The 69,535-nt window shown below is 33.4% G+C and overlaps 11 protein-coding genes and 1 non-coding gene across 18 annotated transcripts in view; 6 read left to right on the forward strand and 6 right to left on the reverse strand.

Moving 5' to 3' along the window:
* LOC107023323 (golgin candidate 5) overlaps nt 1–8,470 on the reverse strand; it is a 16,482-nt gene extending 8,012 nt beyond the window's left edge. The window contains exons 1-6 of one of the 5 annotated variants that reach the window (XM_015223981.2): nt 8,311–8,470; nt 7,939–8,134; nt 5,015–6,108; nt 4,040–4,111; nt 2,913–2,987; nt 335–449 (exon numbers count right to left, since the gene is read on the reverse strand). In XM_015223981.2, the coding sequence (XP_015079467.1) occupies nt 335–449; nt 2,913–2,987; nt 4,040–4,111; nt 5,015–6,108; nt 7,939–8,086 (1,504 nt within the window). In that variant the 5' untranslated portion in view covers nt 8,087–8,134; nt 8,311–8,470. Of the gene's footprint in view, nt 1–334; nt 450–2,912; nt 2,988–4,039; nt 4,112–5,014; nt 6,109–7,938 lie in introns of all 5 variants that reach the window. The other 4 variants (XM_015223979.2, XM_027917693.1, XM_027917692.1 and 1 more) reach the window with 4 other exon arrangements.
* A 2,184-nt stretch (nt 8,471–10,654) lies between these two features.
* LOC107023590 (protein CURVATURE THYLAKOID 1C, chloroplastic) lies at nt 10,655–13,475 on the reverse strand. Its single transcript, XM_015224327.2, has 6 exons — nt 13,218–13,475; nt 12,406–12,500; nt 11,958–12,044; nt 11,529–11,591; nt 11,323–11,360; nt 10,655–11,016 (listed from the first exon to the last, which is right to left on the reverse strand). The coding sequence occupies exons 1-6, from the start codon at nt 13,321–13,323 to the stop codon at nt 10,962–10,964; spliced, it is 444 nt and encodes a 147-aa protein (XP_015079813.1). The 5' UTR covers nt 13,324–13,475; the 3' UTR covers nt 10,655–10,961.
* Nucleotides 13,476–16,831: 3,356 nt separating this feature from the next.
* LOC107022659 (long-chain-alcohol O-fatty-acyltransferase-like) lies at nt 16,832–19,263 on the forward strand. Its single transcript, XM_015223255.2, has 2 exons — nt 16,832–17,848; nt 19,180–19,263. The coding sequence occupies exons 1-2, from the start codon at nt 16,832–16,834 to the stop codon at nt 19,261–19,263; spliced, it is 1,101 nt and encodes a 366-aa protein (XP_015078741.2).
* A 1,692-nt stretch (nt 19,264–20,955) lies between these two features.
* On the forward strand, nt 20,956–22,262 carry LOC107023091 (photosystem I reaction center subunit VI-1, chloroplastic). Its single transcript, XM_015223642.2, has 3 exons — nt 20,956–21,158; nt 21,592–21,718; nt 21,898–22,262. The coding sequence occupies exons 1-3, from the start codon at nt 21,028–21,030 to the stop codon at nt 22,075–22,077; spliced, it is 438 nt and encodes a 145-aa protein (XP_015079128.1). The 5' UTR covers nt 20,956–21,027; the 3' UTR covers nt 22,078–22,262.
* Nucleotides 22,263–22,402: 140 nt separating this feature from the next.
* Nucleotides 22,403–25,721, reverse strand: LOC107023090 (rop guanine nucleotide exchange factor 12-like). Of its 2 annotated transcripts, none has more exons than XM_015223639.2 (7): nt 25,324–25,721; nt 24,430–24,546; nt 24,190–24,344; nt 24,011–24,085; nt 23,652–23,921; nt 23,250–23,570; nt 22,403–23,065 (listed from the first exon to the last, which is right to left on the reverse strand). In XM_015223639.2, exons 1-7 carry the CDS (start codon nt 25,406–25,408, stop codon nt 22,679–22,681), a joined length of 1,410 nt encoding a protein of 469 aa, XP_015079125.1. In that variant the 5' UTR covers nt 25,409–25,721; the 3' UTR covers nt 22,403–22,678. The 2 variants fall into 2 exon arrangements, with proteins under 2 accessions (XP_015079125.1, XP_015079126.1); XM_015223640.2 differs by having other exon boundaries at nt 24,430–24,600; nt 25,324–25,718.
* A 1,555-nt stretch (nt 25,722–27,276) lies between these two features.
* Nucleotides 27,277–29,465, reverse strand: LOC107023092 (60S ribosomal protein L37-2). The gene is made up of 4 exons (XM_015223643.2): nt 29,313–29,465; nt 28,930–29,065; nt 28,714–28,815; nt 27,277–27,573 (listed from the first exon to the last, which is right to left on the reverse strand). The coding sequence occupies exons 1-4, from the start codon at nt 29,313–29,315 to the stop codon at nt 27,530–27,532; spliced, it is 285 nt and encodes a 94-aa protein (XP_015079129.1). The 5' UTR covers nt 29,316–29,465; the 3' UTR covers nt 27,277–27,529.
* A 988-nt stretch (nt 29,466–30,453) lies between these two features.
* On the forward strand, nt 30,454–35,380 carry LOC107023093 (ATP-dependent DNA helicase DDX11). The gene is made up of 9 exons (XM_015223644.2): nt 30,454–30,725; nt 30,987–31,622; nt 31,747–31,844; nt 32,398–32,751; nt 32,901–33,194; nt 33,283–33,528; nt 33,620–33,841; nt 34,072–34,642; nt 34,929–35,380. The coding sequence occupies exons 1-9, from the start codon at nt 30,602–30,604 to the stop codon at nt 35,144–35,146; spliced, it is 2,763 nt and encodes a 920-aa protein (XP_015079130.1). The 5' UTR covers nt 30,454–30,601; the 3' UTR covers nt 35,147–35,380.
* Nucleotides 35,381–36,451: 1,071 nt separating this feature from the next.
* LOC107023095 lies at nt 36,452–37,286 on the forward strand. The gene has a single exon (XM_015223646.2). The coding sequence runs from the start codon at nt 36,493–36,495 to the stop codon at nt 37,039–37,041; it is 549 nt and encodes a 182-aa protein (XP_015079132.1). The 5' UTR covers nt 36,452–36,492; the 3' UTR covers nt 37,042–37,286.
* A 376-nt stretch (nt 37,287–37,662) lies between these two features.
* LOC107023094 (mitochondrial arginine transporter BAC2-like) lies at nt 37,663–41,237 on the reverse strand. The gene is made up of 2 exons (XM_015223645.2): nt 40,735–41,237; nt 37,663–38,558 (listed from the first exon to the last, which is right to left on the reverse strand). The coding sequence occupies exons 1-2, from the start codon at nt 40,966–40,968 to the stop codon at nt 37,845–37,847; spliced, it is 948 nt and encodes a 315-aa protein (XP_015079131.1). The 5' UTR covers nt 40,969–41,237; the 3' UTR covers nt 37,663–37,844.
* Nucleotides 41,238–54,449: 13,212 nt separating this feature from the next.
* On the forward strand, nt 54,450–57,418 carry LOC107022434 (IST1-like protein). Its single transcript, XM_027917524.1, has 5 exons — nt 54,450–54,646; nt 54,729–54,861; nt 55,844–55,947; nt 56,442–56,586; nt 56,684–57,418. The coding sequence occupies exons 1-5, from the start codon at nt 54,606–54,608 to the stop codon at nt 57,188–57,190; spliced, it is 930 nt and encodes a 309-aa protein (XP_027773325.1). The 5' UTR covers nt 54,450–54,605; the 3' UTR covers nt 57,191–57,418.
* A 5,520-nt stretch (nt 57,419–62,938) lies between these two features.
* On the reverse strand, nt 62,939–63,012 carry TRNAR-UCG. The gene has a single exon. It is a non-coding gene; the product is annotated as a tRNA-Arg (tRNA).
* Nucleotides 63,013–65,916: 2,904 nt separating this feature from the next.
* Nucleotides 65,917–69,535, forward strand: part of LOC107023332 (coatomer subunit beta'-2-like) — a 12,747-nt gene continuing 9,128 nt past the window's right edge. For both annotated transcript variants that reach the window (XR_001457205.2, XM_015223993.2), the window contains exons 1-8: nt 65,917–66,219; nt 66,447–66,467; nt 66,563–66,624; nt 66,882–66,936; nt 67,842–67,878; nt 67,991–68,316; nt 68,431–68,562; nt 68,644–68,792. Coding sequence is in view for 1 of the 2 variants with exons in the window: in XM_015223993.2 (XP_015079479.1) it covers nt 66,217–66,219; nt 66,447–66,467; nt 66,563–66,624; nt 66,882–66,936; nt 67,842–67,878; nt 67,991–68,316; nt 68,431–68,562; nt 68,644–68,792 (785 nt within the window). In the remaining variant the exon portion in view is untranslated. The remainder of the gene's footprint in view (nt 66,220–66,446; nt 66,468–66,562; nt 66,625–66,881; nt 66,937–67,841; nt 67,879–67,990; nt 68,317–68,430; nt 68,563–68,643; nt 68,793–69,535) is intronic.

Consider the following 69,535-nt stretch of genomic DNA (forward strand, 5'->3'; position numbering starts at 1 on the left):
GCTATTTATTAACTCAGCCTATTTTGACGAGCCCAAATTCAGCCCAACCCGCCCATTTGCCACCTATACATACATAATTGCCGCAGGTATGACCTGCCCCTTTTTTGGTTGATCAGCAAGTATGACCGACGCTCTAGCACAAGTATGATATCTAAGTTTTCGTCTAGTTAGAAACAAAGATACCACCTAAGATTAATGAAAATGTACCTTGTCCATAACTGTATAATTATCTTATATGTCACATACAGTACGAAAGCTTCACATGAAACAAAGGCATAATGACAGTGTAATGTATTAAAATCACATTTAGAGCCAGAGTTTGAGTTTGTCGTACCTTCAGCCATTACTTGAGTAATTATCTCATCCTTCTCTTTGAGAAGAGCTGCAGCATCACTCTTCTTATTATGTTCCCTGCGAAGTGTATCCCTTTCTTTGGTGAGAGCATAAACCTGAAAAGAATGAGTATTAAAAAATATTATTCACAACACATTTACTAGAATGTTAAGACACATTTCATTTTCCCCTTTTAATACGACAACAACAAACCCAGTGAGAGTAATCCACCAGTGGAGGTGGGATCTAGGGAGGGGTGTACGTGGGGTGTATGCAAACCTTGCCCCTACCTCGTGGAGATAAGATAATTTTTTTCTAATTGAACTCGGCTCAAGTAAAGCATTTCAAAGTTGTTTGAAAAAGGACACAAGGAAATGGAGAACATAACAACTAATTAGAGAAGAATGCTGTGCAACTCTATTTCCAAATTTGGTTATGCTAAGCTAGCAGAACAAGGACACAATTTCTCAGATGTGGAGCCCTCAGGGATGGAATTTCTTGTTTAGAAGAGCCCTCAAAGGGCTCGAGATAGAGAGAACCACTGTCTGTTTCAATCCTAAATACCTTCCCAGGCACCTCCAATGAGCCTGACACGCCTATATGAAAATTACAGAAAAGAGTGTTCACGGTGAAGTCTTGCTACTGGAGTAGCAATGTTGGTCAAAGAAGAAATAGAATCTGGCCTTGGAAACTCATTTGGAAGATAAAAATACCTCTAAAGGAATCATGTTTTTCTTGGTTGGTGTGTAGAAGGGCAAGTCTAACACATGAAGTGCTTCAGAAAAAAGGAAGACAGAATTGTTCAAGATGCTTTCTGTGTGATCAAGATGCTGAAGTCAATGGACATTTGTTCCTCCACTGCAAGGTAGCTACCAACCTATGGAACATGTTTTTCTGCATCCTTGGTGTATGCTGGGTAACTCCACCGACCACTAAGGGTATGCTAGACAGCTGGAAGGAGATAGGAAGAAGACATTCTACTGAAGACTAATGAGACTTAATACCAGCTTGCATTTGGTGGACTTCATGGAAAGAAAGGAATGCTAGATGTTTTGAGGACAAGTGTAACAACATAGAGAGAAGATAAGGATGAATAGCCTAAAGTGTCGTTTAGTAGAGAGTATAAGAATAATGTTAAATAGGGTGAATTAGCAATGCTTGCATTAGCAATGCATGTATTAGTTATACTTGCATTGATTATACATAGATTACTTTTATGCATCGCTTGGTTTTTGATGCATAAAAAAAAAGTATGCATTGCACAAAAAATTTAATCTACAAAGATACGCTTCATTATTATGGTAGAAAAAATGTAAAAAAGATTTTGAGGGGCGATTGGGTCTTTCATCATGCTAATGCATGGCATTATAATCATTGCCCTGCTAATACCTAGAAATCCATGGTATTAGTAATACACAGTACTACACACATTAATACACTATAGAGTGTATAACTAATGCATAGGATGGAAAAGAGTACCAAACAAGGTACTAGTAATACACAAGACTAATGCATGCATTATTTTTTCTAATACACACTACCAAACGACCCCTTAGTCTTTTATACTTATGGTGTAAACAGGATATGAGAGGGGTTATAGAACTTTTTGTTGATTTCATAGGCAATTTGTAATCTCCCTAGGGGTAGGTTTTGTTATGCTCTGATGAGATAGTAAGTGACCTATGCTCATCATTATTTGATGATGAGACTTTTGTGAACACACACTTACCCTTATCTCAAAAATAAAATAAGGAAAACAATGCATAGCATTCAAAAAAAGAACTATCTAATAGCAAACAGAAATGCATCAGTCCTCGAATTATATTAAAAGAACAACTAACAATGATGCCATCAAGCTTGCCATGGACAGAGATTAAACTTGATAGTACAGGAGGATTTTCTTTAAAAAAACAAACTGGGGAACTGCAATTTTAGAAAGTAGTAGACATGAGGTTTCAGCAGTAAATAGAGATGCGGCAAGGATGGTGCAATTTCTTCAAAATTTTTAATGAACTCGGAAAAAATGGAATATTACCAGCCAACACAGAATGTTTCTCTTCTTCTTTCAATATCATGTATGTGCAGCATATAAAAGGTGCTTCTACTTTTTTTTACAAGAGCAAGACAAAAGAAGGGTATGGAGTTTCTCCAAAGAATGATCTCCTGTGGAAGTATACGGATTTTCAAGGGTCAAGCTCCCCGTCCCAATTCATATATGTAGTTAATAAGGTCTTATTGACACTAAAGGGGTTCGACACATTACAGATCAGCAAGATAATCCTGCATCCTTAGAGTCTATTAGAACCATTGAAAAACTAAAAGTGTAAGAGACCATCAAGCGTTATACAGAACCAGCAAGCATAAAATACGAAGTTATACACATAAAAGCTGAAGCTGAACATTGTAGTGATGCCTAAATGAAGTAGAAAAACTATGCAACAATGTGAAAGCTCAAATAAACTGTCTTTCAAGAATTCATGCTACTGTTATGATGTGAAAAGGCTGATGATCAAGCCATAAAGCAAGCACTTAGCACTGGAAGTTTAAGCCGAAACATTCATGTGAAAACACATTCATACCTTCCTCTCAAGAGCAGAAACTTTTTGATGGTACTCTTCTCGCAGAGATTCAATTGCTGCATCACTGGACTTCCTCTGTAAAAATTAGTGTGTAAGCAAGAGATATAATATTGGTGGAGTTCCACTTAGAAGGGAATTATGAGGGATGAAAGATGAACCTAACATACACATAAGAGGAACGCTGTGGGGATGGGGAATTAGAAAAAAGTTTTAAAAAGTGCATTGGAACTCACCAGTTTAAATAAAATTAACAAAAGAGTTAAACTAAAGTTTCGATCCATTATCCATTACAAAACACACATCCATTGGCACGTGCTATGCTGATCCCACCCAGCAGCAATAAAGACCCAATTACACATATGATATTAATACTAAAGGAAGATAAAATGAACAACAGAATAATTGCTCACAAACAACATAGGAGAGGTAACCCGCACTAGGCAAGCCCGGTGCGACGAGCTCAACCCTGAAGGCAAACCCCTTGCTTTCGCTGGCAAGAGGTTTCGCACTTGAGACCTCCAACATAAAAATTCCAAGCCCAAACCACTGGGCCACCCCGAAACATTCTGTACTTAAATTGATACAGGAAACTAGCAGTTCTGAGAGAATAGAAGAGCATACGAAGCACAAGTCATCTAATAAACAGGACAGAAGCTAGAATTTGTCTAAGAGAAAATGCAACGTGTATTGATGTGAAAGCAGTTCAATCAAAATCATCAATGATGAGAGTCATATGAAATTATGCAACAGAAGCAATTCTTCCTATTCTACACGCATCTAGTCAAGAGAAGTCTGATTATTGATGATGTTCATTAAAAAGTGCTTAACAAATTAGGTGGTAGTTAAGATGACTCAATCAGTCAGCACAGAAGCTTACACAATATCTGGCTCACATGCAAGATTAACTTATCTAGAAGAAAATCGCAAGCAAGGGCAGAAGAGAAAGAAATATTATCCAATTACAAGCAGAAAAACAACACTAGAAATCAAATTTATGAGATGGTAAATTCATCCTGAAACAATGGGAACTATAGTATGTCTTTGACTCATGCCATTTCAAAAACTAGCGGACAGCAACAAATTGAATTAACAGCCTCGAAAGGAACTTCAAAATGATGAGAACTTACTCTCAGATCCTCAGTAACAGCCTTCAATTGCTCGTTCTCATTCATCAACTTTGCAATTTCATCAGCTTTAGCCTGAGGAAAAACAATGACATGTCATCTTGTTGAGTGTATCATTTTATAAACAAGAACTGAAAATAAGGGGTCTAACACACCAACTGAATTTTTTTTCAAGTTTGTGGCATGACAGGAAGATATTGAGAAGTTCATATATAATGGGAGAAATTAGTTCCAATCACCCAAAATCCTTAAATATATTTATTGTCTTTGGAATAATCTTGCTGCATAATAATAAAGGGATAATTGCAATTAAACGTATGAAGCTGCTCCACGGTCCAAGCTTCCCTCTAAGTTTGAGGCATAACAGGAAGATATTGCGAAGTTCATACATGATGGGAGAATTAGTTCCAATCACCCAAAATCCTTAAATATATTTATTGGCTTTGGAATAATCTTGCTGCATAATAATAAAGGGATAATTGCAATTAAACGTATGAAGCTGCTACACGGTCCAATCATCTTTAGGCATATACCAACATCCTTGCCAATGGATTCCACAACTTCAGAAAGGATCCACGGACTACGGAAAAGATATCCATGTGTTCAGACATTTGAGACCTCAAGATGGTAAACTATGTCATTTGAGAAGTACAAGACAATATCAATGGGATGTGTCAATGACACACACACACTTCAAATCAGAACTTCTTTAATTGAAGCTACTTTTAGTCAAAATCAACTCATTGAAGCAACTTTTATCCATGACCACACAAGTTGGGAGAAATTATTGAGGATGAGTGGGATTCAGATTTCAGCTAATCTTAGGTAATACAACGTGAATTATTGGACTCGCCTACTATAGGTGCATACAACAAAAGATTCACATTCTCAAGTAACTTCAGTAGATTCAGTAATGTTCCCCTGATGCTGAGGAGCACAAGGTGCATAAATTTCCATTAAAGTAGCATATGGACATACCTGAGCTTGTCTAGCAGCTCCTTGTAATGCAGTTTCCATCATTTTCATTTCCTTTTTCAGCTTCTCCACTTCAACCACTGAATTGGTAACATCTGAAGAGTTGCTTCCGGAGCTCAACCGTTCTTTTACACCAGTCTCCTGATCATTTCCTCGCTGGGTAGCCTCCACAGGTCTACTAACCAACTCATTTTCAGGCATAACTGTATCAGATAGCTTCTTCAGACCTTCATCGGTGTGCTGGTCACCAAGAAAGCTCCTGTTAGAATGCTCTTCAAGACTTTCACCTTCGCTGGCAGTTACAGAATCTGAAACAGAAGGTCTTCCACTATCTGCTTGGTCACTTGATGCATCCCGTGATTCAGCTGAAGGAGATTCCACGGTGACTTCTTTCTTCTGTTCCCTGTCTGTAGGGTAATTTGATGCATCCTCTAATTGAACAGGAGGAGATTCCTCAGTGACTTCTTTCTTCTGTTCCCCGTCATTACCGGTATTTTCCTGTGAATCAACAAGCAGCGGGATACCAACTTCAGTTTGAGATAAAGCATTTGATGATTGGGAAGCAACCAACTCGAGGTTTTCAGATGATTCTCGCTCTGGAATATTCTTTTGGAGGATTCCTGGAGATGTTTCCTGATCAAGCTCAATGACCTTCGATGCTTCTGCCAGTGAATTAATTTCAGCTTTTCTTTCATCTGGCCCAGTAACACTTCTTTGTTCCTCCTGATCAAAACTTGGTTCCGCAGAAGAATTCAGTTTGACATCAACAGCTCTTGCCGCCTCAGTTTCTTCTTCAGCAGATATCATTTGATTTGATTTTGCATCAACATCCTTTGCTTCTTCAATAGGTTCTTGAACCGATTTAGTTTCTTCAATAATGTCCGTTGTTTCTTCTTTTGGTTCTTTAGGAACCACACCACGTCGAGTTGTAGTCTCAGCTGAATCTTCAACTACTTCCCCTGTGGGCAAGGTGGGCTTTGACGACTCAGCTTTCTCTACAGATTCTTCAGCAGTCTCCTCACTTTTTTGCCCCATAAAAGACATGACAGGATCAAATAAGGCCCTCCTATCCGTAGTTGAAGGCCATAACCCTGAAGCTGGCGTGCAATCGAAGCATTGCCCACAAGAAAATAGGGAAGCATTGAAATGAATCAGTCAGCTCTAAAATTTGACTTTCCTAAGAAATGCATCAATCTAATATACTTAAGAAGGCTTAAATGAATGCATGGAATGTGGTGAGACAAGCAGCAAAGAAATTCAACATTCGGTTAACATCTTTGGAGGACATTCAAATCAGTTTATGAAGGTGTTGGAACACACACAAATATACATGAAACATATTTGTGTGTGTACATGTGCAAGTGTCTGTGTAAGTAACTAACAGATGCCATCAGTTTATGTCATACATATACTTGGAAGCTTCTAAGACCAAAGTTAGAAAGTGTCACTCCATTCCCAAGCTATTGCACTCTCCGCCAGGCAAGAGATTGTCTATCACTCTATAGGGTCGTTCTTAAGGTGCATTAGAAAAATAATGCATGCAATTAGCTTAATGTATTATTAATACCTTATTTGGTACACTTTTTCAACTTATGTATAACTAATGCATTAATTATACACTCTATTAGGCATTATGCTATGGCCTATGCATAACTAATACATAAGAAACCATTGTATTAGCAATGCAAGGGATTCTAATGTATGCATTAGGATGGGTAAAGACATAATTGCCCCTCCAAACCTTTTCAACATCCTTCCCATTGTGTTTGTGCATGATATTTTTGTAAGCAAATAATTTATTTTAGAAATATGCAATGCATGTTATTTTCTTAACACCAAATCAAACACTGCATACAAAATAATCTCAACATTACTAATGGCAGCATTACTAATACACCCTATTCAGTTGTTAATACAGTACTGAGATTTCACATCACCACTTTATTATTGAGATCACCCCAGACAACTAATGGCTTGATACTTCCATATTATCCCCATGTATAATCTCATTCGCTCATCTCTGAATTTCCTGTTTTTGGAACTCCGAGAGGCCAGTAATTACCTCTTTATCTTAGTCTTGCAATCCCAGATCTATATGTTGGCACCCAATCCTACTCTGACATGACGTTGTTACTCTCACATCAGAGCTTACTCCTAACTAGTGTTGGCAAAATGAACCCATTTGTCATCAACCAGTCCTTATTTGAACAGGTTGGGTGAGTGATACTCAAAATGGGTGAAATATGGGTTCAACCTATTTTTAAACAGTATAAAAATGAGTCAGTTATGGTTAATTAGCGGGTCAAATATGGGTTGAAAGCATTTACACTGAACCATTCACATATTCGGATATTGCAAGACTTGAACTGTGTAATCCCACCATCATTTATTAATCAGTGTTTCTAGCGACACGAAATCTGTTAGGAGTTAAAGACTACTGATTCCCAAACATGCAGGCAATAAGAAGTTCAAACATACTAAAATATGCATTTCATTCTTGGCCTTACCAGATTCAACTTTCACAAGGGCAATAACCAAATACTAAGGGCAGTATTAGAGAAGTCATAATACATTTGAGAGATGTTAGGCAGCTTCTAAAGCATGAAGCACGCCATTGTACACAGATACAAGAATGCTATAGAGGCAATAAAGTACTATGCAATTCTTTCCAGGATCTATGATCTGCTTGAGGTTACACTTACATTAGTGTTCGCCAAGTAAATTTAAACAAACTCTAGTTAGAATCCTAATTTTCATAAATAGAGTGGAATAAATATGCATCTGTATCCAGTGGGAGGTGGCACGTATCTAGCGGAATTAGGCGAGCAGCCAACGCTGGTCCGGACATGCTGAATCCAACTAATATTGAGGATTAACATTAACGTATGAGATAAAATTCTGAGAAAGTATAACGATCTAATAGATACCTTCATTGCTACTAGACTCAGATTTCTCCTCGAGACCAAGTGCAGTGTCGAAATTCTTTTCAATGTTTTTGACACTCTCACTGAGCTTATTCACGGCACCGGCAAGATCCAAGTTCGCCAAATCAAGTTTCCCACCAAACCACGCCATCTTTTTGACTCGATCCAAAGCTCAAATTACATGGAAAGCTCCTTCATCCTATCAAATGAATCATACATTGTCAAAATCCTAAGAATTCCAATTTCAATAAACAACATCCATATAACAGCAAAATTGTTTTTGTGTTCAATCAGATCCCATCATTCAATAATTTCGATTCAGAAAGTTACCAAAAAAAAATATTGAAGATTGGATTGATTGAAGTTTTTTAATACCACACTTGGAACTTGGAAGCGGAGCAATAAAAATGAAAAGATTTTGGGAAGGGCGAAAAAGAAATCGATCTGCAGGAACGGTGAACTTCAGCGTCCACCGTCACCGTCTTTCTTCTTTCCTTTTTTCCGTTTTTTCGTAAACGTTAACGGCGTATAAATGGGAACTCTTGACTTGTGATATCTTCACCGTTAAATGATGTGCGAAACTTTTTGTATTCGTACATGGTTAATTTTTTGTGATGATTAATCAACTATTATTACTAGACTATACCATAAAAATAGTTTCTTTTTTTAATAAAAATTAAATATATATTGAATTGATTATCATCTTTGTTAGGGTGTTCGTGGTTCGATTTTAAATTGGTTATTGAATAAAATCAAAATCAAATTAATATGGTAGGTTTTTTAAATTTCTAAAATCAAATTAAACCAAATGAAAAAAATAACCATCTGTTTGTTATTGACGGTTTGGTTCAGTTTTTCTGATTTTTCCCGTTTGAAAGTGATATAACTTTTTGAGGACATACATATCTTGATTAAAAAAAAAAACATCTAATACATGAAAAATTCATATAAAGCTATTATTGGTTCAATTAATCAATTAAATAATATAAGAGTTATCATTACACGAATAAAGTTATTAAATTAAGAGAAAGTGTGTGAGTATCTTATGAACGGTTAGTAGGTAATAAGTTTGATGGAATTGGACTTAGGATTGTAATTGGGCTAAAATTTAAGTGTTAGGCTTGAGAAAATTGTAAAGTTAACGACTTAAATTACTTAAAATTTAACAAAAAATCTTTATATTTATTGATAAATAATATATAAATAATTATAAAATTTATATATCTAATTTATCGGTTCAGTTTGATTTTTTTTAGTAAAACCAAAATCAAATCAAATAGTGTCAGTTTTCAAAATTTAAAAACAAGACCTAACCAAATCAAACCAAATATCAATTTTTTTTTAATCGATTTGATTTGGATTATTGTTCGATTTGATTTTTTAACCATAGCCATGAACAACCCTAATTCTTCTTTATGATTGATATAAATTCATCACGTGCAGAAAAAGAAAATGTTAGTGAAAAAACTTACAAGATAATAAAATTGCAAAATTACAATTGAAAATAAAATGAAGAAAGTAATTTCTTCAGGCTGAGGCGCGGATATCTCGCTCTCTTTAAGGAGATTCAAGCCCACTGCAGCAAATGTTTTCACCGGTCCAGCAGTAGTCCTCTTTGACTTGTCCCCTCCAGGATACAACAGCCTTCACAAAGTATAACTCAACAACTCTGGACAAGAGTTGAGTCCAAAGCTCCACAAAAAAGAACACCTCCCTTCAACTAATAAGAACTCTCTTTTAGACTAACTCTTTCACTCTTTGTTTTCTCTTATGAATTGTGTGTATCTAAAACCAAATGAAGACTACCACTATTTATACTACAAGAAGTCTTCCTAGCAATGGATAGGAAGATAATGGAGGTAGTAAATAGTGAAGATAATGGCCTTAGGAGTTTCATAGGTTACAATGGGAGTTACATAGGTTACATAAATTACAATGGGAGTTACATAGGTTACGTAGGTTACAACGGGAGTTACATAGGTTACATAGAGTAATGGAGGAATTAAGAATGAAATACATTGATGGATAACCAATGCTAATGGATGATGTAGAAGTCATCCATTCCAATGTTCATTCTTATAACTCCAAAATAAAGCAATTTAATATGTTAAAAATTAACATTAAAATGCTAATAACCTAACAGAAAATACTACAAACTGCATGTGAAAATACATGAGTCCTAAAATACAGAATATCCAATACCTAAATGTAATTTTGAATTCATATTTTTAATTACTACTTTTTGCAACTTGTCTTGAAGGTATCAATAATTCAATATCACTGTACGAAAATATGATGCGCTCACTTTATTCATGTTAATTAAGAATGAAAAATACATTGTCGTATACAATTTTTATTACTTAAAATAATACTTGATTAAGAGCTTAAGACGTTTTGTGTTGCGTTATAAGTATTAACCCGGAAAAGAAAATATTGCAAGTTGCATGTGAAAATAAACACATCCTAAAATATAGGATATCCAACACCTAAATGTAATTTTGAAGCACTTTCGATTTTTAACCACTATTTTTTGCAACTTGTCTCGAGTGTACCCAATAACTCAACGTCACTAGCGAAAATATGTAACACCAATACCTATATTTACGTAATATTAAAAAATCAAATTAAACTAGAACTGAGAAAACATATTTCAATATGGACTAGGATAAACAAAATCTAACTAGACAGAAATTTTAAATAAATACTAAATATCAAATCATAAACAAATTAGGATTCCCACTTTTGGTTTATATACGTGAACTCAAACTTGCTAAAGAGTTTTTGTTGGATCAGTCTGACTAGTAGAAAACCATAGGAAATTGAGAGAGGGATGGTGAAAGCACTCTACTTCCAGTTGGCAAAAGGCATATTATATTAACAAATTATAGATGTAAGAAGTAGTATATGAGGAAAAAAAATGTTGCTCATTTCTGAAGATATCATTTCATCTGTAAAATGATTCAGCATTTTGGTGATGCTTGGATACAGAAGTACAACATGAACTGTATCATCCTAATATTTTCAGATCACTGCCCCAAGATATCTGATATTGATTTATTGATCCCTTGAAACAATTCTTGCCTGTTATTGGAAAAATAAAAGAACACGTCAGGTGGAGCGCAGTGATATGAAGTTATCAACTATGACTGAAGTGAAGCAGACAATTCAAAGTGTATGGTTGGACCAACAATACAAACATTTGCATGAAGGATTTGTATAAGCTTGAGAAACAAAATGTGGGCATATGAATAACGCAAGTTAGTGGTACTTTTCACTTTATTATATGTGCAAAACAGATATAACAGTTTAAGACATGAAGCAGAGGACGGGAGGGGGTAAGATTGGAGACACTAGATAAGAGAAGGCAACTTTTGACAGAGTTTTTACCTGTTGGGCTTGAATAAGAGGTATCTGTATACGAACCACTACAAAAGAGAAAGAACAGGAAATGCATTAAATCAATGATTGCCGAGGAAATCAGAATAACAACATATTAAACTCACTATTTGACACCTGAAACAATAAAGGAGACAGAAATCTTTCTATTGTTCCTCAATAAATACAGGAGGAAATAAGTGTGCTTCAATACTTACAGTAGAAAACAATATCCCGATGAATTCAAACACACCTGGAATGAGAGGCAGGCTGTCGATTGCCTATTCAAAACTTAAAGAACATCAGTACATTCACAATTCTTAAAAACAAAAAAATCTTTGAATCTCTCAACAGTATAATTTAAAGCAACACTGCATCCTTGTCGCTAATACACTGGAAAAAATAACGATCATTATGGGCCAAAAAATGATGTAAGACTGCTAGTATGAGGTCATATGTTGCACTAGTCATGTTTCCAGCAGGGGTTATTGGAGCTCAATATGTTCTTGGATAGGTAGGTATTGTCAACTGATATGGTCAAAAAGATATTGTCAACCACCAAAGAGGCGATATTGTAGACTTCTCAATGTGGTATGGACATATAATAACTCCAGCATCTATATATATAATAAAGCAACAAAGTTTACCGCGACAAAATTCGAAGAAGCCCAGAAACCAACAATAGCAGCAATTCCCAACCCAATTACAGCAATCCGGTCTTCAGGGTTGTCCCACTGTTTCGACAATCAAACAAGATGCAATTCAACCAATCTAATCATAAAAAGTCAGGTCAGACGATCTATGTTGCTTTACAGTGTCAATTTCCAGACTTTTTTCTTTTTTTTGTCTGGGGGGTGAAGGCCAAAGGGGAGTGTAGCATGGAATATTTGCCCTTGCACAATCAACAGAAAATGCAACTACGCAAAAGTGCAAACAATGAATGAAACAGACTGAAGATTAATCGACAACTCCACGTTGTGTCTTTTGCCAAGAGAAATGAGCAGTGGGTTAATTCTGTTTCTCGTACAAGTGTCACTAAAATGAACTCTTGGAATCAAGATATGAGTGCCGAAAAGGGAAAGAAGGGGCACTCACAATATTCTTTACTGATTTAACAACACTTGGGGAGGATAAGAATTCAGAACTTTCACTGGTAGCCTTTGCTGTGATGGCCAGGTGACCTTGTCTTGCTACAGAAACAGTAACAATTAGAAGGAATCTGTAAAATATCAGTACCCCTTATTATATATAAAAGCATGAAAACAAACCAAGGAGGAGACGAGACATAAATTGAGCAGCAGAAATTTCATAACTGTCAAGGTGATTTATCAGAATCCAGAATCTGAATATGACTTGTCATCTTCAACAAGCTTTCAAAGTCAATTTTACCTGGTTTAGCAGTATTAATTGTTCTGTAACCGCATTTCATGAATGTTCTATTTACAGGTTCATCCACCTCCATTCCATAGTAGCCAAAAGTCAATAACAAATTCAGGATAGCCTCGCTCACAGGCTCATTTACTTCTATCTATAGTAACAAATACGGAACAGAAACATTTCTTTTGCTAGTAAATGATGTATGTTCATTGAGTATCTCCAACTCTTCTTGTTAAGTCCTCTCTATGGACTAAACACACTACATAACGAGAAACATCCATACTAGTCTTTAAACTATCTAGTGAAATGTAGCAAAAACAACAGGTGATTTAGATTTAATCGAGGCCCAGACACTACAGTTATTTAAAAAAAAACTAGTGAAAAGTAGCATCATCGATGTTACAAGCCCGGTATTACTACTGATCGGATTTTCACCTATGAAATTGCAACACAATACCTCAAAATTATACTTCAATAAGACTAATTGCAGACTGAAACTGTTATTGTGAATGTTGAAGAAGAAAACTTACTGGTTGGGACGAAAAGAGTAGAAGTGTGAACAGTTCCGAAAAGGGTTTGTCTAGCAGTGATGGCGGGCGGAGGAGGATGCAGCTTAGCTACTACGATTGAAGCCATCTGAGAATTTGAACTTTGTATTTTGTCAAATGGAAACAACAATTAAGCAGTGATGGAGAATATAGAAAGTTGAAGCTATTGGAAGCAGATTGGGCAGTGAAGAACACGCAGCCACATACGCCACAACAATAATAAGAGCAAAAGCCGAATGTGGGAACCCAAAAATTAACCCGTCGTTTAGTTATACATAATTTAATTATTTATCTAGTACTAGTTATTTTAGCATTTAGCATTTATAAATTCGTGGATAAAGTAAAATATATATAAATTAATTATAATTAAGTGAAATAAATTGTAAATTTAAACACATATTATTCGTATATTGACTTGGCAGAATAAATTAAGGTTTTTAACAATAAATTCACTCAATTATATTAACTATTAAAAAAATTTGTTTTTAGCAGAATAAATTATTTTATATTTCATGTAAATATGAACCCACAACTACACATAATTTAAATTTTTCATTATAATTCTTCTTTCTTCTTAATTACCATTAAAAAATTTTGACATGATGAATAAATTATTTTATATGTTTATATAAATTTGACACTACATTTACAATTTTTTTGTATGTTAAACATTAGTGCTTCATATTGGTTTACATTTTCATAAGTCACTAATGTCTATTCTTTCATCAATATATATCTGAATTTTAAATATTATCTATTCCTCAACCAGTTATATATAACATAATTTTATATTCTAAAATAAAAAACAACAAAAATTTGGCATCATTATATCGATGTTTAATGTAATGTATACTTACTGGATTAGAATATTTCACATTAACAAAGATAACCCACAAAATTTACTTTGTGGTGATCCTTTTGCTCATCAAATTAAGAAGGAAATGAAGGCAATGATTAAAATATTAAAAAAATTACAAATTATAAAAATATATAGATGTTTGAAGCGAGTTACTATATATGGGATATAAAATAATTTGTTTATTACGTCAAAAATTTATTGAATATTAAATTAAGAAAGAAAAAGAATTACTGTATTTTTTAATTATTTTTATTTGTGGCTTCATATTTAAATGAGATATAAAATAATTTATTATGTCACGTCAATTTGTTTTAATAATAAATATAGTTGAGTAACTTTATTGATAAAAATAAAATTTAATAACTTTAATAGATAATTACCATAATCTACTTTTAAGTTATTCATGTATTAAATATTGTAAAAATAATTTTATGTTTGATAAAATTATAATTTTGTTATGCATAAAATACAACATGGTATTTAGTTCATAATTTAATAATAAACATATACCAATATATAAGTGCCAGTATGCATATACCATCGGTTGTGTGCTTATTTTCAAAATAGAGTTATCTTGGGATTAGTTATGTTGGGATAAATTATATTGAGATAAGATATACTGAGATTAATTATGCTAGAAGTAGTTTTTATGGCTTGTTTGGTTCGTCATATTCAAATTTATATCAATTGGATAATCTTTAACAATAAATTGTTTGTTTATAAAAATACCCTCCACTTTATTTAATTAGTTTTTTTTTTACATTATTTTGACAAACTTTAGTATTCATTCTCAAAAATCAAACTTTAATATTATTTAGCTTAAATATTTTTGGGCAAAGGACAAAATCACATACTTTTAAGGTAGAATTAACATTTATTCCTTATAAGTTTATACTAAAGAACTCTCAAACTGATACAATAATATAAGTGTTGATACGTTAATCTGATGTGCGAGACACATTAATCGTTAAGTAAGATGAATTACATTTTATACATGATATACTAATTTGATATACATTTTATATATGATACACTAATCTGATAAGCGGGATACATTAATCTGATGCGCGAAAATGAAGAATTTTGGGGATTGTAAAACTAATAGGGGATAAAGGTAATAAGAGAACTTAAATGTGAGATTTTTGTCATTTCTTCAATATCTTTATATGGATTTTCAATGATTGTGCCGTGTGTTTTTAAAATTAAACTTTTATCTTATTTAACTTAAAAATAAAACTTTCATATTTAACTTAAAAATAAATTTTTTTATCTTATTAGCTTGAGAATAAAACTTTCGTCTTATTTAGCTTAAAAATTAAACTTTAATTTTATTTAATTTAAAATTTAAACTTTCGATCTAATATAAAACTTTCGTTTTAAATTTATCAAAGTAAAAGAAATTTTATGATTAAAGTTATCTACATTTAAATGGATACATAAAATATAATTTTTAGGTGAGTAATAAACTATGTAATCTAGTAGTGGAGTGAATATTTTACGAGAAATTAAAATATGAATAAATATAAAATTAGGTAAAAAAGTCGAATTATAATATATTTATAAATAAAAATTATATTTATAAAATGTAATTTTTTAAATAGAAAACATATTATAATAAAAACAACGAGCAAATAAGATTGTGAATGTTATTATAGTTGTTTAAAATTATATTAATATACATGAATGTATAAGTAGTGTATAAAAGAGAGTTTAAAGGGGAATTTTGTTAATTTACATACTTTATTTTAGCATAAATTATCTTGAAATTATCATTCCACCTTCAAAGAGGGATAACTTTCCCAATATTAATTGTTAATCTTAGGGAAAATGCATAAGTACCGCCCAAATCTATGTTCGAAATCTCAGTAACATACTTATATTATACTAAGGTCCTATTACCTCTGAACTTATTTTATAAATAATTTTCTACCTCTTTTGGCCTACGTGTCTCTAGTTTTAAAAAATGTCAACACACGCTGGGCCCACAAGATTGTGCCACGTAGGCCGAGAAGGGATAGAAAATTATTTATAAAATAAGTTAGGGGATAATAGGACCTTAGTATAGTATAAGTGTGTCTCTGAAATTTCGGACATAGGTTAAAGGGGTACTCGTACATTTTTCCTAAATCTTAGGATAAGTTATCACATCCTGATTAACCAATCAATGGATTGAGAGACGCTAAAAAAAATTTCAGGATAACTTTCTCTTATCCACCACATCAAACGACCCCTTAAAGTACAAGGTTTGGGGTACTCATTTAAGACTTTTGACAGTTCAATTACGTAGATATATTTCATATTTATATTTTACTTATTTCACCTTCTATATAACATAAAAAACAATTAATTATTAAATTATAATAAAAATTAAGTAACTCTTAAAATATCATACATGTCACATTTACGATTTAAGAAATATTATAAAAATATTTAATAACAAAATTATAAAATTAAAATAATTCTATCGAGTCCCGATTGTATCTAGTGTATAGTTAATGCACATAAATAGATACTCCAGTATTCACATGGGCATGATTATATTTTATTTTTCACATGTGAATATACTGCTATAGGCTTTATATTTATTTTTAAATTAAAAAATATTTTTATTTTCTTTTTGCATTTTTACTCCTATTAACCTAAAATACCAAAGATTAGTCCGTCTTTGAGCATCCACTGTAGCTGCTAAAACTAAGGGAGAGAAAGTCGATCAAAAACAGAGTAGCTATCGGCCGCCATGGATGTAAATGTCGAGCTCCAAAATTTCATCCGAGTATGGTTTGCAGCTATTGGAGCTTTATGCTATTGCTACTACTGCGTAACCCGCATTCCTAGCGGCGTCCTAAGGCTTCTCTTTGTTTTTCCCATTGTCTATTTCTTTCTCATTCTCCCTCTCGATCTATCTTCCTTCCATCTTGGTGCCCCCACAATTTTCTACCTCGTCTGGCTCGCTAATTTCAAGCTCCTTCTCTTTTGTTTCGATCGAGGGCCTTTATCCTCTTACTCTTCTTTACCTCTTCTTCATTTCCTCTCTATCGCCCTTCTCCCGGTTAAACCAACCTACATTATCAGAGACGGATTCAAAATTTCATCAACTCAGTCGGTGCAGGGTACCGAAAGAGTACCCGGTTTGTTTTGGGGGAAAATAATCCTGTTGGCAGCTATTATTAGAGTATACAATTACAGAGAACTTTTACATTCAAATGTAATTTTAGTTCTCTACTGCTTACATATTTATCTAGCAGTGGAGTTTATCCTTGCAATCACAGTTATCCCAGTACGAGCTCTTCTAGGGCTAGAAATTGAGCCTCAATTCAACGACCCATACCTCGCCACCTCACTTCAAGACTTTTGGGGCCGTAGATGGAACTTAATGGTGCCGGGGATTTTACGTCCGGCGGTGTATTTCCCTGTCAGGGGTATTTTAACCTCTTCTTTAGGGAAGGAATTAGCCAGTTTACCAGCAATTTTTGCTACATTTTTAGTTTCTGGGTTAATGCATGAATTGATCTACTATTACCTCTCCCGCGTGAGACCCACATGGGAAGTGACTTGGTTCTTCGTCTTCCATGGAATTTGTGTGTGCATTGAGGTTACCGTGAAGAATTTTCTTCATGGCGGCTGGCAGATGAATAGGGTGGTTTCCGGTGTACTCACATTGGCGTTTGTGGCTTGGACCGGTGATTGGCTATTTTTCCCACAGATTATTAGGAATGGGTTAGACCAGAAAGCCATTAACGAGTACTACGTTATGGTAGATTTGGTCAAAGATAGGCTGCTGCCATTTTTGGGAATTTAGATGTTGTTGTTTATTGCAAGTTATTATTATAAGTACCCGTATTGGGATGGAGTTAGATCCGCACTGTTGTAGAGTAATTCTTTATATTCAGCATTGACAGCTGTATGATATCATAATATGGAATTATAAAATGAAATTGAAGTTTTGTTTGGACATATACGAAAGTTGTAAGATTATTGAAATGATTCCAATTGTTTATTATTTTTATCAAATAAATAAAAATTTATAAAATCACATAATAAGTTATTTTAAAGTTATTTCTTCTCCTCTTAAGTAATTGTTTATCTTACTTTAATTATCAAACTTTAATTTGATAAAAAAATATTGAACATAAATTATAGTGTACCAGCCTCTAATATAATCCTCCCATATAGTACGGACAAAATCCTCACGTTGAACTTGTATTTCTTGATCAAGAGACGGAAGAGATGAACCAACATTGTTACGTTGATTATATTAAATACAAAACGACAGAAGTAATAAATTAAGTGTTGGAGTAAATGAAGAGAACAAATTTATTACTGTGAGTTAAAAAGACAATATGTTGATGTGAGTTAAAAAGACTATATGTTGGTGAGAATAATAAAATTTATGTCGGTAAGAATAATGAATTTTTAAAAAGTAATCTGTGATTTTAAATTTTATTTACATATGAAATAAATTGTTAGTAGATATAAATGTGGGGTTATTTTAACAAAATATAAACGCATGGATCGATCTTTGTATTAAAAATATATCAAATCATTATATGAAATTTTCACATCATGTTTTTTCGAGAATATGAAATCAGCGTCAAATTGCATGTACAAACGCTGATTCCATCTCATAATTCCATATCGTGATATGGTATCGCATGACCAAAAACCTACTTAGTTTGGTGATTCAGCAAATTTTAATTACGTGATTGGTGTTTTTGAGGTCATGTGAATCAGATCGTGAGTTGCACATGTGTAGGGGTGGGCATAAACACCGAAAAATCGAAAAATCGAACCGAACCGAATTTTTTCAGTATTTTGGTTTTCGATTCGGTATTCAGTTTACTTTTTTATATTTTTTGATATTTCGATTCGGTTTTCAGTACGTATTATTTTGATTTTCGGTATTTCGGTTTAAACCGAAATATTATATTATAATTTATATTATATTTATATTATATTAGTTAATAATTATTAATGTTAAATAATCTTTTTAAAAAAGAAAAAAGAATCTGAAACCCTATGTCCCTATTCCTAATTCAATATTCATCTTGCAGCTCTTCCTCTTGCAGCTCTTCCTCTTCCTTTCAGGCAGCAGCAGCCGCCAGCGACTTCAAGTCTTCAACCGGCCAGCAACTTCAACCGGCGACTGGCGTCCGGCGGCCAGCCCACTAAGCAGGCCCATTAAAAAATCAAATTAAAAAGATTGAATCGAATTAATAAAAATCGAACCCAAACAACAAAAATCGAATCGAACTGAAATATTTCGATTCGGTATTCGGTACATATTTTACAAGAATCAAAAATCAAAAAAACCAAAAAAAAATCGAAATCGAACCGAAATATCAAATGCCCACCCCTACACATGTGCTAAAAGGAGTTAAGTTTGACAAAAAAAAAAAAAGATTGAAAACACTGTTAAATTGGTGTGAATTATTATTTTTTAGTTTCATTTTAAACTATTGACATACTTTAAAATACTCATGTACTTGACTAACTAAACTTGAATATACTCTGGTTTTTTCACATGGGTGAAATATATTTCTAGGGATCGTTTGGTGTGATAGATAAATAAATAATCTCGGAATAAGCTTTTAGTACTCCTCAATTCTTTGTCTAGTTATAAAGTGTGGGATAACTTATCCCAAAATTAATAATTATGACTCAGAGAAATTATCTTGAGATAAAATGTTAAATAACAAAAGTATCCTCTTTTATAAACATAACAATTTATTTTTTTTTCGTAAACAAACAACTTATTCTTAGAAATTGTGTAATACATATTTGACAAACCAAACAACCAATGAAAAATAATCTCAACACAACTTATTCAATCATAATTAGTCTCATTAACTTGTCTTCAAACCAAATGACTTCTAAATTCTCATTAAGTTTAGTAGTGTTTTCAACTCTTCTCTTGAATTTTTATTAAGAATTACATACTCCTACAAGAGTATAAAACCACTTTTTATGTCATGTGACCGATTACATAAGTATTTAAGTTAAGTCAGTCAAGTAAATGATATTTTTAAAACTGTCAATAGTTCGAGATAAAACTAATAATTTATGTCAAATTTAAAAACGCTTTTAATACTTCTCTCTTAATAAAAACAATTTACTCTTACCTATCATTTTTAAATCTTAGGACCAAAACAATACACTTCTGATATATATCAGAGATTATTTTTAATCTAAGGAGTAAATATCTTTAAGACCAAAATAATTCATCCTTCGTACATTAAGGAGTAAGGACTATTTTCACTATGTTCTTATTTATATGGGCAATGTACATATGATGGAGAAAGACAAAAACATGATGAAAGTTCTAGTCGTAATCTTTTACAAACTTGTTATTTAGTTTAATGTTAGTATTTTATAATTGATTTTCATTTTTACATAAAAGATCATCATTTTTATACCTACAAAATCTGAAAAAGATAAAAATAAATAAAAAAATGCCCATAAAGATTGAAGGCTTTTTTGAGAAATAAGCATGAACAATTATTAGAACAAGTTGATTTTCAGATTAAATTTAGATAATGTTTTTTCCTTTTTATAGAAATAAGCAATGAACAATTGTTAGAATAAGATAATATTCAGATTAAATTTTAGAATTTCAAGGGACTAAAAGCAAAAGACAGCTAAAATTAACTGATACCAATTCAACAGATAAAACATTCAGAGTTGAATTATAAAGAGTCACGGTTTACTCTGTCCCTTAACGATGTGGGAATTGGACAATTAAAAGGGATAGGATAATGATAAATCCATGTGTCACCACTCAAATGGGACTCCAAATCTCTAGAAAATACATCCAGTTTCCAACGTGTCATGTTCAAATCCATGCGAAAAAAAGATTCAAACAAAACTATAACATATTCACAATCACATCATTTTCTGAGCCACAGGTAATTTCCTAGTCCGAAACAGAGCTCAATAATGGCGTCTATGGCAACTCTTACTGCAGTAAAGCCCACCAGTAGTGTCAAGGGCCTAGCTGGAAGCTCCATTGCTGGAACTAAGCTGAACGTTAAATCATCTCGCCTCAATTTGAAGCAATCTAAATCCAGGTAAGGTACTAGATGGACGATGTCTCGGATTTTAGTAGCCTGTTTGATCAAGCTTTCAGTATCTGCTTATTTCAATTTTATAAAGTCTTATTGTTTTAGCAAATTTGTGTTTGACGAATCAACTTGCAAAGCAATTTGTCAATATTAGAAAAAACAGTTGTGTTTGACTGATTAAGGCTCCAAAACTTCAATTTCTGAAAAACAACTTCTATTACTGCTCACAACTACTTATTTATTCCTAAAATGTTTAGCCAAGCAACTTGGACTTTAGTTTGGTTAGTGGTGAAGTTAAAGATTGAATTAGTTTTTTTCTTAATAACCATGGCGTGTGTTCGAATACCTGTTACCTCCCACCAATATCGGTTTATCTGAGGATGTTAAGAAATGTTATTATATACATTTTGCTTCGACTGATTATGATAGTTTTGTGTAGGGCTGGTGCTGTGGTTGCAAAATATGGTGACAAGAGTGTATACTTTGACTTGGAGGATTTGGGCAACACAACTGGTCAGTGGGACTTGTATGGATCAGATGCACCTTCACCTTACAACTCCCTTCAGGTATGATTTGTCTTTCTCCCCTTAGAGAAAAGAAAATTTCACATTCTTTATCTCAAAATGTTTCATTAGTTGTTTTGTGCATGTTAGCTCATAGTTGACTAGCTAGTTGCAGCATCGATTATTCGCCAGAACATTACTGAGTTATAACTGTCTTTCTCCTATTATTTTGTATTTGGTAGAGCAAGTTCTTTGAGACATTTGCTGCTCCTTTCACAAAGAGAGGTCTGTTGCTCAAGTTCTTGATATTGGGAGGTGGCTCTACTCTTGCTTACTTCAGTTCAACTACATCAGGAGATATCCTACCAATCAAGAAGGGCCCCCAACTTCCACCAAAGCTCGGTCCACGTGGCAAGATCTAATTGCTTCCCAATCCAAAATTTCTTTACCTTCATTTTGTTATTGATGTATCATCTATATAACAGCTTGTAAGTGTACATTAAAGCTTACCTCAGACCTCTGTTACAACAAGATAAATCTTCTGGAAAGTTCAAAGCATTGCTTTCGAAGTTTGTAGCTTATGATATTTTTATCATCTTCGCTCGGATGTATTCTTGTTGGTTCATCATGCCTTTGTGATATTGTAAACAATACTCTGGAAAAGAACATGAAAGAAAAGGTAGACTGATAAGGACACCAAATCTCTCTTACATACTTCCTTTCCAATAAAATCTAAAGACCAAACGCCATACAAAATAACATAGTACTATTTGCAAAAAATCAAAAATTCACTTTGTTTTTTCAACAAGGTGACATCTTGTACACAGTAAATCACTTCAAAAGAAGTGCCACAGACTCGATAGGTCTACTAAATTTTCCCTACTTACAAAAGGAATGGCTTAGTTGAATCCTATATGGGTGAGATCCATCTGAATATGTACATTTGAGGACGAGCTTCCAGAATTCCGTGAATTCTGATGGCAGTCCTCGTGAGGTAAACTAAAATGCTGCAGTGCCAATCAATTAGTGACGTGCAGTTGGACTTCTGCACATACCTAAGTTCTCTAAGTAAGAAAACCTCTTGTTGGTGACTATGCTAGGAGGGCTGCATTTAATCTTCGCGTTAATATCTTTATAAGTTGGGTCCTCCTTCAAATCTTTCTTTGGGTTGTTGTCTTCTTGATCAGGTGTCCAACCGATGAAATCCAAAAGTGTCATTGAAGCTCCATTCTCTGCAGAGTTAAGCTTCCCTTCTTCTTCTTTATCTGATAATGGTCTCTTTACTTCTCCATTGGAAGGATTTTGCGCCATAGCATCTGCTTGGAGAACGTCTTCAATTCGTGACATGATTGTGAATGCCCTGCTTTCTATTATTCTTGAATAGCTTTCTAATATAGCTTGTCCCACATCCTGCAAAATCAACAAAAATCTCGTTCCATTAATTCATGCAGAAGTCCAAGAAACTAGATCCTCTAGTATATGGATGATCTCATAATGACAGAGAACTTGAATCGCCTAATAGAAGCAAAGAAAACAAGTCTAAATGCTCCAGAATATGAAATTGGAAATAAATCAAAATGTGCATGTTTCGTACTTTGTTGTATTGGATTTTACTAATGTCTAGTTTTGACTGAGGAATTCCAGGGAACCGCTGCTTAAGAATTAATAAGATGAGTTCTGCTCTTTCTTCAAACATTTCTCTCTTCTCAAAGCTAATAGTTGAACCCCACGATGATTTCCCATCTTTAGCATGCATCTTTCTTTTCCAAATAACTACAGAAGCCTCAATCCTGTCCTTGAGGTCTAAAATTTTATGTTCTGAAGACATGTCCATAGTTGTAAAGAAGTAATCTGGATCAAAGTATTCATCGGTGATGCTTTTGTAGATCGAATCTCCTAGGCTTGCTCTCCCATTCTAAACATAGTAAAAGGGAAATGTTAACTCAAGATCACAAGCTTGAAGTAAGTTAAAAGTGAGATTCATGATTTTTTAGACCTTAGGTAGGGACTCTATATAACTTTCTGGGATCTCCATTTCTGACAAGACTTGAGCATTTATCGCCATGGATGCTTTATGAACTTGGTTTACTGAATCCTTCTGAAATCGCAGCCATTTCCGCAATGGATCAGACAAGCCGTTAGGAGGAACCTTAGGAGTAGGTATCCACCATTTGTCATCTTTCCTGCTGTTTTTTTCTTCCTGTGATTCATCATCTTTTGATACATACGAGAACTCACTTTGATCGTTAAGGCCATCTAAGCAATCCTATTGGTCATTAATCCAGACATAAACATCAATCTAGACAATTGAGATCACTTAGGAAAACGAAAACAAAAAAACTTCATATCTCTTACAATAAGCATTGCATCTAGCTTCCGTAGAGCTGGAATGTTCATTTGAAGATCAGATCGCTGCTTTGTTACCATAACCTGATAGAAAAATTAAATGAACGTATGATCGATCACTCTTGTTGTACGGTAGATATATGAAATATGCAACAAAGAGTTCGAAGGAGAGGGAGAGGGAGAGGTACCTCCATGTTTGTTCCAGCTTTTGAAACTTGTTTACAAGGAACAAATTCAACAATGTGATCTGTAACAGATAAAAGCCAACCAATTTCTTTTCTCCATTTTGCTTTTCTCTCAGCTGGCATTGGCTCTAATCTTTTCATCTCTCCGAAAACAGAAGCTGCACATATCATACATAGATAAGAAAAGTTGACTTCTCCGATTAATAACAGATCAACAAGTTTTAGTTATACACTGATGATTACCTGCTAGATTTGTGATTGCATTTGACAAAGCCAGCGCAGACGAGACACCCTTCCCTCCACCAGACATATCCTCACCAAGGAGCAACTTTGAAAACTTTTCCTTCATCAACTCCATATCTAAATAGGACCAAAAGACTCAGTATGTGGTAAATGCCAGTGGCGGAGCCAGGGCTTCAAAAAAAATCCTATGTCAGCGGATTCATCAACTTACATATACGCGGAAAAAAATCATTTTTTCTCTCTATATATACATATTACCATATAATTTGAACCCCTTGCACCCTCTGCTTTTACCCCTGAATGCATAAACATGCAAACCACATGTTTTGACTACAATATATCAATTCATTCACTAACTACTTTTCAGTTTTCACCTTAAAGATGATTTTTTTTTGAATAATTACCCTAAAGGAGAAATGAAACATTTTGTTAGCTTTGGCCAGATAACCTTAATTAATGCTTTAGACAAAGTTCAATCATTTAAGACCCTCAAGCATAGCACAATTTTTCTTTTCAAAAGTAAAGCATTAAAGGTGACAGCAATGGTGGAGCTAGGGTCCCCTCTTTTATCGAAACTTACACTGCACACATATTTTTTTTTTTTTATGTATATATATATTAGATGTTGAATCCGTTTAGCTTCTTCATACATGTATTTCTTTGTATTTTGAATACCCTTAGTGAAAATCTTGAGATTGTCACACGGTGACAGAAAGGACATACTGAAAATATAGATCTTTATGAAAATTAGTTATTATCAGAGACATCAGGGCCTTAAACAATTGACTAAAGTTTTTGTGTTTCATGGAGAATGAACAAAATCAAGAACCATCCCCCCCCCACACAAAATGTATTTTTTTGTGAATTTTCTAAAAAGGGAAGAAAATGACTTACCTGAACGAGGGCTAGTGACCGTTGAATCGTTAGCCAAACGTGACTTGAATCCAGCCATTGAATTATTGTTCGTTTCAAGAATCATGATTAACACATTCTATAAAAATGGTACTTATAACAAGAAAGTTAATGAAATGGGGTTTGTTTATGAGGTGAAAAAGAATGAAAATTTTTGAAGAAAAAGGTTGTGTTTGTGCAGGCACAGAGAGAAAGGGATAGAGGCAAAGTGTTTTGTTGATGGATAATTGTGGAGAGGATGTTTTGGTGTTTAATTCTTAGTTTAAGTGAATGGTTGGAAGAACGTGGTGTGCATGTTTGTTTTGAAGAATAACAGAAACAGGATGTAATATCACTGGCCTCTTGCTTTGACTAATTATACAAAATGCAATTATGTATTTGTGTAATTGCGTTTGTACATTTGTTTGCTTGTTATTGGCTGCTTGTTATAAGACAATGAATGAGTCTGTTTTGCTTTTAAAGTCAGGCCACCCAACTTAATAAAAAGGTGGTCAAGATAAGTTCAAATCAAACGTGTGCAGTAATTCCTCCTAAAATGTTCCTTAGTCGCTAGGAGAAGACTTTAGTAAAAATGTTTTTTCGAAAAATAAGTGATTTTTGTATCTATTTATTTATGTTTGCTTAGAGAACGCCCAAAGTATCACCCCAAGGTGGTAGAGACAGGGACATGGTGTTGAAGGGTGAAAAGGAGACGATCTGTGTAAAATGTCACTTATAAAATTTGTTTTTCTTAATTCATATGGAGGTTATTTCTTTGTTTTCTAGGTAATGATATCCGGTAATAGTATTCGGAAGTTTTGCTATAATGTGAATTAGTACAGTCATGATTTCTATATTTATTTGTTAATCAATTAATTGTGTGTGACCCTAAACTAGTTGAGATTGATTATGAATTATGACTTTTTATGAGGATCATCTATTTTCATTAAGAGGATTTGTACTCACATAAACATTTTTCGTAGTTGACTAGATAAGATTAAAATTATTCTATTCTTTTTTTCTTTTTTAAATTTACAAAATTACATAGAAGCAAGAAGAGTTATTTATCATTAAATTACGCGGTTCAGTTGGTAAGTTGCATCGCTCAAGGCGGCCCGAGGAATATTTCATTTTTACAGGAAGAGTTAAATGTCATGGCCTGGCTGTTACCCCTTTGCTACTGCGACTTCTTTCATTTAACAATTTTATAAGACTATTGAGATTTTAAACGCCTTACAGTAAAGACTTCTTTCATTAAAAATTTTACAAGACTACTGAGATATAAAGAAGCCCCGGTCCGTTCTTCAACCCAATTCGATGCACTCAACACCATCTAGCAACTAGCAGCAACATTGTGTATTTCTAACATCAAATGTAGAAATTATTTATTAGCACCATGACGGAAATATACACATTGCACTGAAAGATTCCATGATAGGAGTCGACTCATTTGAAGAAAAAAAATGTCATGGGAGATAATTGGTGAATAATAACTCAAATCACCTTGTCGCCTAAAGTTAGTTCAGTTAACCTACAACTCCAAAAACACACACATCGCTATAACTTCATTTTCCTGAAAACAAGAGAACTTCCAAGAAAAAAGGAGACAAGATCAGAGAGAAATTTCTTTTATCATGAGAATAATTAACAGTACTTTGTATTTAATGGTGATCCCAGCCGCGCGATATACCACACTGTTTTTCTTTGCATTGTTTCAGTAACCAAGAAACGCAAGACTTCAGAGACATACATTTGAATTCATACTGCAAGCTAAACTAATCATCTATGCAAACATTTAACTGGTAAGATCACCATACTAAGACCCAGATCAGGCAAATCAGAATAAAAGAACAGCACATTGGGCGTCATTTATCCATACAGCACCAGATTTGATAAGCAAGTTGAACAACCTCAAGGTAACAATAAAATAAATGGAATCATTTCAACACCAACAGATTCAAAATGAGCAACCACAAGGTAAGAGAAAAACTAGACAGGCAGATCAGATCCAACAAGTTATGGAAGTCTCAAGATCCCTTCTTTATAAATGCCAAGTTGGAACACATACTTAGAAAATTTTAAGCACATTAATCTTTCAAAGGGCAATAAAACCTAAGATAGAAGGTCCCAAAATTTTACTTGCTCTAACACTTGAAATATCAAAATGAAGCTACCACTAATAGCCTCTCAAGTAACTGTCTCGAAGGCCTCAAGCAGAAGCTACTCCCTTCTTCCTTGGAGCTGCTTCAGTACCTGGACGAACAAGCGTACGAATTTTATTATTATCTCATACTTGTTAATACCAGATATTCTTGATCATCAATTGGCAATGTCTACACAAACTCAGACAAGCTAAACAAAGGAACAATCACACGGAATTATAGGTGTGCATCTTTCAAGCTCAAATAATATGTAGTCAACTTAAAACACCAATAGGTGCATTGGCTAGGGGGGAAATGTTGTGTGAAAACAGCTTTATCTTGAAAAAATTTACTAAAAGTATTTTAGGCATCCAGTTCTGGTTTCTTGGAACTAATTATAAACACTTGGAATTGTTTAATAGCTGGTTTGGAGGTTAGATATACAGATATTAAATCTTGTGCAAGTAATAGTACGTTTGGTAACCGGTTAGGTAAGCTATTCATGTTAAAAACTAATATGATGTCTGGTTTCCATTTAGAAAACCAGATAAAAAATATATGCACAAGTTACGAAGGAATCTAAGTACTATATTATGCTAGATAGAAGGTGTAAATAGACATAACTAAAATACCAATATAAAATAACACATAAATTCCTTCATAACTAATTATTGCATTACAATAACTGCATAACTCTACCCAACTACCCAACAACCCCTCAATTTACTACAGACCGAGGGTGCAATATGCAACATCATTCAAGGTAAAAGGGTAGTCACAGCGTGTACTATAACTGCATGGTACCTCACTCATAAAAAGTGGAAGATAATGTACATCAATAGCATTTATTACTCTCATCAACCCCTGGTTATGTGACACTTTCTTTCTAAAAAGGAAAGGAATTGACAACTTCCTATCTTTAAAAACACATTATGTTTTAAACTTCTTAAACACTGTGCCCAGTGGAATAACTTAACATAAATTGAGAAAGAGGTAGTAGTTATATTAGCAATGAAGGTTGAAAACAATATCTAAATATTTGTCTAGGCAAGTATATGGGATATCTGTAAAGTAAAATGACTTTTGTCTATAACTAGAGGAAATAAGCTTTCCCATCTTAGAAGTAAGCAATCACTGGAAAATGATTTCATAAATTCTATAAACAATGTTATCCATAACAAAGGCACACTCAATACTAGATAAAATGTAAATTAGCAAATCTTAAAATGCAGAAACACTATAATATGTGTACCTTCTCTGAAATTGGTCTTGAACCTGCGAGGGACGTTACGAAGATACCTCATGCGGCCAGTTCCAGTTGTCTTTCTGCGGATAGCCTTCACACTCCAGTTGTCTGCAAATCATTCATTCAGAAAAGCATGTAAAAAAAGAGAGTACAACTCCTATCAGAGGATTGATATTCTTATATAATGTATGATATTACAAGTGTTAGGATTAGAAGTATTACATGTCCTTTTACGGGCAGCAGGGTAAGCACAAGCAGAGCAACGGCTCTTCTGGAGATGGAAGCTCCGTCTTCCACACCTCACACATAGTGTGTGGGTCTTGTTCCTCCTCTTACCGAAGCTTCCTGTTCCCTTACCCTATATAGTAAAATCCACACGTTCAATTACAGATCACCTTTAGCGAACTTACAAAAACATATGCACTACTTCTCTATAATCAGAACCATTTTTTTATATGTGCAGGTCATTCTTCAATGTTCACTGTAGTTCTATTCAATTTTAGTTTTCGAACCATTTCGTGATATGTGATTTGTACCAATTCGATGAGGAAAACGAAAAGGTATACGTTAACAGGAAAAAGGATGAAAGGGTTAGCTTCACTTACCATTACGCTACAGTTGCAGAAACCCTAGCGACCTCCTCCTGAGCTTTCTCAACTGAGAACTGCGGCGATCTAGGCAGTGCTTATAGTTTGGTAGTGAAGGAAGAAGGCTTTTAGGGTTGTTTCTACAGTGATAATGGGCTTGAATTGGGCCCAAGGTAATTGGACTAAATCAATATATTCAAGCTTTTCGGTAGAATTAGCATTCACTAGCCACATTTTGGTCTTGCCTTTGAAAAATAGCCTCTTTGTGTGAGATTTTAAATTTCATCTTGCTTAATCACCACTCTGGTTCCTTTTTTGGTATACCTTTACCTCTTTAAACCCACCCATACTATAGTCAACCACTTGCACCTCACTAACCCACCCATACTATAGTCAACCACTTGCACCTCAAAGTGAGGTAATGAGATTTTAGATTTCATTTGAGTAGATTGAAGACCAATTCAATCTCGATTTTTAAAAAAGAATTATTATGATTATAAGGTCTTTCATTCTCGATTAAAAAAAGGATTTGATCATAACTACGAACGAAACACACCTGATCTATATTCTCTTCACATATCTAAATTATCTCAATTTGCTTCCCTCGTCTTGTACTCAACAGAAATCACTTCCACCTTGGCATGGTATGATTTTGTTTCTAATCATATCCCTTTAGTCACACATTCATTTGAACATTCTCTAAATGTTGATGTTCTTGACTGGTTAACACTTTGTCTTATACAACAATGTTGGTCCAAACACCATTCGATAGAACTTACACTTTAAACATACATTCTTACTACATGATACCCCAAAGACGAGCCACCAACGATGTGTGACATCATTATCAATCTTTCTGTCTCTTTGAATTATGGACCTATGATACTTGAAACTTCCTCTAATAGGTATGACAAAGTTCAAACATACTTTGAGAAAGTTTGTGCATATGTTCACAAGCGTCCATACGCGATCAAATTAATTAATCATTTGAATATGTGGCCTCCATTGATTATGCACATCAACATTAATCATCAATCAAATAATGTACGAAATTTTACAACTTATTGAATTTAAAATGTATAACAAAAGTATGCAATATATTACCTTTTTAAGTCGTTAACTTATTTACGTAATTATAATAAGTACTTTGGAAAAGAACATAGGGAGCACATAGGGAAAAAGAACATAGGGAGCACAACTAAGCGCGGGAAAGACAACTGCTGCAAACAGCAGCACACTTCTATGCGAGAAACAGAAGAAAGAAGAAAACCCTAGTCCCTTTGAACTTCAATTTTGTATTCAGAGAGATGGAAGAGAGAAGGGAATTTCCGGCATTTCCGTACGAACCCTATTCCATTCAGCTTGATTTCATGAACGCCCTTTACCAATCCCTCAATAAAGGCGGCGTTGCCATGCTCGAAAGCCCCACTGGTATATATCTTCACCACTTTCTTATACAAATGTAAAAAAACAAATATGCTTTTATATTACTCACATTAAGTAGAGGTTGTTAGTTACTTTTTTTCCATTACACACATAGAAAGAGCCTATTGTAGCAGGGTACATAGTTGACTGCATCTAGTTGTGGTTGTTTTTGTATGGTTTGGGTTAAAATCAGCATATACACTGTGAAAGACTTTCACTCTGCCTCTCTTAAATTTACTCAATTGGGTTTTTTGAACCGATATTCAGGGACTGGTAAAACGCTTAGTATAATTTGCAGTGCTCTTCAATGGCTTGTTGATAAAAAGCAACATCAGAAAACCCAGATGGATTCTTCTTCGAATTTAGGTGGGAAACAGGAAGATCAGTTGGGGGTTGATGATGAACCAGATTGGATGAGGGACTTTGTCATTAACAAAGATACCAAATCGCCTGACAAGAAGACAAAGGAAAAGAAGCAAATGGGGTTCAACAAAAAAATTGATATGAAAGGAAAAAGGGACAATGTGAGAGATTTAATTACTAACGGGGGTGGGAAGGATGAAGATACTGACACTGAAAAGGTAAAGAATTTACTGACAAAACATGAGGTTGAGGGAATGGATGAAGTGGAGTTTTTGGTTGAAGAGTATGAGAGTGAAGATGAAAATGGAGGGCGATCGAAAAGGAAGGGTGGTGGGGTGCCGGTTAATTCCTCGAGTGAGGAAGAAAAAGATGAAGATAACATGGAAGATGAAGAGGATGAGGCTAGACCCAAGATTTACTTCTGTAGCCGGACACATTCACAACTTTCACAGTTCGTAAAGGAGTTAAGGAAGACTAAATTTGCTGATGAAGTAAATGTTGTATGCTTAGGATCTAGGAAGAATTTCTGCATTAATAAAGGTACTGAAGATAGACTGCCTTTCGAGCTTGTTCTTTTGTAAGTAAAAAATTTGCAATCTTGTTGAAATTTTTCAGTGAACATTTCTAATGCTAATGTCTTGGGATCCGTTGGTTTCTATTTCAGATGTATTGAAGTTAGGCAGTTCCACTCAGATAAATGAGAAATGTTTGGAGCTTCAAAAAAGTAGGAAGAAGGAAATTTCTAAAATATCAAAGACAAAGGTATGCCTAGCTGGATTCTCACCCAGTATCTATTGGCATATGCAAGTATTCTAGTTAACATATAGATGGTAAAAGAACCATTACCTGATTAAGTTTATAAATGTGTTGATAGGTAGCTGTTGTATACTAAGCAAGACATCTTACACGTCATCTCTGGCATAACCTGAAGTAGAGATCTATTCTGCTAGTATCAAAATGTAATTCTTCTCATACTTTTACCATTTTATTAGATTATAACATGAAGTTCGAAACCTTTTTTAAAAATTGACATAATTTTACTCTGCAATTGGTGTTCACTTGGAATTACGATGCCAATGCTGCTGAGGAACGCGTTCTAATAGAATCAGCGTGATGTAATCATTATATGAATATGTGACTTTTATTTTATGGAAGTCATAGACTATAGAATCAGCGTGATGTAATCATTATATGAATATGTGACTTTTATTTTATGGAAGTCATAGACTATGTATTTGTTTAGATTCAGCCTATGACAAATAGTTGTATGCTCCAAATTGAAACTCCTTAACTTCAATTACTAATGTATATGCAGAACATCAGAGCTTGTGGCAGAGCAGGAAGGTCCAAGACTTCCTCAGGATGCCCAATGCTTAGGAATCAGAAAAGAGGAAAAGAATTTCGAAGTGAGGTTTCTCAACAAGGGCCCTTGGATATTGAGGATCTTGTTCAGATTGGAAATGACTTAAAAACTTGCCCTTACTATGGCTCAAGAAGCATGGTCCACATAGCAGATCTTGTGGTTCTTCCTTATCAATCGCTTCTTTCAAAATCATCGCGTGAATCACTTGGTTTAAGTTTAAAAGATAGTGTTGTTGTCATAGACGAAGCTCATAATTTAGCTGATTCTCTCGTCAGCATGTACAACGCAAAAATTACACTGTCACAGGTAAAGAAAATTTTCCAATCATTGCCATCAGTCACACACAACCATCCCATCTGGCACTACCCAACACTTCAATATTCTTTTCTTTGTGTTTTACTTCCTAGTATTCACATTGAAGAAACATCCAATTAATGGATCTGCTTCATTTTCAGTTGGAACTTGTGCATTCACACTTGGAGAGTTACTTCATAGGCTTTCGCAATCTGCTAGGGCCAGGCAACCGAAGATATATTCAAATAATGATGGTCCTCACTCGGGCTTTTCTACAAGTTCTGCGTGATGAGAATTGTCAAAGCACCTTTGACCCCCTTTGTAATGCTGAGCGAAGTAAAAGTGGCTTTGAGTCATCCACGGCGATAAACGAGTTTCTATTTGCCCTCAATATTGACAACATAAATCTGTATAAGCTCTTGTTGTATATAGAAGGAAGCAATATTATGCACAAGGTACATAATTTCTGACTCTTTACTAGTTGTTCATCTATCTCTTTCCCTCTTTAATATCGTTTAGTTTTGAAGACCTTTGAGCTCTCAGGTATGTGGATATGGACATAAATTAGCACTCTCAGTAGAAGTTTCAGGATTGAAAAATGACGATCAAAGCAGTCATGATGAAAGTGCATTATCTGGTTTCCAAGCATTAGTTAACATGTTACTGTCACTGACAAATAAGGATGGTGATGGAAGAATAATAATATCAAGGCCAAGGACAATATGCTCAATGCAACAAGGAGGGTATTTGAAATATGTCATGCTCACAGGAGAAAAGATATTTTCTGAGGTTTGCTAGCAACTTCATCTTTTTACATTCCAAAGTTTCCTCGCAAAGGCGTTTATGGAAAACCATTTTTCTTCTGCACTACTACTTGCAGATCTTGAATCAAGCTCATGCTGTCATATTGGCTGGTGGGACTTTGCAACCTATAGAGGAAACAAAAGAACGCCTGTTTCCTTGGTTACCACCGGATAAGTTGCATTTCTTTTCCTGTGGTCATATCATCCCATCTGCAAACATTCTACCAATTGTTGTTCCTCAGGGGCCTTCTGGCCACTCCTTTGATTTTAGTTACAGCGCCAGAAGCTCATCAGTCATGGTATGCAAGTCTTCCATCATATATGCCTGTTTTAAGTAAAGAATTCCACAACTGAATTCTCCCATTGTCTGTGAATGTGCTACATGGATACTGCATTCACTTATGTTATCCCAGCAAAATTCCAGATTTCCAGTTTCCATTAATTAGAAGTTGTTGCTTTGACATTCAGTTAGAATATTACCGTAAAGTACACTACTGAATCTGACATACTCATGAACCTATATTGCCAGATAAAAGAACTAGGGCTTTTCGTCTCCAATTTGGTAAATGTAGTTCCTGAAGGCATGGTTCTTTTCTTCTCATCATTTGACTACGAAGGCCAGGTCTATGATGCATGGAAGGAGTCGGGCATCATTGGAAGAATTATGAAAAAGAAGCGCATATTTAGAGAACCTAGAAGAAGTACAGATGTGGAAACTGTTTTGAAGGAATACAAGGAAACAATTGATGCACTGTCCCATAGAAGTTCTAAGCGGGATCCTGAATCAAGAAATGGTGCAATTCTCCTTGCTATTGTGGGTGGGAAAGTATCAGAAGGTATCAACTTCAGCGATGGGATGGGTCGATGCATAGTCATGGTTGGATTGCCCTATCCTAGTCCTGCTGACATCGAGTTGATGGAGAGGATCAAACATATTGAAGGATTTGATACTTCTAGTGGTAAGAACACCAAATTTCAGGCTGAAAGAAGCTGGTATAATGGAGATGCTCAAGCTGGGCTGGACATCCTAAAAAGCTGCAAGCATAGAGGGAAGCAGTATTATGAGAATCTTTGCATGAAAGCTGTGAATCAATCAATTGGTGAGTGCTGTATCCAACTTGTCTTTGGATAAACATTTATGCATGGACTAGAACCAAAAAAAATATGAAAAGGCTCTCTTTTCAACTATTTCCCCCCCTGTTAACTATGATCTCACAGACTTTCCTTTACTCCTAGAAACCCTTCAGCTAGCTGCAATAGATATCTTGATCCTTAAATATAACTTAATATTTGATATAATGAACAACCACTTTCAATAGTCCTTAAGCTTATTCATATGCTTTATGAGGATTTTCATATTCCAGTCTTTTCAATCATCTGCTGTAGGTAGAGCAATTCGGCATATTAACGACTATGCTGCCATCCTATTAGTTGATAAACGCTATACATATGATCCTTCTGAAAGAAGCTCCTCACAGTCAACCAACAAGCTCCCCCAGTGGATTAAAGGTCGGCTTGTTTCTGGAACAAAGAATTATGGAGAACTCCAGAAGCTGCTGCATCAATTCTTCAAGTTCCACAAAGGCAAAGAGGACAACCAGTAAGAGGTCGTGGCCTAAATCTCAGACCTCATGATTAATGTATATTCAACAAAAATTGAGATGCACTAATTTTGGGATGTACAGCAATGACAAATTATATATTGAATTAATCTGCCAAATCATTTTCATGATTGTTGTATATGTTTAACTGAATTCCAGCGTGTACTGATCAAAATTGGCCTGCACTTTGCTTATTGTTGTATGATGATGTATGATATCCGCAGTTTAACTACCAAACTCGTCAACCTTCTAATTATCAGTGTAACAAAAGATACAGAGTTAAATTATTGCAATTTTGTGATTCAGCTGTTGTCATGACTTACAAAACTGCTGTAGTTTTCCTCAAACAGAGAAGAGGTTTTCTTCGCGGCACTTCATTAACCACTAGGTCCCATACATTCGCAAAAAATATCGGCGGGGGGTTCTTTCTATTTGTACAGTGTGGACACAGTTACATACATGTGCTAGTTAGTGGGACATATTAGTCGAGATGCATGCAAGTTGATCCGGATGTCATAATTATTTTTTAAAAAAAAAGAGGTTTCCTTCAGCAGAGGTATTCACCTCCTCATTTCCATCAGTTTTGGCCTCTTATCCTATTCAACCAACATTATACCAATCCTTTTATAGGTAGGGTCCCAAAAGACAGCTCTTTAATTTAAAAGAACTCGACATAATTGATGCAGACAGTACTAATTACTTGATTAAAGGAAAATTCAGTCCTTATTTCATGTATTACTTGGGGCCCAGTTGTCTCAAACTGTATTGAATGTAATTTAGTGTATGCTTAATTATAGGTAATAATCACTTTAAGCATCCTCCAACACACTGATCAACTTTCCCTTTTTCTTTATAATGAATGCTGCAACACTTTCAGCAGCATTATAGTCAAAAAGAATATCACGCAAATAGAAAAGATATATAAGGATGACGCTCCTAGGCCGGCTCTCGGAGACAAAAGGCTCCGAATTAATAGTAATTGAAAAAATATCAGGTGATTTCTTCTAATTTAATTACCTAAATCTTGGTAGACAGAGTTATCCGAAATCTTGTTGGTAGCATGTACTCGGAGTACACAAGTCGAAGGGCACACAAGTTGTGCAAAATACCATGGCATGTACTCAGAGTACACTAGTCGAAGTGCAGACAAGGTGGCCAAAATATCAAAAGAGAGATATATTGGGGAACACAATTAAAGCAAGTAAGTCAAGAGAAGAAAAAGAAGAGAATGCCCTTGTCCCCATCACTTTCATCAGTACATGTTGAAAACTATTTGGATATCTAAAATTTAAGGAGGGAAATAAGTTGCATTATCTGTTGCTAAGAAGATAGAGAAAGATAAAAGCCACATGGGGATGTTGTACAGAAAGCCACAAATGCTGCTTAATAAAACCTTTCAAAAGACCAAGAACCTCTTCTTCAAAACACTACATAATCTCAATTCATTTCTCTTTAAAAGTCATCACAAGTTACCTAAAGTTTGTCACTTCAATCCCTTCTTCTCTCGTAGCAACCGAATTCCAAACAGCATTATTCAAGAATTGGACGATTACTACAGAGACTTTCCTCAACAATGGGAATGTAGTAACAAAAACGAAGTTCCACAGAGAAAGAGCATACGCGAAGAATCAGTAAACAACACGAGGAAAGTACAGAAAGAAAAAATGGAAGATGCATTGCTTCGAAACACAAGTAAAGGTGAGGTATTAGTACAGAAGATGAAGGAACTAGAGATGATGGATGAGGAAGATTTGGATCAAATGATGGACATAAAAGAAGTTCTCTACTACTACTCTTACCTAAAATGTCCAGTTTACCTTGACATTGTTGACAGGTATTTCATGGACATGTATAATGAGTTATCACTTCCACAGACATTCATCAATGTCAACAGTTAAATGTGAAGTCTTGGTCACATTAAGCTCTAGAAGCTACAGAGAAAATGTCTTTGCTTACTAATGAAAGTTTTCGAGCTTAGCTAACGTCTTTATGTCTGTTAATTGCCATGCCATGTACTTCTATATTGAAAAATTTCAGAAAACCTCATTAGATGTGAGTTAATTTCTCAGACAATCACTCAACTAGTAGTTATTACCTCATAAAATTGGAATCAAGAAGTAAAGTGACTTTCTGAGTTGACAACTATTAATTGAATGACCATATGAGGAATCAACCCTATTCGATTTGTATTTCTTGAGCATGTTTCTTTACAATGTCAAATGAGTTATTTGACACAAAGTATAATTCATCCTTAATATTTTGGTTGTAATTTGTTTCAAGAAGTGTCGATATAGCAGAGCGATTAATGATCTTTACCATCTGCAAACCTAAAGAGAAATTGCAACACATTCCTGTCCTTTATGCTGCTAAATAAACCTCTAAGAGCATTTAAATTTCATGACAAGAAAGAAAATAAACCCCATGGCGGACGTATGTCTAATTGAAGAGATCAAGAAGGCTATCTCAACACCTATAGTGGCTGAAGCCTGAATTGAGCATTTTGTTGAAGCTTTGGAGTATACTACATAAATGAAAGCTACATTACACTATTTTAATCTTGGATGTTAAACCATGTCCACAGGAAGTGCAGTTGATAAGAAAAGACTGATATTACATTTCAGCTTGAGGTATAAACCATACAATTGTTATAATGAATAATATAAGATGAGACAACACAGGTCAATGACTACTTACTCCTATATTAGAATGCATTTTCAGTTTGAATATTCGCGTGAACTTCTTTGTTGTTGTTGATGAAAAGGCACCTTAAGGCAGTTTCATAGGCAGTGAATATAGCCCCATTCACTACAAATGCTCTGGCAACTGCAGTTCCCAAACCTCGCCAGAGCACATTATATCCCTCTTGTTTAACACTTCTCCTGAAACAATCAACAATGCCAGTATATCTCAATGGTGTAGATTGTGACTGAGCCTGGAATCGGGTTTTTATAACATCTAAGGGATAGCAGCATATCCAGCTAGCTACTCCTGCAAGACCACCTGCTATAAGCATTGTTCTAAAGCTCTCTTGACCATTCTTACGACATCCTGGATGAAGTTGCTCTCTTACATACTCGTATGTCCAGAAATATAGGCCGTGAGCTGGTGCATCTCTGAGGACTGTAATTGTTAATCCGCGATAAATTCCCCTCCATCCTTCTTGTCTGAATATGTTTCTTGCCACATCAGTTGGACCCTTACAACTAGTCATTTGATTTTTGTTATCCAGGATGTTTCTCTGTTGCAACTGAAGTCGAATTTTCACAAGTTCGACAGGAGTGAGCATTAGGCTTTGTAATGCTCCTGTTCCAAATCCACCTAAGGCCACTCCTTTGTAGGAGGGTGGATCACTGGCTGGAACATTCCTGTCAAATGCTCGTGATAGCACTGCATAAATCTGAAATACCATGGCGTTCTGCAATAGCAAGGAAACTATTTTACACATTGTAGAAATTAATTAAGTTCAGGGATTATTAGACCCTATATCGATTAGTCTTACAAATAAGAACAACAATGAGTTACATGTATCAAGTTGAAGATTTGCTCAAGGTTCATATGTAGCAAACTTGTACCAATCTGTAAACTGTGGCAGCAAATTAGCTAAAGTTGCAAAAAATTAAGATATCAAATTATGCATGAAATACAATTTAAGCCTATAGTGTATGTTCTCATGAGAAGTGAATAATACTCCAGTTGATAGCCATCTTCACTTATATATTATATTTTTAACTCAAGTATGTGAGCCGTTTGTATTATGGCAAGGCCATATATGAGCCACTTTCATAACGGGGGTATATCAGCTTCAAATGGCAAAGTTGAGAGGTATATCAGACCCTTTTCTCTTGTTTTAATTATAACTTTAATTTTGGTGCAATCGAATGTTACCTATTTCTCCCCTCATCTTGCTCTTATTTTTTGTTTAGTAGTCCTATTTTACCAAAAGTGTGAACATTCAGTACAAATCTGTATTGGTGTGTCAACCAAACAATGAACACAACTAACAATCATTTCTTCAAAGACTACATATCTACAAAAAGGTCTAGGTATAGTGATCTAGTCCTACTAGTTTGTTTGTAAGCTTATGCTTCGAACATCTCTCTTGCACTATTCTTTTGGTTACCATGTGTGGTTTGCTGGACTTAGCCTGGAAAACCCCAATTATTCCTTTCCGTCCAGATGTAGTAAACTGCAGCTGCAATGCTCATTCGAAAGATAGTGGTGTGCTGCTCCGTTTCCTTGTGCATTTCTGTTGGCCCACTCAAGCTCCTCCTGTCAAGTGCTAGCTGGTCTCTAGTTATTCATTGTCAATATAACAGCTGTGTCCATATGTTTTTAGAGTAATCACAAGTAAAAAAGAGATGTTCACTTGACTCAATACCCTCACTACATAAGACATACTGTTGGTTATTTGTGACACCCCAATTCATTAGCCTATCGTTGATATGTAGCATGTTCAGTATAGCTAATCTTGTAATGAATATCCATTTAGCTGCTCCCTGTTATTGATAGAATATTGTTGCATATTTTTCAGGTTTGCTTCTTGAAACCCTAGAGCTTGTACATCCCTATTTTACCTTTTATCTTAGAGCTTGTAGGTCCTATTTTACCTTTTATCCTACTTTTTCTAACTTTACTCTGTATATTGCTTGTGCATGACATCATGAAACAACAAGAAACAATATAATCTAAACATACATTATATTCATCCAAACAATACAATATCATACACTATTAACAATACGTAACAACCATCTAAACAGAATGGGTGATGTGGGAAAATAGTTCATAATAAAATAAAGGATGTTTAAGTGCTCATGTCATTTGAGAATGTCCATTCTTTTCCTGCTAGAATAACTAGTTACTAGTTAATGACTTAATTCCCTTTTTTTCTTCCACAAACGGATATGAATCACCAATGAATGAAGATTTGATGACTAAGACTCCATCACAAATGAAAGTTAACAAACAATTAGTACTATAAAACATTAACAAATTGTAATAGGAAACAAGCGATTATATTTATTTATTTATTTATTTATTTATGTTGGAGACTCGTGGTCTCTAAATTCTAATATTTATTACTTTTATTATTATTATTATTATTATTGTTAAGCAAGCTTAATTTGGTATTAGTTCCGTGAACGTAAAAAATCCAATTGAGGACCCAACAGTCTCTATCTGTCTTTGTTTGGTAGGTACAAAATATAACTATTACGTGTTATTAGACCTCTTCACTTATCTCCACGTAATACCCATCTCAATCTTTTACGATGTTTGCTTTTTGTAACTGTGAAATTTTTGACTCCTCATCTTCGGCGAGAAACAGGGCAAGTGATACGCAGCCATGCGAGAATTTTAATTTTATGAATTTTAAACCTAACACATATTTATTTGAATCCACCTGCTCCAATAAGCTTAGCTAGGAGAAACTCAGTGGAGAAGTCCGATTAATATATATGAATAAACATCCATTTTGCACATTTGATTTAATCAAATGCGAATTTAGAATTTTTAAATTTTGACAACTTCAATTTCATATATACACAATTATTGAAACCCGTAATTACTGCGGGATAAAAACAAGGAATGACCTGAAATGTGACGGAAGCGAGAGGAGCAGCCATGCCTCTGTATAGAGCCAGAGGTCCTTCAGTGGCGGCAAGACGGCGGAGGATGTTGAAAGCAGAACCAGGCGTACAACTCTGTTGACGGACTCTAATAGTATCAAGAGGATAACCAGATACGATACCTGCGATTCCTCCGAATCCGCCAGCCACAAATTCTTTTCCCCAACTACTTGCTAAAAACTCTGGCCAGAAATCCATATCTGCATTAATTAATTTCCCCAATCAAACAATCTTCAATTTTATAACCGTTTCTCTCTCTCTCTCTGAAACTGAATTAGATTATCCAGTCGTAAGCTGCCTAACTCTTATCTAACACTTGCTAACATGTAACGTGATTAATTTTAATTTTTTTTAGGGGGTTTTTAAGGCATATATATAAGTAGACAATGAGTCTAAAAATGTAATCCTAATATCATGAAATAATGGAGTAAATAAATTAAATTTGATATTGGGACTCGGTTATGATTATGGTCTGCACCTTTTTGTTTGCTTCTTATAAAGGAGCAAGTGTGCACTGCAGAATCATAAATTTCATTTTTTTATTCCGCGTTTAAATATTTATATTAATATTCAACTAATTTAATGAGAAAAGTATTTATCATCAATTTCCTTTTTTATATCCAAACTTAAATATGAGACATGATAAAGGAAAAAAATAATCTCATCCACATCATAATATTTATCCAAAATTATGAAAATCTGCAACTGATTTTAAATTTTTATCTGTCCACCGAGGAAACGGCCAACAAATTCTTCGTTGTGCACAGCCCACATATGATGTACGTGAACCAGTAAATTTCAGTTATAATCGGGTCAAGTGGAGCTGCATAGATATTCGGACCAACAATTGCAATGGACCCATTTAATTTTGAAATAACAAGTGATAGAATTTTAATACTTGTTTGTCGAGATTATTTGTCTTTATTATGTAATTTTGTTAAATTTATTATTTTAAATTTTTTTATAAAAATGGATTATAAGACTGTCAGAGTAATTGTTTTTGAAAATTATGAATATCCTAATTATGTAGAAGTGGATAACAATATAATAAATATTCAAAGAACATAGATTATATTTTGAGATACTAATAAATCATTTATATTATTTTTTTCAGAATAATATTCGGAAACACCAAAAAAATAAATTGTATTTGTTACTCTATTTTTAGATTTATGATTTCACTGCTCACACTTTGTTAAAGTCTTGACTGCAAATTATAATACTAGTATATTATGGTCGTCCCAAAAGAATTTCTGGTTATATGTAAAATCAAATATATGATAAGCTGATAAGGAACTCAAACTAGTTCAATAATTATTTTTTTTTTAGTTGATTTTCTTAAAAATAAACTACGGTAAATTAATATAAGATTTTTATCACCGAATAATGTGGTGTTGGGTGCAGTGGATGAGGTTGTTTATTCCTTAGCAAAAAATTTCAGATTTAAGTCTTAAAAGAAATATCTTAATAAGAGACACTTCTTCATTTAAAATAAATACGAATATCATACGCCGAATCGAATAGAAAATCAAAAGTATACTCGGTACTTGTCAATTAATGGATCTTCATAACTAATTAATTTAGTCATTGAAACTTGAATTCGATTAATTTATCAGTCCTTTTCTGAGTTCTCTCTGCTCTTTTTTTTCCCTATATATATACAGGTAGTTCATGTGCATTTTAAGATACATGATTATTGATCTTGACTTATACCAAAAGTTCCACTTTGGAAATTAATCACTTTGTATTAAAAATAATTTTATTTTCATAAAATTGAATTCCAAAATTTTAAATATAACAAAATTCATAATTAAAACTCCATAACAGTGGATATTCTTTAAAAATAATCGGATCAAAAAATGATAAGTAGATGCTTTTTTTATCAACCCAAAATATAGCGAATTGAAGCAATAAAAAATATGTAGATCGTCAAAATAGGATTGGAACTTTTACAAATCATAGCATATTGTTTATGTATATGCATTATATATTTCTTTTATATAGCAATAATGGCTATAAACGTTGAAGATAAGAGCGTGAATTCTTTTGAGAATTAGCAAACTAATTTTAATAAAAAATTTTTTAGAAATAACAAGTATAATAGAGATAATAAGACTATATAACTACAGTTTTGATAATTGCACTCCATAGTCAGGATGGACCCACCTGGTCTTCAGGAGATTCACCCGACCCCCTCAGCAAAAAAATTACGTTGTATATGTAAAGTAAATTTTATATATATATATATATATATTGAACTCCTCAATAATAAAGAGAAACTGATGGCGCAATGGCAAGTCCCCCTGGAATTAAAGTGCGCGCCATTGGTTTGAATTTCGGTGGAAGCGTTTTATTGTTTGAGGTTTAGTTTTTTTTTTAGTTTTTCTTTTTAATTTTCAGTTCTATTTTTTAATTTTTTAATTTTTTTTGTACTTTAGAAAACATTCTAAAAGTGTGGTTTTAAAATTCAAAAAATTCAAGATTTCCATTTCTAAAGGCTTATTTACACATTTATAATTTTATTTTTCGACTCCCCTAAACGAAGATTCTGAATTATCACTGTCCATAGCTATCATTTTATTTGCTATAGAGACTACGATTTATATATTTTTATTCGTTTATATGTTTTGCTTCCGAATGTACAAATTACAAATTTTGTTTTATAGATATTCATGAGGAATCATTGCTCCGCACTTTGATTTGGGCCACAAGGCTCCCTCAGTTTGGGCTCCAGGTTAGCCTTAAGAACCCAAATTTAACATACAAATATGGCTTGATTGGCTATGTTTGAAATTCTAATCGTATGATAAGACTTTTGTTTTAATGAATAATAATTATTTTTAGGGCAACTTTCACATATAGCAAACAAAAAATTCATATTTGTATGCTATAGCAAAGTTTGCATAATTGCGCTCCATAGCAAACATAAAACTGTATAATTCGCTATACATATACAATTGTATAATTCGCTGGCCTAAATTGTATAATTCGCTAGCCTATTTCGCTGCAATTGTATAATTCGCTATCCTATTTCACTGCAATTGTATAATGCACAATTGTATAATTCGCTGTCTATTTCGCTGCAATATTTTTATAAAATTTGCTTTGCATACAATTGAATCGAATTAAAATGTATGTATATTGCATAATTATAAGTGTATAGCAAGAAGATATATGTTTTTCTCTCGCTTTATACAAAACAGAAATAGAATTTATACACTTCTGTGTATAAAGCGAGAGAGGCGAGCAGAGGGAGAGTAGCGAGCGAGATTTTTGGGAGAGAGGTGACTGGCAAACTTTGGATAACGTTTGCTATGGAGCACAATTAAATCAAATCGTAGCTACTCCATTTATTTTAAATTATTAGTTTGCTATTATATATAATTATCCCTTATTTTTATTCGATAAATATTTAATTATATCATCCACATTCTACACATGTTTGTGTCTTATTTATTTGACAAAAAGTATACAAAAGTATATTCTTATATTTTAAAAATGCATGTGATTTTGGAACGTTGCAAAAAATAATTCATATTTCTTAAATTTTATGTCCACTCAAATTATATTAAATTATCTATATGTACCTCTTAATTTTAGAATAATTAATAATAAGGGCAAAGTTGGAAAAAATCAATTCTCTGTTGTTTTTTAGAATTCACAACTATTTATGAATAATTATATTTTGTATATACGACAATTAAAAAGGAACGGAGGATGTAATTCCTATTGCAATAAATAATTATGTTAAATTTGACAAAATTCAAAAATGGATTAATGAGAAGATATGGTAGTTAGGAGGATAATTCTTCATCGGTATAAAAGTCAAGATAGCAACTTTTGTAGGTGAAATTTAGGTGAACTATAAATTGATTTCACAAGGTAAATGTTGACATTTTGACATATTGTGATGTCATGGATGACATCAATAGGAAGAATTTACTCCTATAAATAGGTAGCTCCTAATTCATTTGTAACACACCTCTCACTTGCCTTCTCATCTCCTAAGACATTTGTTCTTCTTTCTCTCTTGTAGTATTTCACTTGTACTCTTTTAAAGTGAAATAAATATTGGTTGGTTGTGTCCGAGGAGTAGGCAAAAGAAAACAAAAGTTTGCCGAACCTCGTTAATTCCTGGTGTTCTTTCTCTTGTTGTCTCATTTACTATTTATTAGCTACCTTTAGATATAGTAGTTGTGATTCCATCACTCTCTATATATTCGGATTCCGCAACAATTGGTATCAGAGCCAAGATATTATCTGAGTATGCTCTGTGGTTGCGGCATAGTCTGAACTTCCACATCAGAAAGAGATTTACTTTGGTCTTTGAATTGTTAGCTAGTAAATAGTATTTGTAGTAAAATGGGAGACAAGAAAAATGATGAGTCCACATCAAGTGTCAATAATACGTCATCATTGGCATCTTCGCTTATGACAAGAATTGTGTCAAATGCGAAATTTGCAGTTGAAATTTTTGACGGGTCAGGACATTTCGGAATGTGGCAAGGCGAGGTCCTTGATGTTCTTTTTCAACAAGGGCTAGATATTGCCATTGAAGAAAAGAAACCAGACGGTGTAGGAGAAGAAGATTGGAAGATTATCAACCGTGTTGCTTGCGGTACCATTCGATCTTACCTTGCAAGAGAACAAAAGTATCCATACACGAAGGAAACATCTGCAAATAAATTATGGAATTCATTGGAGGAGAAATTCTTGAAGAAAAACAGTCAAAATAAACTTTACATGAAAAGAAGACTGTTACGCTTCACTTATGTTCCCGGTAGCACAATGAATGATCATATCACCAGCTTTAATAAGTTGGCGACAGATTTGCGAAATATGGACGTGACTTTTACGGATGGAGATATGGCCTTAATGTTGTTAAGTTCACTTCCCGATGAGTTTGAGCATCTTGAAACGACTCTACTGCATGGGAATGATGAAGTATCTCTCAAAGAAGTTTGTTCTGCCTTATACAGTTATGAACAAAGAAAGAGAGAAAAACAAAAAGGCGGAGAAGCAGAAGCACTAGTTGTGAGAGGTCGTTCTCAAAATCATATGAGAACGAAGAAAGGGAGATCCAAGTCAAGATCGAGACTCAGCAAAGATGAATGTGCCTTTTGCCGAGAAAAAGGGCATTGGAAGAAAGACTGCCCAAAGTTGAATAGCAAAGCCAAACCAAATAATGGGAAGGCTGTCATGGATTCAAATGTGGCTGATTGTGATGATTCCGATTACTCACTAGTTACAACAGATCCATCCAAATCATCTGATGTATGGTTGATGGATTCAGCTTGTAGTTATCATATGTGTCCCAATCGGGACTGGTTTATTGATTTACAAGAAGGAGAATGTGGAGTTATTCACACTGCAAACAATAATCCTCTTACCGCATATGGTGTTGGTTCAATCCGATTAAGGAACCATGATGGATTAAGTAGAACATTAACAGATGTTCGATATGTACCAGATTTGAAGAAAAATCTCATTTCTGTAGGAGCCCTAGAATCAAAGGGGTTCAAAGTCATTGCAGATAATGGCGTGATGAGAATATGCTCTGGTGCACTGGTGGTAATGAAGGCAATTCGAAGAAATAATAACATGTACCACTATCAAGGTAGTACAGTTATTGGGACAGCGGCAACAACATCCAATGACGAGAAGGAGGCAGAAATGACCAAGTTGTGGCATATGCGCTTGGGGCATGCTGGAGGGAAATCCTTGAAAACTTTATCAGATCAAGGATTGCTAAAAGGAGTAAAAACTTGCAACTTGGAGTTTTGTGAGCATTGTATCAAGGGAAAGCAAACAAGGGTTAAATTTGGAACAGCTATCCATAATACTAAAGGTATTTTGGATTATGTTCATTCGGATGTTTGGGGTGCTTCCAAAACACCTTCATTAGGTGGGAAACACTATTTTGTAACCTTTGTTGATGACTTTTCTCGAAGATTGTGGGTGTATACGATGAAAACAAAAGATGAAGTATTGGGAATTTTTCTCAAATGGAAGGCGATGATAGAAACTCAAAGTGGCAGAAAGATCAAGTGTCTTCGCACAGACAATGGTGGCGAATACAAAAATGATCTTTTTCAGAAAATTTGTGAGGAAAATGGCATCGTTAGACATTTCACCGTAAAAAATACACCACAACAGAATGGAGTGGCAGAACGCATGAACCGAACTTTGCTGGAGAAAGTTCGATGTATGTTGTCCAATGCTGGCTTGGGCAAAGAATTTTGGGCTGAGGCAATAACATATGCGTGCCACCTCATTAATCGTCTACCATCTGCTGTTATTGGTGGGAAGACACCATTTGAAAAATGGTATGGAAAACCTGCTGAAGATTATGGTTCTTTATATGTATTTGGCTCAATTGCATATTATCATGTAAGAGAGTCAAAATTGGACCCAAGAGCAAAGAAAGCTTTATTTATGGGAATTACTTCTGGAGTCAAAGGATACCGTTTATGGTGTCCAGAGACAAGAAAAGTTATTTTCAGCAGGGATGTTACCTTTGATGAATCTGCCTTGACAAATAAGGTAACACTTGAAGAAGCCAAACAAATTGATGGTGCTTCAAAGCAGGTGGAGTTTGAGGGAAAGATAATTTTCCCAACACAGGGATCAAACGAGGAAACAACAGAAAATTTTCCTCTTGAAGGAGAGCCAGTCGAAGAGGAGGTTCCATCTCAAGAACCTCAACCACAACTTGAATCAATAGCAACCGGCAAGCCAAAAAGGACATTAAGAAAACCTGCTCGACTCATAGATATGGTGGCTTGTGCGGACTCAATTGCAGCTGATGACATTCCTACCACTTATAAAGACGCAGTCCAAAGTTCAGAAGAAGATAAGTGGAGGATTGCCATGGATGAAGAAATGCAGTCCCTTCATCAGAATCATACATGGAGATTGGCCAATCTCCCAGAGGGCAAGAAAGCAATTGGGTGCAAATGGGTATTTGCAAAGAAAGAAGGATTTCCTAACCAAGAAGATGTTCGCTACAAAGCAAGATTGGTGGCCAAAGGATATGCTCAAAAGGAGGGAATTGATTATAATGAGGTGTTTTCTCCAGTTGTGAAACACTCCTCCATTAGAGTTTTGTTGGCTTTGGTAGCGCAGTTAAATTTGGAACTAGTTCAGTTGGATGTAAAAACTGCATTTTTACATGGAGACTTGGAAGAGGAAATCTACATGACTCAGCCAGAAGGATTCAAAGTTGATGGAAAAGAAAATATGGTGTGCAAACTTGAAAAATCATTGTACGGATTGAAACAATCTTCTAGACAATGGTACAAACGATTTGACAAGTTTATGTTGCAGCAAAGGTACATAAGAAGCAAATACGATCATTGTGTGTATTTGCGCAAGCTTGAAGATAATTCCTTTATATACCTTCTCCTATATGTTGATGATATGTTGATAGCTTCTAAGAGTCAAGAGGAAATTGAGAAGCTAAAGATTCAACTAAGAAAGGAGTTTGAGATGAAGGATTTGGGTGAGGCAAAGAAGATTCTTGGCATGGAGATAAAAAGAGATAGACATTCAAAGAAACTCTATTTATCTCAAAAGGAATATTTGAAGAGAGTACTAAAGCGATTCGGTATGAATAAAAAAACGAAGTCGGTTAGCACTCCGCTTGCTCCTCATTTTAAGCTTAGTGATGCTATGTCACCTAATAATGAAGCTGAACGAGAATATATGTCAAGAGTACCATACGCTAATGCTATTGGTAGCTTGATGTATGCAATGGTTTGCACAAGGCCAGATATTTCACACGCTGTTGGAGTTGTAAGCAGGTACATGCACAATCCTGGAAAGGATCATTGGCAGGCTGTAAAATGGATTCTACGGTATATTCATAATACTGTAGATGTTGGTTTGGTTTTCGAGCAGAAAGATAGTCAATATCTTGTTGGATATTGTGACTCAGATTATGCAGGTGATTTGGACAAACGAAGATCAACTACTGGTTATGTTTTCACTATTGCAAATGCACCAGTTAGTTGGAAGTCTACTTTGCAGTCAACAGTTGCTTTGTCTACCACTGAGGCAGAGTACATGGCAATTACAGAGGCTGCGAAGGAAGCAATTTGGCTTCGAGGATTGCTTAGAGAGCTTGGTATTGGACAAGAAGAAATCACAATATTTTGTGATAGTCAGAGTGCTATTCAATTAGCAAAGAACCAAGTTTATCATGCAAGGACGAAGCACATTGACGTCCGATATCATTTCATACGAGAAATCATAGAAGATGGTGGAGTCATAATGCAGAAAATTCATACTACAGATAATCCTGCCGATATGTTGACAAAAGTGGTGACTGCGGTCAAGTTTCAACATTGTTTGAACTTGATCAACATTGTTGAACATTGAAGATTAGGGTTGAAGACACAATCAAAATTGTTGTTGAGAGAAAGTTGAAAATGGAGAATCTTGCCAAGGTGGAGATTTGTTGAATTTGACAAGATTAAAAAATGGATTAATGAGAAGATATGGTAGTTAGGAGGATAATTCTTCATTGGTATAAAAGTCAAGATAGCAACTTTTGTAGGTGAAATTTAGGTGAACCATAAATTGATTTCACAAGGTAAATGTTGACATTTTGACATATTGTGATGTCATGGATGACATCAATAGGAAGAATTTACTCCTATAAATAGGTAGCTCCTAATTCATTTGTAACACACCTCTCACTTGCCTTCTCATCTCCTAAGGCATTTGTTCTTCTTTCTCTCTTGTAGTATTTCACTTGTACTCTTTTGGAGTGAAATAAATATTGGTTGGTTGTGTCCGAGGAGTAGGCAAAAGAAAACAAAAGTTTGCCGAACCTCGTTAATTCCTGGTGTTCTTTCTCTTGTTGTCTCATTTACTATTTATTAGCTACCTTTAGATATAGTAGTTGTGATTCCATCACTCTCTATATATTCGGCTTCCGCAACAAATTAATGATATAGATTTGAGTTTTGATTATAATTATTTTTTGAAACTGACTAAAAAGATAATATCTCATATAAATTGAAACAGAGTGAGTAAAGAACTATATATAACTCTTATCGAAAAGATAGTCTCTCGAACAAGTAAAGTAAATTTATATTTTGGTCTAATTTCATGTGCTCACAATATATGAATATATATATATGCTTGAGCAGTAAGGCAAAGGCAGGAATTTGATCTCGCTTTCTAATGAAATATTCTTTCCAAATTAGAATATACATAGCCCCAACCAACAAAAATAAATATAGTTTGTGCTTTAAGTTTTCTCAGAGTCAACATTAGAACTCCAATTAAATTTGTATCAAGTACTACAAAGCTTATTTTGAAGTTGCCTTCCAACTATATCGAAAGCTCAAATTTGAGACCTTTAATTAAGGATAAATCATTTCTATCACTGAACCATAGCTCTGTTCAAAGCTCAAATCTGAGACCTTTAATTAAGGGTGGATCATTTCTACGAGTGAACCATAGCTCTGACAGGCTTTTATAATTAAAAGTCCAATTAAGCTCTCTTTGCTTTGCTTAATTACCAAAAAGATTTTTTTAAAAAAAAAAAAGTTAGGCTTTCTAATATATGTCGATATCTCCAAAGTAACCGCCCTATGTTTTTTATGATGACTAGAAAAACCACTTTGCTAGCCTAGCTCTTTGTTTTTCTCGATATAACTTTTGGCAGGTATTCATATTAGTTCAATTGCACTTTTATCAAGACTTTGCATGTGTATTTGTTTCTATTAAACCCAATCAAAACCTCTGCTCCAAATTAAAGTGCCATTTCATTTCATTTCTCACACTGAGTTTCAATTTTCTAGTATTCCAAAAAAACAAGAAACTAAAGAAGCTGCATGATTCAATGGTATGTATGTCACTCTTAATTTCTTCTGCTTCAACATTAGCCTTATGTATAAGGTTTTCCATTTTCTTAATTGTTTGTTTTGTTTTTAGTTTTGAGTTCACTTTTATTGTAAGAAACTTGTTGTAGAATCACCCTTTTGGCGGAGTCAGGATTTTTATCATGGAAATTCAAAATGTAAACAAGTACTATACGTGAAGAGAATTTAGATGAACCTCTTGCATGCGCCTTTACCTTCAATTTTTAATTTATATGATGTAGATTGAATGAACATAGAGTTTTAAGATAAAGAAGATTTGAAATCTATGTTTTATAAATTATTGCATAACATGTGTGTATATTATTATAAAGTTTTTGGAATTATTTGTGTTTTTGAACATGTCTTAGTAACATATTTGTCTAGCTAAGACATCTTTGTCATTAAGGTAAAAATGAAAAATTGTTTCCAAATTGTTGTATGTATTTTTATATATATGTATGTTTGTAACTAAAAAAAATGCTGTAATTAATTGCTGTAGCTTACCGTGAGAATGGTGTTTGGGTCTGTAGCAAGAACGACAAGGGCATTTATGATCCAACCGGTTTCGACCATGACAACATTGTTGTACTACAGCGATCGCCTCCCTCGTAACCTCAATTTGGACCGGCTTGTTCGTAATGACTTAATTGATAGTGGAAACTATTTGTTTCGTTTTCTTATTCACTTTTTGAGATGTTTTTGGTAGTTTCATTTTCACTAAATTAACGAAAGTGAAGTGTTGAAGCAACAATAAATAAAGTGAGTTCGAGCCATGAAAGTTGTAACTGATGTTTATATTAGGAATTAGGAATGTTTTGTACATTGAATTGATATTTTTTTTACTTAGTTAACTGATTTCAAATATCTTTTTAACTTTTATCGTATGATATATTCATTCAAAATTAATTATTTCGATAAATTCAAAGTCGTAAGGGGGAAAGGAATGGTGTGTACGTAATCTCATTCCTATCTTAAAAAAGAGTGATGTGTACACAATCTTATTCTTATCTTACGGGAGCTTGTGTCTGTTCTAAAGAGTTTGGGGAAAAAAAGCAAGTGTCTTAGCCCCATATTGAGGGGCCTCATTTTGTTTTATTTTTAGCAAAAATTGGTTATAGGTTATTTTTTTAAAAAAATAATATTGAATACTATTTGAAAAAAGATTGAATTTTCGTATAAAAGAAAATAATTTAGAAAAAAAATTGAAATTTCTGGAATACTAGTTGTCTGGAAATATTAAACAAATTGGTTGTATTATTAATTGAATAAGGGTCCGTATGGTTATGCGGTATTGTATCATGATATGAAATTATATGAAATTGAATTGTTTGGACACGCGATATGAAATTATTTTCCTAAAAAATATCCGCCTAGTTATAAACATTAATATTATTGGGTCGTGCACAACACTAGCGACAGTAACTAATATGGTTATAATATTTTACCCTTTTAACTTTACAATCTTTTAATTGAAAAAAAAAATTATTTTAAAAATAAAAAAGATATTATAGACTTTAAAATTTCTGATCATTTAGAATTACCCAATATTATATAACGAGAAACATAACATAATATTTATGATGGACCATACATCTTTGAACATTTCAAATTTTATGTATAAATCGAACAAAGCGTTTTATGCTTTAGTTAAGGATATTTGTTGCATTTCCTTGTTTTCCTCTTAATTGCATTAATTGAATTTACGAAGTAGCCAATATTCTTCATTATACAAGAACTTTACTTTATTACATATACTTCACCACTTTATTAATTTATTCTCACATAAATACACATACATTTAATAACTTTACTATGCCAAATTTAATAATCAATATAAATATAGAGATTGTTTTATATCTTGCTATTTTTCTTTATCATTTTTCTTATAATTCTAAGTTGAATACTTTCTTTTTTGTGTTGAGGATCCATCAGAAACATTTTCTACCTCAAAAAGGTTGAGACAAGGATGGTATACATTCTACATTACTCAAATCATATTTGTGAAATTACACTTGAAATGTTATTAATTGTTGTTACTACTTAGCTTATCTTTACTTTTACGTATATATAGTTACAAAGATGATTTTGTTTCTTGCTATTTTATTGTTTCTTTTCTTATACATTTCAAATTTTGTAATTTTTATGTAGTTCATAAATATATATAAATTTCATTTTTAAAAAAATTGAAGATGTCATGCGCAAATTTTCAATCAAACTTAAATTGTTTGACTCTCAAAAACGAAATGTATCACATAAATTGAAACAAAGAGAGTAATTGATTTTATTTGAAAATTTATGTTTTATTCATGAAAATTAAAAATTAATTTTTACGTTATATTTTGAATTTAAAAAATAACTTATAGTTTTTCGTTAGCTCACTTTTAAATTCATACCAAACAAACATGTGTAAATCACATAAATCTCATAGTTTTAATATGAAATTACAATCTATCTCTAATAAATTTTTAATTACATTAATCTCTTAAAAATTAAACAAATCGGATACAACAATTGAAGCCCGAATACATTAATATTGCAGCTTAGGTACATCAAATACTGACTCGGATACATTAAAAACTAGCTTGGATACATAATATGTAGCTCGAATACATTAAATACTGGCTCGAATACATTAATATGCAACTCAGATACATTAAAAAATTAAGAAATTTTGAAGATTTTTAAAAGTAATAGGGGATAATGGATATAAGTGAAACAAAATTAAAGATGTATTTTTTTGTAATTTATCCAACAAAAATATACTCATATTTTAAAATTTATGATACATTTATATTGTATGCCTAATTTACTTTAGTATATAACACATTCGTCATAGTATTGATATATAATGCTATAAATTATAGTTAAATATGTAAAAAATACCACTAAAATCAATAATTATTTTCCTAAAAAATATCTGCCCACTATAAACATTATTATTGGGCCGTGCATAGCACATGCGACCGTAACTAGTATAAATCATAAGCTATAAAAGATATTATAATTCAATAGCTAATATACAATTCAAAACATTTCAAAAAGTCGTGAGCAAAGAAAAATCTCTCTTACTTAGGTATAATTTTTTTTTTATTTTGAAATAACCATTAAATATCTACTATTTATACATTTAATTAATTTAAATTTTGTACCTCATAAATTTATTAAAAAATGATGAATATGTCGTTCTTAATAGTTAAACTCAAACAATCTTACTAATTAGAAAATCTTATTCATCCCAATATTACTTATAATTAGGTGTAGGTTCCTTTTTATTGAGAAAACGTTTAAGTATCCGGTACTTACAAATTTACTTAATTTAAATTTGTGTCTCGTAAAATTCATTGAGAAAAAAAAAAGAATCTTATATTCTCAAGAAAAAAATTCGAAAAATCAAGTTAATAATTAAAAAATTCTTGTCCATTCCATCACACTCTTCTTCTTCTTTTTGTTTTTTTTCAAATTTCCAAATCAAATATCACAAAATCTTTTTTTGTTTTTTATATTTTTTTACCTCCAAAAAAAATAAATAAAATTTAAGGATGGAAATTGAAAGATGATATTCAACGGTTACTCTCCCGCGGTTTCCACTCAGAGTCCATCAATCTAACGTAAACCCGCCAACTTCGTATTCCATAGAGCCTGTAGGCATTTACCATACTACCCTTCCCCTTCGCCTACAGCCATTAACACACACGCCTAATAATGAGGGCATTATAGTAAAATAACTTAATTACCGTTATCCAATAGACCCCATGGAATATAGCTGGACTGTTTTGTTTTTTTTTTTCTTTTTATCTCTTCAACTTCTGTCGTAACGAATTAAAATCTAAATTAACAGTTAATTAATACTAGTTTATTATATTCCTCTGTTCTTTTCTCCATCATAAACGTTTTAATTTAAATCCATGTTGCTTCTGTCCTTTTAATTTTTCAATCTTTTAACCTTAACCAAAAATAAATAAAATGTTGGACTCATGGAAGAAAAACAAGTTTTATTCAAAATGGTAATTGTGATAATTCATCTGTTTTTATTTTTTTTTCTTGTTAATTCTGCTAATGTTCTTGAGGAATTTTTTCTTGATACAGCAAGTCTACAATCAATCAGACCAAAACTCGAATCGAAATGATCAGGAAGAAGAGAAATTCAATGCAGAAACACTTGAGGAATGATATAGCTGACCTTGTTAAATCTGAATTGGATGTCAATGCCTATGACAGAGTAATTTTCTTTTGCGACTTTGTTTTATTTTGTATGACATCTTCCTTTTTTGTGTCTGTTCAAACAGAGAATGACTTATTTCTATATTTGGAAACTCTTGGATTTTAAAATTCATATTTTTTTTATTTTAATTATGTGTTTATATAAAAATAGAAGTGTTATGATGTATGTTACATAAGCTCTAGATATACTTCTAGTATGTGACAAATGTATTTCTTTCTTTGTTGAGATTGAGGCGTAGTTATTATTTTGGATGCGTCATTGCATCATTGTTTAATCTGTTGATGGTGCAATTTTCTCTTCGTAATAGAGGATCCATCTACTTTGCATCGAAAATCATATGATGAGGATTGGCATATTAGCCTGAATAAAGTGAATTGCCTTTGTAAGAAAAAACACAACTCTATAAATAAAGGATGGTCTTGAGAGAATAATAAATTGCTCCTTGGTATTGTCTTTGAAAGACATTAGGACATAAGAGAGTTTTTTTTAGAGAGCTTTCAACGTAAGAGAAGAGAGAAGAAAAAGGGTTATTTTGCTGCAGTTTTTTTCTCCAACCATCAATCCTCAGATCGTGTTTTCTGATTAACTAACCGTTGGATCGGGCTGAAATTTGGACTGAGTGTTCGTGACATCTTGGTGGTTGATTTGCACAGTGAAGATTGGATTCGGAGGTCAGCAAGATCCTGTTTTAGGTTCCGAACAGTAACTGAGTTTGGGTGGTGTTTCTTTTTATTTATCTTTTGTTGGTGTAGCTATTGTTTGTACTCTTTGGCACTTATTGTGTAGCCATTAGAAGAATCTTTCCCTCTTATTTTTATAGTGAAGCAATTCGGATCTTGTCGGATTTTTTCACATTAAGCTTGGTATTCTTTATTGTTAGATTTACATTTTCATTTTTTTTGGTCACAACAAGTGAATCTGTGTTTTCCCCCAAATTGATGAAATTAAGCTCTACTGATCTCTTGTCTTAATGCAACAGACTGAAGGGCTTCTAGTTGAGCTGAATCTCTTGAGTTGTTATGATTTCTTGGATCAATATTGTGAGCAGATCCTTAGTCACCTTGACACCATAAGTACACAGAGGTACTCTTCACATTTTAAATTTCTATTTGGTGTCTCAGAAGAACAGTATACATAAATTGCTAATATTGCTTATGAGTTATGATGATATTCATTTTCTGACAATAGAATTTTTAGTGAATTTGTTGCATCATAAACATCTCAGTTCTCACATGACATAATAACATACTCAGTGTAATCCCACAAATGAGGTATGGGGAGGGTGGTGTGTACGCTGCCTTACCCCTACTTATGAATATGAAAATGTATTTTCCAATAGAACACTAAAATCGAAGAATAAGACCGTAGGAGTGTAATAATAACAATATTGTAGTGATAGGGAACTAGACACTACACGACTGCCTACTAACCTTGTACACTTATCCTCGACCTCCATATCTTTCTATCTAAGATCATGTCCTCGGTAAGCTATTGTTCTACCATGTCCTGTGTTCTAAGAATAGTTTTGCTGTGAGTCAAACTATTTCCTCATTTCTGAACAATTCTTGTTGTTTCAGGGAATGCCCTGAGGATTGCAAGGAACCTGTAGGATCTTTGATGTTTGCTGCAGCAAGACTAGCAGACCTGCCTGAATTACGTCAACTTAGGACGATGCTTAATGAAAGATATGGAAATTCCCTTGAATCTTGTGTCAATAATCAGGTAACTACACATTCTCTTCATCCTCAGATAATACTTGCGCATTAAATTTCTCGGATAACTCCTCTATCATGTAAAAAATATCATCTTTTCTTGGCAGTTTGCTGCGAAATTAAAGCCAGTACCGCATAAAATGGACGTGAAACTACAGTTGATGCAAGATATAGCAGCAGAATATGGCTTAGAATGGAATTCAAAAGCTTTGCAACAGAGGCTTTATGAACAAGAGCACGCGGATGTAGCAAGTAACAATAAAAAATCTAAAGATGCTCATCATATCGAATCAAGAGATGATGATTCAGTTGAAAATGCTAACTCAGAACAAAAATCACTTAGGATGAAACATCTAGATCAGTCCGGTCATAAAGATTCAGGACATAAACCAAATGGTGAAATCTCTAGTCATAGAAATCGAGAAGGTCCACCAGGCAGAACAACATCTCTTCCAATTGAATTGGAACAAATAACTCCGGAAGAGCTAATGAAAGGACATACCCGAGCAAAATCTTATACGCCTGATGTGTTTGGTCATGTCCATCCAAGGGTACCAAACTATGAGGAGGTTGTCGCTCGCCTTACAGATCTTGGTGGAAAATCAAAAGAATGAATTTCTGTTAAATTTTATTTTTCGATCTTACACACTATACATTACTCCTTCAGTATGAAATAATTTGATTGTAAATATGCTCATAATATAAAGTCTCTATGAGTATTTGACACATTCAATGAGTCACTTGAGTTTCTAGCAGTGACTCTTTGAATTCATAGAATGTCTACCGCTGGAACTTGCAGCCTATTGAAAATTTGAAACACATGCATGAGGGTTGATTTCTCAGATGGTCATTCAACTAATAGTTATTATCTTAGAAAATCGCGTTTCTTCTGATTCAAATTTTCTTCAACAAAGAAAGTGACTTTCTGAAATAAGTGACCATCCGAGAAGTCAACTCTATTTGAAATTTTATAGGCTATTTCTTGAAAGTGACTCAGTTCGTAATGATATTACGAGTCTTAATATAACCAGGGTAAAGAAAACACACATATAGATGAAGAAGAGTAGAGAATAAAGTAAATACAGGACAGATGAATGTCATGAATTTTTACATGTGAGTTCACATAGGGAACTAATGATCAGTAGTCTTAATAGTTCCCTGTTGAGCAGCCCATTTGTAATCAGCATAATGATGCCTACACCTGAATGAGCCTGGATGATGTGTAGGGGAACAAACACACTGTTTCATCATTCCAGCTTCAGCTGATGATCCATTTCCATTTGATACTTCTCTGCTTACAACTTGTATCTCCACTTGTTCCCTTCTCTGCCCTTCATCAGGAGGAACGAATCGTCCAGGACGTTCTCTCGGGTAACACATTGGATACTGGAGATACTATATGAACCACTTTCACCATATTATATATACTAGTATGAATAGGGATTAGGGAGTACTAGTCAAATAGAAGGTAAGGAGGAGAAGAAAAGTGGAAATGTATATTAAAATACAAACTTTGGATTGATTCACAGTTGCCACAGATAGGAATTGGTGACTGAAATTGCTCTTTCATTTTAGCTTTTAGTTTCCAATGGATAGTGGTAATGATTCATCACAATAATATTCCAGTATATATAAGGTCAAAATTATTATTTTTGATGTGTACGCCTTAACAGGGGTCTTGATTTTTGTGCATATTTAGTTGCTGGGGAAAAATGAGTGAAGATAGGCAAGGCTGTGGAATCAGTGGCTACGTTGAGGTGATGGACCAGCTAAGATTCCAACCACTTGTTCAATATTAGTTTGGCTGTGTTCACAGCAAGGTGAAATTTTGATAGACAAGTGCCAATTTAACTTGTTCTGTGGATTGTAACGCCTAGTTGTGTCATTTTATAATGGGAAAAGAAACACATGGACGACTTTTAGTCAGACAGTTCCTACTATGGTGGAGTAGTGCTTTGGCTCTCCAAAATCTTTGGTATCCGTTTCCTCCCATTTTTGAGCGTGTACAATTAAACAAACTTATACAAAGTTGAACAAGTAGGCACATGCATCCTACGTGATGTACGGTATGTGTGTCTACTGTTGAATCCATCCCATTGTTTTAGTCAACTTTAGTTATTCAATTGGTACAAGCAATTGTTAAAAATGAATAGTAATTAGAGTTGAAAAGAAAAGATTTGGTAGTTGGCAAATTGGTAAGATTTGCAACCATTTTTGACTTTGCTATGTTTACATATGTCATTAGTGACATAGGTATGGTTTTATCCTTCTATAAATAGAGCATTCTTGCTCATTTGTAGAACACACCAAGTTAGAGAGAAAAACCATTTTGAGAGCAAAGTGAGGTATTCCATAGACTATACAAGAAAATAGTCTGTGAAGAAAAATAGAGTGTGAGCGATATTTTAGTAAGACGGAAACCAAAAGAGTGTTGTTCCTTTTGAGTGTGTAGTAGTCACTTTGAGTATTGTATTCGTGACTACACAGTGTAAAATTCCTTACTATAGTAATATCAATTGCTCCTCTTAGTCCGTGGTTTTTTCCCTTACTCAGAAGGGTTTCCACGTAAAATTGTTGGTGTCGTTATTTTCCCATTTTGTTTCCATTATTTTTACCATATATATTTTTGTGCTTGTCCGCGTTTTCCCAACATCTACTTGTGCACATCCAAAATTAGATGATATAGAATCGCAGATACTAATTGAATCCAAGTTAAAAAACACATATATGAATGGTGTTAATATTTTGTAATGAGTGTGAAATGAGCTAAAGCGACACTTATTTTAAAATAGAAGAAATAATGATATTACATCATTAACCTTTTCACGAATCTCGAATTAGTTAGAACTGTTATATCAATCTTTCATATTTAATTTCCTTCTGTGTAAATTTATTTCATTTTAAAATTGAAAAACAAAGGGACAAACAATATTGGGAAATAATGAAAGGTCACGTCATTAGTATTGCCCAATTCATAACTTTTACGGACACAAAAATAAGTAAAAGCCTAGCCATTTGATCCGCTCAATAATTAGTCCGTTTATAACTTTGCAATTTCAGTTGTAGTTGTAACAATCTGACTTCAATAACAATAAATTATTAGATTCACAACTGACAAGTTAGATATTCTCATTAACTCAGTTATTAATGTAAAAAGGAAAAGGATAAAACAAAATACTCTCTCTATTTTAAAAAGGTCTATATTTTAATTTTAATTTTTCGTATAACATGAATAAGATCGTAATTCATAAGATTAAAAGTTATTTTAATATATTTGATATAATTTTAATTTAAAATTATAAAATTTAAAAAATATTATTTTCTTATTAAATATATATAAAGTCAAATTAGATATTTTTTTTTAAAACGAAGAAAGTGGAACTTTACTTAAGTGGCATGTCTCTTGCCACTTCCCTGCTCAACCATTTTACACCAAACACCACTTAGTATTTTAACAAAATAATATATGTAGTAATTCCTTATTATTTACAAGATCTTGTCATGTTAAAATCACAACGTTTAAAAGATAATTATTTATTAATGTGATTATATATTTTAAATATTAAGATTTAACAAACTTTTATTATTTTGTTAAAATTAATGCACCGTCAAATTAATACGCTAAGGCCCATTTGATCATAAAAGATGATTCATTTTCTTGGAATAATTTTTACTTCGTTTGAAAATATGTCTTTGATAACAAAAAGTTTCAAATTCATTATTTTTCTACTCACTTTTATTTTGAAGTTATATGATAATTATATTCAAACCCGAATATTATTTCAGAAAAGTATAAATTAATATGATTTTATCTTCAACTTCATAAATTTTAAATAAAGTGAAAAAATATTTAAAATTTATGACCATTTTATTAAATCCAAATAATGCATGGAGTATAAATATTATTTACAATGATGATTTTTTTTTAATAAAAAAAAAAACTTCAGCAGTGTGTACACATCATGCCGTTTATATATACGCAGTCCGACTCTGTTTCCCTCATGCATTTACACTTTAGCCTCCAAAACTGATTCGCAAAAAAAAATTTTAAAAAATCAGATCATAAACACACACTGTTCTGTCTATTCTAATGGATGCCGGAGCATGGTGTGATTCCGACGACGGAAACTTCTGCTGGAGGCGGTGTTACTCCGGTAGAGAATACGACCGTTTGGTATCCTATAAGTTGCCGGCGAACAGATCAAACAGAGCACCCATCTGGAAACTGATATGGAGGAAGATGAAGAAAGAGAAGAAGCGGATTTACGATTGTTCAAATTCAATGCGGTTTTCATATGATCCTCATTCTTATTCACAGAATTTCGATCAAGGTTCAATTTCGACCGATGCTGATGAACTTTCTCGTTCCTTCTCAGCTCGATTTGCTGTTCCCTCCAGAATTTTCACCCATTACTAATTACTCGACTAATGGAGAAAACAACAATAACATACTCGCTGTCGTACCGAGATCTGGAGAGTATAGAATGTATCCAGACCGGCTGTGTTTTCGATAGACTCTCGAATTAAAATAAATACAAGGGACGAAAACAGGGTAAAATTTGTTGTCACTGTTATCATACAAATTAAACTGTAATTCTTCTGTTATGTGTTGTTAATGATAAAATTTGATATGTGCAGTGTAGACTATTGATGCTCAGTTTCTTGTTTATCTTGTCTTATTAACTTTTTCATTCACAAGCAAGGATAGATGCTTTATGAAATTGTATATTTATAGTATGGTTTAGTTGTTTAATTTTCCAACGAAAGTAAGGGTAGAACTAGAGTACAATATAATTTTTTTCATTAAATATTCGCAAATTATTAATTTAGAATCAAAAAAATAAAAATTTCTAATTTATAAGCATCAAATCATAGCTATGTCATGATCGAGATATCCTTAATTGCAACAACTTATTAACAATCCCAATCGCAAATTAACGATTAATTCTTGCCTAAATTAAATAATGTCAGACAAGACCGGGTGATTCAATTATTGGTTCATGAGTCGATGCATTCAATTCATATTAAATTTTGGGAGTCAATTATTAATCATTTTTCTTTAAATTTTGGGGGATTGGATGGGAGGCGTAGAGCCCAAATTAATAAATTAAGCCTGGTAGGCAGAATCATAGAATGAATATCTTGCTGTCATCGTTGACAAATAAACTTCTAGTACCATACCCAATTGCTAGTATTTAATACCTATATAAAGATTTGTCCCAACAAAGTGATTATAAGCATGAGTGACGAACTAGACAGGTTGTTCAGGTGATAATCATCCTCTACTTATAATTGTAAAATTGTGAATTCAAATCATGAAAACAGTAAAAAATTATGAGAGTGAAGCCAAACGAGCTCATGAGTAGCGCCTTTTGATCATATTGTGTCAAGAAAATTTTCTAAAATGCCTTAGCGATTCATGAAGGGGTAATAAAACATGATGATTCATGGGGTACTTTATTACTTTACTATTTGGGCATGTTTATTAATATTGTTTGATGTCAAATACTTTGTTTTTATCATTTGTCAATATACAATGTATCATGATGCATGATGAGTAATGGTACTTGGAAAAAATTTAAAGAACACCAATTTTTGCTGAACAGCAAAGGCCGTTTATGGTACAATGAATTTTACCCTTGGTATTACACAAGGGTTGAACAATAACAAGTGCTAAATTCATACAGCTACATGAACAAACACTATATGCTCCAGTTTATAACATCACATCGCTATATATATATACGAACATAATAGTGTTAGGGTACGCGCTTTGTGCATATATCCATATCGATAAGTACATAAATATTAGTAGTATCAGACTATGTTTGAATCGTATAAATTTATAGAATAAAAATATTAAAAACTTTCCTGAAAATCTGTAAATACTATTCCAATTTAGCTAGCTTAATAAATGAAGAGATAATGTTCCACATAAGTTTTCAGATGTCTTATTGCGATTAATGTGGACTAAGGTTGGAATATATTTCAAAAATTATTATTATTATGAATTAATACTGAAAGAAAAATTAAATTACTTAGAAGTTTGGTCAAATAACACAAATTAAATCTCTTTAAAAATTACTTAGAGTGACGGTGCTGAAGTATATGACCAACTGTTGTTGAGCCAAAAGAGAGAGACAAATGTGATGCAGACTAACGACTTCGTTCATGTCATCACTTTTGGAATCTCCTCATTATTTTTGAAGGTTCGTGTCAGATTTCTTTATTTTTTTTCTAAAGTTAATTTATAATAACTTTAATCCAAAAAATAAAAAAATAATCTTTTAATTGTCATATTTTTTATTTCAGAGTTATCTATAATAAACTTTGATGATCCAAAAATGTAAAAAATCAACATCCGACCACAGTGGGAGTCGAACCCACGACCTTTTGATCCGAAGTCAAACGCGCTAATCCACTGCGCTATGCGGTCATTTTGGTACAATGATGATTCTGTCAACATAGATAAAAGAATAAGAAATGCCATCGGCTATATATTTTTATTTTCTATGAAGAGTGTCCAAACTTATGTTTTCTTTTTCCACCTAATGAAACGTATTTCAAGAATTTTCATGAAGAGTGTTCAAATTTACTATAGTAAATAACTATGTATGAATTCAATACTGCATTCCCCGCATACTTCTGCACCCAGTTACTATTGAGTTGCCGCTCACTTCATATTAAAGTCATGTGTTTTTTAATATTTATCATTTTTTTTTCTTATTTCCGATATCCCCCTCAATTTTTAAGAATCTCTAAAATTCTTTATTTCTTTGATGTATTTGAGCTACCTATTAATGTATCCGACTCAATATTTAATGTATTTGAGCTACATATTATGTATCAGGTTTATTTTATAATGTATATGAGCTAATTTTTAATGTATCCGAACTACATATTAGATATCCGAAGTAGTTTTTAATGTATATGAGCTACATATTATGTATCTCGTTATATTTTCTTAGCTATATATTATTGTATCCAGTTTGTATTACTTTGTAGGAAAAATTACGCGGTTAAGCAAACTTATACTATTTAATTACTCATTATAATTATAGTTTGTTATGATTACCACTCACGACTAACATTATACATTAATTACGTGGGTTGACTTCGAGTTTGTATAATTAGTCACGTTTGTATATGTATAATTCGCCAGGATATACAAATACATATGTATAATATACAATTATTTAACCTATATACATATACAATTCACCTCTCTCCCACTTTCTGCCCTCTCTCGCTCGCCTCTCTCCTCCCTCTCTCAATCTCGCTCGCCTCTTCCTCCCTCTCCCAATCTTGCTTGTCATATATACAAATGCATATGTATAATATACAATTATATACATATATAATTCACCTCTTTCACTCTCTATGCGCTCTCTCCTCCCTCTCCCAGTCTCGCTTGCCTCTCTCCTCCCTCTCCCAATCTCTATTGTCATATATACAAATACATATGAATAATATACAATTATCTAACCAATATACATATACAATTCACCTTTCTCCCACTCTTTTCCCCCTCTCTGTCGCCACTCTCCTCACTCTCCCAGTCTCGATCGCCTCTCTCTCCCAGTCTCGATTGCCTCTCTCCTCCGTATAACATGTAGCTACAAATTATAATTATTAAAGTGTTCCTATGGAGAGTAATTAGACTATTTTTAAGGGGCTATATGTGAAAGTTTCCCTTTTTAAGGGATTAACGCAATTACAAATAAAAGAGGGATAGGTTGTTATTTTATATTAAAATTACTTTGTTTATGATTAACTAATAATAATAATCATAAACAGTGTGCGTACAAAGGAATCAAATATTGAAAAAAGAATTCACAAAATTAAAAAATAAACAAATTTTAATTTATGAAAAAAAGCTGTTCACTTGGTTGTTGTTGGAAAATAAATAGAAGAAATTAGATTTTTTTAATATTTTTTTTAAGAAGTTGGTAAAGTTATTATCCGTGGGAAACATATATTTATACTCAATGGAATAAATACTCAAAAGTTGTTGAGAGTAATTATCATCAAAAGAAATTATGATTTGAATTTTTTTAGAAAATATGGTAATAGTTAATATGAAAGGATTATTCAAATCCATTTTGTTTTTTAATTTGTCATAAAATATTCATTTATCTGATGGATTGTGATACATTGTATTGATGATCGAAACTGATATAAAAAATAATATAAAAAACTATCGAAATTATAGTAATTAAGATCTAAACTAATGAAATTTAAGTAATTTATTTTTTATTACAAATATGTCAATTAAAAATATGATAAATAAAAGTGAACGAATAAAATATATTTTATAAAAATAAGTTATTATCCTAGATATTTATCTTTTCCTAATAAATAACCAAATTAGTAACATTATAAAGCAAGACAATTTTTTTGTTCATATGAATTGTATCAAATACAACAAAAAATACATGTAGTGATAACATATCTTTTTGATGATGATATTTATCCCCATAATATATTGCGATAATCGAATTAAAAATTCATAGTCATAAAAACCTTTAGTAATAATTACTTAAGAATGATATTATCACAAAATAATTGCCAAATTTTTTATCTATTTTAATGTATATTGATTTGAATATAAAGCCATAGCAAAAAATTTCTAATTGGAGTGGAAGCCATGTAAACACTAAACACAGTATATATTATCATCACTGTTTTAATTTAAGGTCCTGTTTGACCATAGATTTTCAAGTAATATTTGAGGTAAGTTTAATAAATAGCACTTGTTCATATAATTTATCATTATTTAATAAATATTTCAAATTTTCAAATGCTAATTTTTTTTAATATTTCAGCCAAATCTCATTATTTATGATCTTTTAAAAATTAAAATTTTATATTAAATTTTTATCTTTTATAAAAACACCTCGTATAGTTATTTGGGTTGTATTACATAACTTTTTTTACGCAAACATCAAAATAGTGATGAAATATTCGATGAATATGAAAGTGATGATATGATTATTGATAAAAATAATGAATAATTGGTTTAGCGTAACAAAGTCACATGCTTTGTCTACTTCACGGTGTTTAGAATGATACTTGTTTCACTCACTCCAAACTGTCAAAAATACTATGACAAAATACAAAATGAAGAATTTCACCCAAATAATATTTGCCAACAATATTTGAAAATCTATAGGCTAACTTAAAAAATATAATTACATTTATATTGAAAGTACCAAAAATAATCTACAATAAAGATAAATTTATATATATATATAAACCAATAATTGTGTAATGTATTACGCGAATCAAATTACATAATATTTATTAATTTATCTTGCTTTCATTCATATAAATAAGGCAAAATAAATTTGTCAAATGTATTGTGACTTCAGTTCAAAGCATCATCATCGTATGATCTCCTCTACCGTTCCTCCCATTTTCTTTCTTCTTATTATTACAGAGGTTGCTCGCTGCCATTAGCAAAACCTCTACTCATTTTTCTCTCTTTTCCGATCTCTCTCCGGCACTTTGCCACCTAGCGAGCAATTCGAATTTTGGAAGATTTCTGCAGCTGAGTAGCTGGTGGATCTTTAGGATTATTCACACTCAAATCTCTGATTTATTGCCTTTTCTCCGATAGAATTCGCATTATTCACTGAAAATGGTACGTCCATTAGTTTCACTAGTTTATTAATGCGTTCGCATTATGTTAAAACTTAGATCTGATTCAAATCCAATTCGATTTAATGGTGGTAACGGATCACTGTGTTGAGGATTGGAAAAATTCAATGTCGGTTCTGAGAATTAGTTGAGATCTGGTAATTTGTTGTTTACTAACTTAATCTCATTTCCTTTTTGTGTTTTTTTTTTTCCCAATTGGCGATGGAACAGCCTCTAAGATTGGAGATTAAGGTACTATACTTTTTCAGTATTCAAAATACTATAGGTGGATTAAATAGTTTTGCATTGCCCATACGTACTAATGCTGACTGTGGTACTTTGATCAGAGGAAACTTGCTCAAAGATCAGAAAGGGTAAAGGCCGTGGATCTCCATCCTACGGAGCCATGGTAATGAAACTCATCTTTACTAAAAAATAATTTATTTTCCAGTTTTGGTGCTTATGATTACTCTGTAGTCTCTAATGTTGTTTGTTGGGAGTGGCATTTTTATATGATGAAGTTTTGGAGTAACAAACTCTTTGCAAAATTATGAATTACGGAGTTTTTATTCCTCTGTGGAATGGGGGGCCTGGTACAGTTGAACGGTAATGTCATTTACTTAGATGATAGTTCTTGTGACTCATTCTTTCTATTCTTGTTCACAGGATATTGACAAGTTTATATTCAGGGACCCTTTGCATTTGGAACTACCAGACCCAGGTATAGGAAATCACATCCAAACTTGTGCTGCTTCTTATTAAAGTTGGATTCTTGAATCTTGTGAAAATTGTACATGAGAAAATTTCTTGTAAAAGTAAGCATAATCCCAAACTGAGGAATAACCACATGAAAAGGACGGAGCAGCTATTATGGTATTGGGATAATGGTCATATGTCAATCTTAACATTTTAGAAACTCCTTCTAAGGAATCTTTAAAAATTTAGAGAAAGGGAGTTAGGGGGTGGGCGGGCCATTAGAAGCACTTGCTTGGTAGTTGCAATTCTGGTCATGCAAAGATGAATTGGTGTTGATTTTCAATCAGTGCTTAGTAATGCTCACAAAGCAGACTTCAATGTTTACTGGTAGCTTTAGTTCTAACCACGCTAAGATGATACTATGCGAATTTCCAGCCGTTTGTATATAAAGGCAAGGTGATAGTTGTAGCTCCCAGAATTGTTGGTTAGTGGTTATTTGAAAAGCTGATATCACTCTTGAGCTCATAATTTGATTTGGCCTGTATTATGTATGTCTTCCATTTTCGTATCGCATACCTTTTCCTATTACCTGAACTTTGGAATAACATCTCTCGTAGCCACATAGTAGGAGTTGCAAGTTAGATCAGTAAAATTATCACCCAGAAAACAGAACTGCCCCTAAAATTACATCTCCACCATTGTTATTCTCTAATCACTGTAGTTCCAAGTATGTTCAGTATTCATAGTACTTTGACCTAATAGCTACCATTGATACATGTGAGAGATAACACTTTTCACTTTTTGCGCAAATTTATACTTCTTAGCTTAGTATGAAAAAGCAATTGTATCAGCATTCCCCTAATAGAAGAGAAGTTACATTGTAATGACATTATTTATAGAATGCTGATGTGTCATTCATTCTTAATGCAGACAATGGCACAATCTTTCGAAGTTACTGAATTACCAGGTCTGTTAATTGAATGAAAGTGGTATTTTTGGTTGGTCAGGGGGCGCATAAGAAGCCTTCTGCTTTAACAGAGGGTTGCGGTACCTTTTAACGCCTTAATTATTCTTTGCAGTAAGATCAGCGAAATTTATAGCACGCAAACAGTGGATTGTTGCGGGTTCCGATGACATGTTTATTCGTGTATACAATTATAATACCATGGATAAGGTCAAAGTATTCGAGGCGCACACAGATTATATTAGGTGTGTGGCTGTTCATCCTACTCTACCATATGTGCTGTCATCATCTGATGACATGCTTATAAAGCTCTGGGATTGGGAGAAGGGATGGGTATGCACTCAAATTTTTGAGGGTCATTCCCATTATGTGATGCAAGTCACATTTAATCCAAAAGACACCAATACTTTTGCTAGTGCATCTCTTGATAGGACTATAAAGGTAATTTTTTTTATCTTTCCTATCGTCCTGTCCCTCCTATGATAAATTATTAAATAACATCATATTTTGTCGTTCACCTATGTAATGCTGGGGCTGGTAATGGTTTGCTTGTAGATTTGGAACCTTGGCTCTCCTGACCCTAACTTTACACTGGATGCCCATCTGAAAGGGGTTAATTGTGTAGATTATTTCACTGGTGGTGATAAACCTTATCTAATTACTGGTTCTGATGATCACACTGCTAAGGTTTGCTACTAATAACCTATGTTCTGTTGTTGATTGCACCTTTATAGAACCTGACTTATGTCCTCTGGAATCACGAAACAGGTCTGGGACTATCAGACAAGAAGTTGTGTCCAGACTCTTGAAGGTCACACACACAATGTTTCTGCTGTATGTTTTCATCCAGATCTTCCTATTATAATGACTGGGTCTGAAGATGGTACTGTTCGTATATGGCATGCAACTACTTACAGGTAATACTTAGTATCATTTAATTATTTTAGCTTATTTCAAAATTCTATTACTATTAGATATGACTTTCATTTTTTGACACGACTTCTTGTGTTCCAATACATTGTCGGATATTTAGTTTCTGTAACTTTAAAGACAGCGATTATAAAGTTATCAAGTTCAAAATAAAAAAAAAAAAGACAGCGATTCTGCGGATGAATATGGACATATTTAGTTGTAATCTGTAAAGGGAACCACTTCTTTCTATCGTTTGGAGTTTGCATGAAACAGTGGAACCGGCTATGTAGCTTAGATGAATTCTTTGACTGAATTACAATGATGACCTATGTGAACTATATGAATTCTTTGACTGAATTACAATGATGTCCTATGTGAACTATATGAATTCTTTGACTGAATTACAATGATGACCTATGTGAACTCTTTGATTGGGTCTCAACTTTTATCATGGAATGGAGCTACCATATCTCTTTTGTACCCTCTGCATCTTCTTGATGCTGGTAATGGAACAACTTACTTCATCAAAAAAAAAAAAAATTCTTTGATTGAATCATAGTGATGACCTATGTAATGCTATTGGTGGATAAATCAGCGAATATTTATTTTTATCTTTCAAGCTGTGTCATCTTTGGAGAGATACAAGTTTTATTGAAACATATGTGCTACTCCCTCCTTGTATTATGGATCAGAAAAAAAAGGGAAGACATGCACACCCTACTACCTTAGTCCAAATTGTATGTCCATT

Source organism: Solanum pennellii, chromosome 6 (assembly GCF_001406875.1).
Source record: "Solanum pennellii chromosome 6, SPENNV200".
Lineage (NCBI taxonomy): Eukaryota > Viridiplantae > Streptophyta > Magnoliopsida > Solanales > Solanaceae > Solanum > Solanum pennellii.

Bases quoted from the DNA above. Each gene is read 5' to 3' on its own strand.
- LOC107023093 (XM_015223644.2), top strand. From the start codon at position 30,602: ATGGAAGAGAGAAGGGAATTTCCGGCATTTCCGTACGAACCCTATTCC. The intron at 30,726-30,986 runs GTATATATCTTC...ACCGATATTCAG, and splicing joins CATGCTCGAAAGCCCCACTG to GGACTGGTAAAACGCTTAGT. The intron at 31,845-32,397 runs GTATGCCTAGCT...ATGTATATGCAG, and splicing joins CTAAAATATCAAAGACAAAG to AACATCAGAGCTTGTGGCAG.
- LOC107023092 (XM_015223643.2), bottom strand. The intron at 28,816-28,929 runs GTAATACTTCTA...AATGATTTGCAG, and splicing joins TGCTGCCCGTAAAAGGACAT to ACAACTGGAGTGTGAAGGCT. The intron at 27,574-28,713 runs GTACACATATTA...TTGTTCGTCCAG, and splicing joins CAAGACCAATTTCAGAGAAG to GTACTGAAGCAGCTCCAAGG.
- LOC107023095 (XM_015223646.2), top strand. From the start codon at position 36,493: ATGGGGATGTTGTACAGAAAGCCACAAATGCTGCTTAATAAAACCTTT.
- LOC107023090 (XM_015223639.2), bottom strand. From the start codon at position 25,408: ATGATTCTTGAAACGAACAATAATTCAATGGCTGGATTCAAGTCACGT. The intron at 24,547-25,323 runs GTAAGTCATTTT...GGTCCTATTTAG, and splicing joins GGTCACTAGCCCTCGTTCAG to ATATGGAGTTGATGAAGGAA. The intron at 23,066-23,249 runs GTACGAAACATG...TTGATTTTGCAG, and splicing joins GTAAAATCCAATACAACAAA to GATGTGGGACAAGCTATATT.
- LOC107022434 (XM_027917524.1), top strand. From the start codon at position 54,606: ATGTTGGACTCATGGAAGAAAAACAAGTTTTATTCAAAATG. The intron at 54,647-54,728 runs GTAATTGTGATA...TTCTTGATACAG, and splicing joins AACAAGTTTTATTCAAAATG to CAAGTCTACAATCAATCAGA. The intron at 54,862-55,843 runs GTAATTTTCTTT...TTAATGCAACAG, and splicing joins ATGTCAATGCCTATGACAGA to ACTGAAGGGCTTCTAGTTGA.
- LOC107022659 (XM_015223255.2), top strand. From the start codon at position 16,832: ATGGATGTAAATGTCGAGCTCCAAAATTTCATCCGAGTATGGTTTGCA. The intron at 17,849-19,179 runs GTAGATTTGGTC...TCTTCCTTTCAG, and splicing joins TTAACGAGTACTACGTTATG to GCAGCAGCAGCCGCCAGCGA.
- LOC107023091 (XM_015223642.2), top strand. From the start codon at position 21,028: ATGGCGTCTATGGCAACTCTTACTGCAGTAAAGCCCACCAGTAGTGTC. The intron at 21,159-21,591 runs GTAAGGTACTAG...AGTTTTGTGTAG, and splicing joins TTGAAGCAATCTAAATCCAG to GGCTGGTGCTGTGGTTGCAA. The intron at 21,719-21,897 runs GTATGATTTGTC...TGTATTTGGTAG, and splicing joins CACCTTACAACTCCCTTCAG to AGCAAGTTCTTTGAGACATT.
- LOC107023590 (XM_015224327.2), bottom strand. From the start codon at position 13,323: ATGGCTTCAATCGTAGTAGCTAAGCTGCATCCTCCTCCGCCCGCCATC. The intron at 12,045-12,405 runs GTGAGTGCCCCT...TTGTCGAAACAG, and splicing joins TTAAATCAGTAAAGAATATT to TGGGACAACCCTGAAGACCG. The intron at 11,361-11,528 runs GTAAGTATTGAA...TCTCTTTTGTAG, and splicing joins TCGGGATATTGTTTTCTACT to TGGTTCGTATACAGATACCT.
- LOC107023094 (XM_015223645.2), bottom strand. From the start codon at position 40,968: ATGGATTTCTGGCCAGAGTTTTTAGCAAGTAGTTGGGGAAAAGAATTT. The intron at 38,559-40,734 runs GTCATTCCTTGT...TTGCTATTGCAG, and splicing joins TCGCTTCCGTCACATTTCAG to AACGCCATGGTATTTCAGAT.